Raw genomic sequence first — 71,001 nt, forward strand, 5'->3', positions numbered from 1 at the left:
GCACAACATCATGTGATGTCGCGGGTCTGACATCCCTGTCCTACAGCTTACTTTTACCAAATGCTGTCGAGAAAGACAGCCTTGGTGGAGCAGTGGGCTAATGCCTCCTTAAGTAACACCAGCTGCCTGCAATTAGTGCAGGTTCGCATCCCACAAGGCTCAAGGTTGACTCAGCCTTCCATCCTTCCGAGGTAGGTAAAATGAGGACCCAGATTGTTGGGGGCAATTAAGCTGACTTTGTAATAATGCCGCTGGGGTGTGTGTGTGAAAGCCCTAATAAGCAGGCATATATACATAGAATGAAGGCTACTGCTAAGCTTGTAAGCCGCCCTGAGTCTTCGGAGAAGGGCGGGATATAAATGGAATTAAAAATTAAATTAAATCAAAGACGATGTTTTTCTACTGAATATTAGCTTATGCTGTCAGGTATCCCTTTCCTACAAGAGTATTAAGTATCATAAAGAAAATGTGGCTGTATCAGGAAAAAAAATCTTTTAAATTTGCATTTAATAACCCATTCTGTCCAACTCAAAGCCAAACATAAGATGGAATAAATGTGCAAATACTAAAGTTGTTCTTATTTATTTTAACAAATACTAAAGCAAAAACAAAATGGAACATATGAAAAACTGGCAGTTTCTTAATTCTTAACAGTAATTAGCACAATAGCTTAACTACTGTAAATTAATAGCAATGATCTGGTAGTTTTGATATTATAAATATACTGTAGCTCAACTGGTTTCTCAGGATGTACCAGAATACAATGCTCCTAGTACAGTACTGTTAGTTCCTATCCAAGAACATTTCTATATCAACAGCATAAAAAAAATCATGATTACTATACATACAGTAACTACACATTTAAGAAAATTTAGTATTAAACCATAATACTCATTAAACAGGTTGAAGTTACTTTATAAACACTTTTCAGTTAGCAAAACACTACAAAATAAAAATGAAGATTTGTGCAAAGCCTCAAACTGATGCTTCACTTTGATGACCTTCAGTAATGGCTCCCTTTGATGTAGCTTCATAAAACAATCCAACTCCTAGTTGCCAATTCTGACAGGCTACCGTTGCCTATACAGAAATTATTTACATCAATGTGAAGTGGACTATTTCCATTCTTTGTGGAGGCCCCAAAGTTAAGCCGCTAGCTTTTCCTTTGATATATGGTGGTATCATTGCTTCAGTGACCAATCAAGTGATGCAAGATCACTCCTAAAAAATGAAACTACACAAAGAAGCTAACACTGTCTTAATCCATTTATAGTTGCTCATTTCTTATTTTGAAAGTTGGTTCACTATTTCATATCTTGCCTTTTTAGACACAATTTTTTACAAAAAAACACCAATAAAACCACAACACAGTTTAAAAACAAAAACATATATAATCCAAGATTCCTTCCTCCTGGGAAGAAGATGTCTGAGATGAATTTTGCTAATCTATGAGCTTCTTCTCTTTTGTTATTAAAAAGTTTTGTAAAAATTACAATATAATCCCCAAAACCAACCCATCCAAACCCCCCCTCTCCCTCCCCCACTTCCCAAAGCTGAATACAGGGTTACAAATATAATAATCATAATCTAACTAACATTAACCAACTATATAAATAACCAAGTTCATAATGCACTTTAACTCCCCTTTAAACAAAATAAGTGAACATAATAAAAATAAAAACATAAGCAAATTAATATCCAAGTTATTAAGCAATACTAATACTAAAAATAATAATACCATATAATTAAAACTAATAAAAATTCCGCTATAATAAACTATTAATAATAATAACAATCTAAAATTTACTCATGCTAAATGGAACTTTTTGGTTCCATATTTATTCTGAATATAATCGATCCATCTTCTCCAGACCGAAATGTATCTTTCTTGTGAATGATCCTTCAGATAAGCAGAAATCTTAGCCATTTCTGCTAAATTTGACACTTTAAACGTCAATTCTTCTATAGTAGGCAAGCTATCCTTCTTCCAATATTGCCCAACCTTGCAGCTGTTATCAAGTTCAACATCAAGTTAGTTTCTTTAGTATCACAATCAATAATAACACCCAATAAAAATAGTTGTGGGGTAAACTTTATCTTTCTCTTAAAAATCTTTTCAATGTTCCACCAAATTTTAATCCAAAAAGCTTTTATATTTCTATAAGTCCACCAGATATGAAAATAAGTGGCATCCAAACTGCCACATCTCCAACATTTGGGCTGTAAATTAGGATACATATAAGACAACTTTTTAGGATCCAAATGCCATCTATAAAAAATTTCTCTTAAGTTTTGGGCCTGGGTAAATTTTACATTTCTAACCCAAATTACCTCCCATATATCCAATGGGATCGGTTCTTGAATATTTTGAGCCCACTTTACCATACAATCTTTAACTAATTCCATTTCCGAATCCAATTCTATTAAAGCATTGTAAATTCTCTTTATATGCACTAGATTTTGATCTTTGATCTGTTTTACCAATTTTTCATCCAGTAGTGTAATGCCAACCTTCTGATCTAACTTCCACCTAGCTTGCAATTGAGTATACTGGAACCAGGACTGTACAATATTTTCTTGTTTTAACTTAACTAACGACTTTAATTGCCAATCATTCCCTACCAATCTAAGTAATTCCTTATAAGAACTCATATCCAAACTCACACCCATAGATACACCCTCTATCGCGTGTCCAGGAATCCCCCAAATTGGTATTTTACAATTTAACTTATAATAATACTTTTTCCAGACACGCAATAAAGCACTTAAAATATGAGATTTAAAAGCCTTGTCAACTTTTTTGTCATAAATTAAATATGCATGCCACCCATATAATAAGTCCCATCCCCCAAGATAAAGTGTTCTTTTATTTGTTAAATTAAGCCAATCACTAACCAATGTTAAAACCACTGCATCATAATATAATTTCAAGTTAGGCACCTTAAGTCCTCCTCTTTCCCGTGCGTCTTGTAAAATCTTAAGTTTAACTTTGGGTTTTTTCCCCCACCCAGATAAATTTATTAATACCCTTCTGCCATTCATCCAGATTAGCATCTTTTTTCAATATAGGTATCATTTGAAACAAAAAGAGAAACTTTGGTAAAACATTCATTTTAACAACTGCAATTTTCCCCAACAAAGATAATTGTAGTTTTTTCCAATTATTTAAATCCTTTTGTACTTTTAGCCATAATGTCTCATAATTATTCTTATATAATTTCACATTAGAGGCTGTAATATATACTTCCAAATATTTAACCTTTTTCACTATTTCATAACCTGTCAATTTTACTAAAATTTCCTTTTCATTCATGGTCATATTTTTAGATAATATTTTAGTCTTATTATTATTTACCTTAAAACCAGAAACTTTCCCATATTGACTTATAATTTCCATCAAGTCTATAACCGATTGAATCGGTTGAGATAATGTGACAACCAAGTCATCCGCAAAGGCTCTTAACCTATAATCATTGTTTTATTTTTATTCCCTTTATTATAGTTGATTCACAAATTTTAATCAATAAAATCTCCAATGTTAAAACAAACAACAATGGTGATAGGGGACATCCCTGTCTTGTGCCTTTTTCAATTTTAAATGCCTCTGTTAATCCCCCATTAATTATAATTTGTGCCGATTGTTGTTGATATATAGCCCTAAGAAAATGTAAAAATTTATCCCCAAAATTCATTTTATCAACAACTTTCAATAAAAATTGCCAATTCAACTGATCAAAAGCTTTTTCAGCATCCAAAAATATCAATGCCGCGGGGTCTTGGTTGTTCTTATCCAAATACTCAATTAAACTAACAATTTGTCTTACATTATATTTCATACATCTTCCAGTTATAAATGCAGACTGATCACTATGAATCATTTGCTTCAAAACTTGCATTAATCTATTTGCCAATATTTTTGAAAAAATCTTATAATCTGTATTCAAAAGCGATATAGGTCTATAATTCTTAGGCTGGGTAAGGTCTTGGTCCTCCTTTGGAGTCAGCGATATAAAAGCCCTTCTCCAAGACGGAGGCACTTCTCCTCCAATCTGGATATTATTAAACAATTCCTTTAATGGTTCTATCATCTCTGCAAATAATATCTTATAATAAATTGCTGATAATCCATCCATACCAGGAGCCTTACCCACTTTTAACTGCTTAATTGCTAAAATAATTTCCTCAGAGGTAATTAAACAATTCATCTCCTTCCGTTGTTCATTTGAAAGTCTAGGGAAATGTGCTTCCTGTAAGTATTTATCTATATCTAAAGTTTGTATACTTTCACTAGCATATAACTTTGTATAAAAATCTAAAAAACTCTTTTTAATCAACTTTTGTTGATATACCTCTTTACCTTTATAATCTATTTTCTCTATAATTCGTAATTTCTGTTTCTTCCTTAATTGATAAGCCAACCACCTACCAGGCTTATTTGCTTTACAAAACGTATTATGCTTCGCATAACGCCAATTAGTTGCAACCTGATCAGCCATTAACATATTAAATTGCTCTTTCAACAAATTTATAGAAACCCTTAATCCCTTATCTGACGGGTTCAAAACAAAAGCTTTCTCCTTCAATTTAATTTCTTCTTCAAGCTCTTTACGTTTTTTCATCTGCTTACTCCTATATCTATTATTCATATGAATCAAAACCCCTCTCATATAAGCTTTACTAGCATCCTAAACCATTTCCATCGATGTACCTTTATGCATATTCAAAGCAAAAAATTCTTTCAAATGTTCTCTACATTTCTGCGAAAGCACCTCATATCTAAATAAATTTTCATTCATTCTCCAAGATCTTCTATTCCCATCTTCAGCAAATAACTCCAGCCATACAGGGCTATGATCCGACAATGTTCTAGGAAAGATCTTAACATTCTTGACCCTGGAGAAAAGATCAGTAGTAATTAAAAAAAAATCAATTCTAGAAAATGATTGGTGCCAATCCGAAAAAAGTAAAATCTCTATCTTCCACATTCCGTTCCTGGCAGATATCTCTTAGTTCCAAGTCATCTTTCAAATCAAAAAAAGCTTTAGACCAGACATGTCAAACACAAGGCCTGGGGGCCGGATCCAGCCCGCGAAATGGTTTCATGTGGCCTGTGAAGCCATCCTGGAAACAGTGAGGGAACTGCCCCCACTGCCTTGGCCCTGGCCCAGAGACTCTCCTTCTGCCAGAGACCCTCAGATCTGTCTCACTCCTGCCCAGGCCCTCAGAGGCACCCTTGATGCGAAAGATGTAGAGCTGGCCATGCCCACCCAGTAGACCATACGCACTCTAGCCACGCCCACCCAGTAGGCCACGCCCACCCTGGCCATACCCACCTGGCCCCTTGAGGGCAACCACAATGCTGATGCGGCCCTCAATGAAATTGAGTTTGACACCCCTGCTTTAGGCAATTTAGAATGTTGTAATCCATTTATAGTTGCTCATTTCTTATTTTGAAAGTTGGTTCACTATTTCGTATCTTGCCTTTTTAGACACAATTTTTTACAAAAAAAACACCAATAAAACCACAACACAGTTTAAAAACAAAAACATATATAATCCAAGATTCCCTCCACCTGGGAAGAAGATGTCTGAGATGAATTTTGCTAATCTATGAGCTTCTTCTCTTAAAAAGGCCCAAATTTTGAAGTTTCAAACTCAGTCAGCATTATTCATGCTGCACATTTTGCTAATTTTGACTTATTTGATAGCATTCTCATGATTCTAAATGATTAGCTGACTCTTTTTCAAAGTAATATTTTATTCCAGAAATAATTGAGAATCTACTGATAATATAAATGTCATTAAGTCTAAATACATTAATGTTCCATTTACCTGCAAAATAATTTAGTAGTATTTGGACTATACGTGAAATCAGGAAAATTGGACTATACGTGAAATCAATTGGTTGACTGAAACTATAACCCTATGCATGTGTTCACATGGCCAAGATTAGATTATAAATTTCTGGATCAAGATCCTAACCATCTCTCAACAAAATCAGAAATGATATTCAGCTATCTGTTCTCTTCAGGAGATGAGTATAATGATAAAAAAACCAAAAGGAGGCTGTAGGCTGTTCAATTTTTCTTTCTTTTTCTCCCTTTCAAACTACACAATTATTAAGATTCTGAAATTACTACTTGAGAATATATTCTGTATTTACATGGGAAAAGCAATTCAGTCACACACACACTGTGCCACTAATATTCTGACATATTGGTCCAAACTGCTATATCTCTCAATGTACCTTTAGCCTGGATCAACCAAAGATAACACATAAGCTCACCTAAGCTTTTATTGCCCCAGATATAAAGTAGGATAAGTTCATAGTTTTCTAATCAGCCTAGATTATCAATACATGTATAAAAGCTCATTATGTTCCCAATGTGTTCTAGTTCATTCAACTTGTCCAATTCCAAATTTAAAAAGAACACAATTTAAATTACGACGTTTACATTTTCATTAACTCCACACAATTATTCAAACAATTTATGTAAACATTTAGCTGTCTCAGAAATTCTGTTATAATTCATGTTGTGCAGTAGAATTTATATTTTGTACTTAAATTCTTTACATATCTTGAGCTAGCGTGCAGTATATGCAATAAATTGATATAACAATATTTTATTTAATTATCAGATTTCTGCTCTGTGCTGCCCCCAATGTATTTCAGCCACGTTCGCTAATCAGAAGTGCCCCGTTTCCCTTTCCAACTCCTCTCTCTTTGCTCAAGTTCAGCTTCAGTGAAGGCCGCCGGTCCCCAATTAGTGTTCAAATAGGAATTCTTGGAACCTATAAGACATAATATTTTACATTTAGTAATTTAAACCTAATTTACTACACGTGTCAAAATCTTCTTCTAACTTTGCTTTATGATTGGTCATGTGAGAATATAGTTGGGGAAAGTATATGAAAAATGCACCCAGTCAAAAGCATATAAATAAAAATATTTTTAAATGCTTTCATCCTTATGTATACCAAGATGGTTTGAAATAAACGTAAATAAAATAAAGCAAAGAATATTAATAAAATGGTTCAACCCAACATGAATTTTCAAATTAATAAATTTTGACTTGTACCAAATATATCATAATGCCACTACCAGTTTTATTGCTAGGGTTAAGAATATTCTAAAATTAATGCACCATCAAAAGGTGTCCGTCTATCTTGACTCCTTTCTCTCCTTTACTGTATAATGCATTTTCCTCAATAAATTTTAACCGAGGTGACCTCTTTCTAAAGTTCCTGAGACACAAGTAGGGACAGAAAAGCGTTCATATTTGGAATTCTATGTCATTTAGGGATTTGCAAGCAAAACTAACAGCTTCAATTAGACATGAAATATACCGTGTTCAAAGTCTGGCTATGTCCGTTAAATCCTGATGCTGTTACCTGCATCAAGTGAGGGTTCCAAGAAACCTTCAAGGAAACATCCACATATAAATCGTTACAATAGTCTAATTAAATAGTTTTTAAAATGTTGCTTCTGTAGCTAGACCAGGGGTAGGCAACCTTGGCTCTTTTTATGACTTGTGGACTTCAATTCCCAGAATTCCTGAGCCAGCCATGCTGGCTCAGGAATTCTGGCAGTTCAAGTCCACAAGTCATAAAAGAGCCAAGGCTGCCTACCCCTGAGCTAGACTATCTTGCTCAGGAACAATTATTGTTGAGCCAATGGTAAAGTTATGTTGTTGGCACTACTACTGAGGCCACTTGGGACTCCATCCATCAGTCTGGATGCAAAAATACATAGAAGTGACATATCTAAATTGATTGCTCAGCTATCTTCTGGATATAAAAATTATCTTATTGAAGATTGCACGCCATTCTGCGTTATGACAAATCACAGTCAGTCCAATGTGTTTGTGCTGTCCAATTTCAATTTCATATTGTGATCTACATTATGGAAAATGTTTATTCCCAGCACCTTGACTTAAATTTAAAACAACTACTGAAACCTTTAGTAGTGCTCACATATCAAAGCTGCTCTCAAGAGCATTCTGATAAATTTATACTTATAGACAATAATGATTATATTGCACTTTAATGCCATTACAATAACATAATTCATTTGACTGAAAATTTCCTGTTGAACTAAGAGCTTATACTCTTTGTACAGCAGATTAACTCAGGGGTTGATTATCACACGTTTGCTTGGTTGAATTCCATTAAAAATCTTTCAAGAAATATCCTTCAGAAGTTCAGCTTCCATAAAGGGGAAAGTAAATAAACCTAGTTACATACATTATTCTATCCTGGTTGCAACATAAATCTTATATAGAGCACTTATAATTGGACAGTTATAAATATAAAGGCAGAACAATCAAAATAATGTAAATGTTGTAAATACTGTAAGCCTCAAGAACAAAGGCCAACAGAGCTTTATGACATGATGAGGCTAATGAGTAATTTGACTTGAAGACATCTAAAAATCTCAGCTGGCAGTGTTTGCACTGATTTCCTTTCTTCTATTTGGAATTTGGTTCAGCTATGTTTCTCCAGACAATAGCACACACTAAACAGGAAATGCAGCCTAGGCTGACTCAGTAATATTCAGACTTCTTGGAAATCATAATGGGTTACTTAAGACAAAAATAGCTGCATGAATGCTGATTCACAAAATAAAGGATTGTTTCCTACCTGGTTCAATTAATCGAATTAATCCCTCATGATGAGCTACTCTGTCTTTCCAACTTTTAGTTTTGCTTGCTGCTACTTCCAATTTCTTCTTTACCTCCTAAAACAGAATTAACATCAACATTATACATAAACATATTTTTTTGCAACACAGACTGTCAAAACAACACAACAAGAACATCTCTCCACAAGATCACAAAAGGATGGGCTTTAACTCGATGTGAGCAGGGATCAGCCCAGGTCAGCACATGAAGGAGCACATAATTGCAAACATTTGTAAATAATATATTCACAGTGCCCATAAAACCCAATCTTAGCAGCTGCTAAGCTTCCCATAAGTTACTGGGACATAACTATATATCCCTATTGGCATGATTTCTTAGCTACAATAACTTTTCCAAGTTTCATCAGCTTCTTAATTCTATACCTGATATGGCTTTTAGTCACAATTATCTTTGATCCATCTCTGCTCATTTTACTATTGAACCAAACTGGTACAAATATTTTATCCTGGTAATTCTCTACAGATAATTTTCAGTTAATGTCTACTATTATGTCTGCATATACTGGATAAACATAAATGCCCAATAAGAAATTATTCAATTCCGTGAAGCGGCCAGAGCCACTACAGTCTGGTATATTAAAGAAGGTATAAATCAAATGACTTAAATAGCCCTGTTACCAGCACTTGAACACATTTAGGTGACTGCTGACAAGCTGTTGTGCACACCTGCTTATGGGGAGATGACTTGGGAAAGCTTTACAAAGCCCACACTGAGCCTTCTGAGGAATGCAACTGCCTTGACCCTTATTATTAACATATTTTGCAAAGTGTCCCTTCATATACTTCGTATAATCCTAGGAGTGCTACACTAGCTCACCTCATATTGTTCAAAGGCTTGCTTCCTCTCTAATTCCAGTTCTTCCAAGTGCTGCATGGCGATCTGTAGAGCATGCTCCTTCATTTTTCTCTGGTTTTCCAACTCTTGCTTTTCTGCCTCAGTCACCTGAATGGCCTGTTGCTGCTCTAAATGCCACTTTTCCAACTCTGCTCTCTTGGTTGTCTCTTCTTCTAGCAGTCTGGTAGCCAAGGAGACATATTAATTCAGGACTGACACAACATGTATGCTTTTCCCGCATGGACTAATTAGTCAAGAAAACATATAACCTAAAAGAAGTTCCACGGAAATTGCTGAGTTTTGCACTTCAAGTCCATCAAGCAATCACATTCAGAAATGAAAGCATCTCACACACAAGGTAGGTGGTTTCCTTTTTCATTACCTCATTTACCATCCACAAGTAGTCCTTGATTTATAACTACAGGTCAAAACCAGAATTTTGGTTGCTAAACAATGTGGTCATAAACCAAGCCGTTATGTGACTGGACGCAATTTAATGAGCAATTTAATGAGGTTTACCATGGTCAATAAGGAAATCATGTGGCTAATTGAATCATATGATGGTTAACTGAATTCAGCTTCCCCAATTGCCTTTGTTTGTCAGAGGTTAGCTGGGAAGCTCATAAATCATGATTGTGACCATATGATTCTGCAACTGTCATAAATGCAAGCTAGTTGCCAAGCATCTAAATTATGTTCACATGACCATGGAGGAGGTAAGATAGTCATAGCTTCAAGGACAGAGGTAAGTCCTTTTCCAAGGCTGTGGTAACCTTGAACCAATGTTAAACGAAGAGTCGTAAGTCAAGGACTACCAATAGTTCAGTTAAATATGCTACATCCATTTGCTTCAACTTGATCTTTTATTGATCTACAAACAACTCCACATGACATATTTTGTTTACTTATCTGTGGTACTATAATATGCTGAGAAGCAGAAAGAGGGAAATGATTCAAGGACAGAGGACACTTTTTAAACATAGGTTACTTGGGCAGTCTGCAGTTTCTAAGTCTCTGCCATCGTTCCTTCTGGAACATAATTGACTGCCAGCCTTAGCATCCAACTCTATCAAAGTACACACTGACCTGGCCTGAAGTCTCCTGACAGTTTCCTCATCTTGACGGGCTTGTTTCTCATCCTCCAAAGCTTCCTGTAGCTGCTTATACATTTCCTCAAGTTCTTTGACTCTCACTAAGTACTGCTCAAGCTCAGATGATTTCTGAGCAACCTGTTCTTCCATTTTCTGTCTTACCTAGAAAACAAGAATGTTTTCATTATCTTTCAGGACAAGCAGTGCTTCCTATTTCTATGAGAGGGAAGAAGAAAGTGTGCTGGCTTTTCCTTTTTGCCCAAACGTGCACACTGTAAATATATCATTAAAGAAACCACTTTATTCTTTTGCTGACATATACCATTTTTTCTCTCTCCAGTTCAAGACTGAATCGATCTTGCAATTCCATTTGAGTCTGCAGACGTTTTGTCTCTTCTTCTGATGCTCGAGTGGCTGCCTCTTCTAGTTGCTGGGCCAAAGAAAGAAAACAATTAGCATCTGTTTCCAATTAATGTACATAAGGAAGTACAGATAAACTATCAGTATGTACCTAAAAACATAGTTCTTATATTTTTTTATAAAAGCAAAAATTTTATCAATGGGAAATTAGATAGATAGATAGATAGATAGATAGATAGAATATATATATATATATAATATATATATATATATATATATATATATATATATATATATATATATATATATATATATATATATATATATATATATATATATATATATATATCCAAAATTAAAAAGAAAAGAATGATTTGCATCAAGAAGGGAGTAAAGTAAGGCAGGACCTCCAAGTTTCCACTGAGGCTTCATGTAAAACATTCTGAAAAGATCAACCGCTATCAGCTCTAAAATGGTGCATAAACAATAAAAAGTTGGTAAAAGATTAAACTCTACATAGGTTTCTGTAGAGCTAGAGATAAGTGTTTCCAAAAATAGCACAGTCACTGCTCAAACCTCATGCAAAAACTATTCCTTCTAGCTCAAACTTGCTCTGTCAAAATAAGTAAACTATAGTATTTTGTTGCATGAGAAGTATGAGAAATTTGGGAAGTGAATTTTTCTAGTAAAGTAATCCCCACATATTTTGAGGAACACATAATTAGAACTTTCTGAATGGTTTGGTTAAATGAAAATAAGGAAATAGTATAAAGGAGTACTTATGCAAAATTTAATGCTTACAGTAGCACTATTATTGGTTCCTAATTTTCTCAATCTGCCGTTAGGAAAGCACATTTCAATGACTCATGTAATTTGGCTTGGCTGAACTGGCATTTCTTTCTATCAACAATTAAACTTTAGCTTTAAATTAACACAATGATTCAACAAACTTGACTTCACTCTTGCTTTTGTTAGGTTGCTATGCTGCTTAAAAAATACAGCAAGCCACCATCAATGTCAAATACCCAAATCCTACATCTATGATAGAAAGTTTTTCTAGAACTTCAGAGTGATACAATACTCCTGCCTCATTATACAAGTAATCTCAATTTTCTTGGATTGATTACTTGACAAATACTGGAACTTTTCCTTTAGAATCTGGCTGAAATACATAAAGCTTAGCTTTTATGTGCTATATTCGGTTCTTGTGTATTTATTCTCTGTTTGACTGCTCATTTTATTTTACATTGAAAGTACTCAGGTTCTGTTTTTACATATGAGATGTAAAACATGTCTCATTCTACAATCACAATTAAAGATATTTTAGATGTGTATATATCAAATTTTAGCTGCAAAATATCCGAACAATTCTGACCCTGTAGTGATCAAAGCTGTCAATGAAGAGCTGGCGTCTTGGTTATTATTTAAAGACAGTTATGCTTTCATAGGCATAAAATATTCATGCCTATGAAAGCATTAGGAGGGAGAAAAACAGAGACTCTTATCATTTCTTTAGTCTATAACAGAGGTCTCCAACTTTTTGGCCACCATGGACCAGTTCCACGGAGAAAGGTTTTCCCGTGGACTGGACAGTGTGTGGTTGTGTGTGCTGCCTGCATCCCATGGATGGGGCTTTGATTGGGCGGACTGGTTGATGGGATGCCACGAACCGGTACCGGTCCACGGACCGGGGGTTGGGGACCCCTGGTCTATAACATTATTTCAAGCTGAACCAAGTACCTGACCTCTCAACTGTAAATCAACTAAAACAAGCATGTGCAAATTACAAAAATGTGCAAATTACTGGGAAAGTCACCTCTGTATTATCATTCCAAACGAGAACTTCTGTGGTTTCAGTACATAGCATAGTACATAGCTTTCTTTAAATCCAGTAAAACATCTATATTCACCCAAATTGGGGACAAACACTTTCTCCTGCCCACTCAGGTTTTTCCATAAAGTAACATTTTCCAGGAATATTTAAGAAGAATGATGCAAGGTTACCAATTCCCTGTGGCAATGCTGTGACAGAAACCTTAAGAAGAAGCTTCACTAACCTGTTCTGCTTCCTTGATGCCCTGAAGGCTTGATTTTGGACAATTATGTTCAAGGCACTTTCCTAGGACAGCACACTATATTATTTCCATATATTAATATATACATTGCTATAGTCATGAATCACAGTGTGATGGTTAAGCTACTGGACAAGGAATGGGTAGACTGGCTTGTTTCCCCTTAGCTATTGAAGCCAGCTATGAGGCCTTGGGCCAGTCAATCCCTCTCAGTCCTAATCAATGTCAGGTTCTGCAGTGAGCTACCTGGAGAACAACCTCCTCATGACATGGTACATTGACAGCTCTGCTGTATGAACTAGGTGAGCCTGGCAAAAAATCAGAAAACCTACTACCCAGAATGACAAATTTTAATAACATCATCAACCAAGAATAAGAAGAACTAAGAAGAACAAGGACTTCTACAGTCCCCTCAAATCCATGGCCTCAGAAATACAATTTACAGCCAAAGTATTAATCCTACATTGTAGAATGTTATAAAATCTCAGATTTACCTTTCGGACGGTTTCCAGTTCCTTCTGTTTATTCTCATTTGCTATTTGGAGCTCTTTCATTTGCCTCTCCAGTTCTGCTTGTTCTGCCTGCAGTTTTTGGCGTAATTCTTTCCGTTTCTGGCGTGCCTCTTTATGAGGTGAGGGGCTTTTCAATTTCAGCAGATTTACCGTTGTCTGAATGGCTAAATAATGAGAATAGCCACAATAATCTTTCTAATTTAAGCCCCTACTTTTTCAGTCTTCAGTGCTGTTCAGTTTCTAACATTAGAGCTTCATCAGTAATTTTAAAAATAAAATCACATTTGTTTGCCAAAAAAGCCCCATGGTGTGTATCAATATCAATAGTGTAACAGAGATATATAATTATAGTTGTGAAATGTCAGAATGAAAACAGTTTAATATCAAATAGAATTTGTACTTTGCAATAATGTCAGCTCTCCATACAATGAAATACATTTTATCACCACAATCACTGAATGGGGTGGGGGTGGGTATTTAGTCTGTGGTAAAACCAGTGAGATGTACAATCAGATATGTAATACAGAGCAAAAACATTTGGCCAGAAGAGAGAAACTGAAATAGTAATTAAAGAATTTTTTAACTCAGAATAACAGAGTTGGAAGGGACCTTGGAGGTCTTCTAGTCCAACCACCTGCTCAGGCAGGAGACCCTATACCATTTCAGACAAATGGTTGTCCATTCTCTTCATTGGCCTGAAGTTTAATAAGATATCTATAGTCTTATTAACAGTCAGATTTACAAGTAACTTCACAACAGGCACATGAACAGGAGGGTCCATTAAGCAGTGAATAGAAAAATAGAATTTGCAAGCTACCCAGCTGGCTTCTATCAAGCAAAGTAGTAAAAGTTTACCTTGAATCCACTCCTGTTTCTTCTTCTTATCAGAGGCACTAATCTCAAAACATTTTTCTAAATTTTTTATAAGAAAGAGACATTTTTTGCCATCTTTGTCAGACAAGGCCTAATAAAGAGAAAATTAGATTTAGTTTCCTATGAAGCATGGCAAATATGACATTACACTGACATTCACAATATTGTTAGTTCAGAGCCTCTAAACATATGAAACATCCCAAATGATATGTATTTCATAAACTAAGAAAAAATCCTGAATGGAACATTTCAAAAAATAAAGATTTCTTTCCTCTTTTCATGAGTGCTATTGTTAGCACTCCATTGTATTCTCCATCCAAATAAATATTCCAGAATTTATCTAGCGGGTAAATAAAAAAATCTGTAAGTTAAATTATTTTCATATTCATCATCTAGAAAAGTATTATTTTCCAATCATTTCTTTATTTTTACCTCTACAGTACAGTTGCCATCCAGTGCAATGTCTCCTCGTTTGTCTTTTAAATCTTCACTAACGTAGTATGATATAACATTTGGTTTTAAAACAAACCAACGTTCTGTCCAGTTTTTCCTTTTGTGACCCTTCTTCCACATATAACCCTATAAAAACAATGAAGTAATTACTTTATTACATTGTTTTAACTTGGAACGTTTAAATTCTGATCCCAAATCCAGATACAATTAATAAATGCCAATTTATTTCAACAGATATTAATCAAGCTTTTTAATCCAATCACTGTAGGCATTTAAACATAATTTTTAACAAGACCAGTTTATGAAAAACCATCAGAGTAATTCAACTTTTTATCTTCAGTGAGAAAAAAACGCAAATCCTTAGACAAAAAAACAACACCTGCCCTGATAGTTATTGAATGGACAGGAAGTCCTCTCTGCAGCTGACACTCAGCCACTATTTCTACCTATGAAAAAATTTGTTATCTTAAAAATTCTACTGCTAGCAGCTGAAAAGCAATAGGTTCTACAATACATTATTCTGGTTACCTGACCAGGTGTGAATTCACTGACTCTAAAGCTCTTTTGACCAGTTGATTGGGTCCTTCTATTATATCTTTTAAACCCCGCCTCCCAACTTCAGTCCAATTGAAAACACCATCCCAGTTCCCAAGTCTAAAGTGGTAAACAGCAAAACGTTGAAGATGGAAAAGGATTCATTAGTTCATTCTTCCATCAAATTCTACTTACGGATTAGAAAATAAGGAAGATAATTATTAATTTTGATCTGAAAACTATGAAGTAGCAAAAATTAAATTAACAAGCCCTATATAATGTAGGAACATTAGTACAAGACCTGTACAATGTTTATGTTTTGAAAAAGTGGGAATAACCATGTCTCAAATCAGAATGGCTGGCAGCAAATTCACAGAGGAAGAAGCATATAACAAGGCTCCCAGCTACAACTTCAAACAATTCAGAATCACCATAGAATCTCGCTAAATGTTATGGAAACAACACTTTTGCATAAATCTGTCTCCTTATGCCCCACCCCTAGGATGGCAAACATAGGCAAAATCATAACATGAATGTTTTATCTATGTGGGTGGAATATAAAATCCTGTATGGTGAACCATCACTTTTCTTAAGCAATTCCTTAATTGGTCCACATCTGATTCAAAAACACAGAAGATCAAGTCCAGTACAGAGATATGCATCTTTCCATTCTCTACTGGAAGTTTACTTAAAATATAAACAATATTTAATATCTAAAATATATATTTAAAGTGATTACATGACGTAAACAAAACTGTGGTCTTTGAAGAGCACAAATTATCTTCATTATGTATCATTCAGTATCAAATGACTGTTGTACATTTTAAAAGATAAGAGCACATACCTCTTAGAAATCATCCACTTTGTAAGCTATTTAAATGTTGTGAGACAGAGAGAGAAATTCACATTTAAATATAGATCATCCTATTATTTAAAATGAAATAATTTACTAGATACTAAAGACTCTGAAAATCCTGAATTAGCCCGTGAATCTTTGCTGTCTCCCAATTTTATTAACATACAGTGCATTGAGAAAGTATTCAGACCCCTTTCACTTTTGTCAGTTTTGTTCAGCTGCAGCCTGATTCAAGTTGTTGAAATTCATTTTTTCCCCTTAATCTACTCTCCGTACCCCATAATGACAGAGTGAAAACAGAATTTTAGAATTTTTTTCTAAAATTCTGTTTTCACTTTGTCATTATGGGGTACTACTGAGTGTAGATTAAGGAGAAATAAAATGAATTTTAACAATTGTAGAATCAGGCTGCAACATAACAAAATTGACAGAAGTGAAGGGGGTCTGAATACTTTCTGAATGCGCTGTAAATACCCACCAGGTTATTTTTCTTTCTTAAAATGTGCAATATGAAAGAGAACTCATATTAGAAACACAAATTTGGAAATGGCTACCTAAGCATCAAATCCAAAATCCTAATCATAAAGAAATCCAAATTCAAGCATCCCAGAAAAATGGCCATCCAGCCTCCACTTGAACCAATTCGGCAAAAGGGAGACCCACCATCTCCCTGGATAATCGGTTCCACTGTCAAACACTTCTTAAGAGGCTTTTTCCTTTCCTAACATTCAAGCAGAATCTGCCTTCCAGTAATTTAAATTCATTTTTTCATGTCCTACATTCTGGAATACATATTTTCTATATCGGGGGTCTCCAACCCCCGGTCCATGGACCGGTACCGGGCCACAGCATGCCAGCAACCAGTCCACACAAACAAGCAAAGCCCCATCTGCAGGATGCAGGCAGGATGCAAAGCCCCATCTGCAGGATGCACTCTCTGGTCCACAGAAAAACTTTTCTCCACGGAACCGGTCTCTGGGTGCCCAAACGTTGGGGACCTCTGTTCTATATGACATTCTTTCAGATATCCAAAGACAGCTAAACATTACCAGAACTTTCAATCACTATTTATAGGTTACAGTTTATTGCACTTCTCTAAATAGATGCCAGTTTTTTTCATGTGTGGTGCTCAGTACTGGATACAATACCCAAGATGCAGTATAAACAGAATAGGGTGTAAATATTACTTCCTGAATTTTGAAATTATGCTTCTATTGATGCAGCCTGAAATTGTATTTTGTTGTTTTCAGCCACCTTACACTGTTGGTTCATACTCAGTTTGCAATCCATTATAGGTAGTCCTTGCTTAGCGACCCCAATTGGAACCAACAAATCCATCGCTTAGCGCCGTGGTCACTTAGTGAAAAATCGTATGACCATAACAGACTTATAATGTCTCTTCTCATGTGTTTGTTATGTGAGTCACTGCAGCTGTTAAGCAAGACATCACATTGCAACTTGAAATTTTACTTTCTCATTCTCCATTTGCTCTGCTTATCAGAATTCATTTGTGAAGCACAAAAATCACTTGACCACAGGATGCTGCGACAGTCATAAATGTGAGGACAGGTGGCAAAGCTGTTATTTTTACACCACTGTAACTTCAAACAGTCATTAAACAAGGCAGCCAGTAAGTGAGGATTACCTGTAATACTCCCAAGTTATTTTTCACATGTATTATTACCAAGCCAGATATCTCACATTCTACAGGCAGGCATATAATTTTTGTATCCTAATAGAGCTTTGCATTTTAATTACCGGTAATAAAAATAAGCACAATACTGGTTAAATATAAAGGAAAATAAATGTACATTGTATGCATAGAGCAAAACCAAACAAACAAACCACCACCACACTAAATAAGCTCACATGCTGTGGGGGCCTAATGTCTGGGTGGGAAACCAGATACCTGGCTCTCCCAGGTACCAATGTTACACTGACTAGCATACAGTCAGCTAACTCTTCCTTTTTCCCCTTTCTGAAGATGGGAACACTGCTTACTATCTTCCAAGCACCTGGCAATTCACAAATCTTTCAGGATGCCTCAATGATACCGGATAAGAGCTTGGCTAGATTAATTCCTTTCATATTCTAGGATGTCATTTATCTGGTCCTGGATATTGACATCCATTTCAAACATATAAATATCACCATCCACTGTTCTATCAGTCTCAAGCTCCTTCAGTTCTGATTTTCACAATGTCCTGACACATCACAAAGAGTTTTGTTGAAGACGACACAACTAAAGCAGGAGTTGAAAGGGTATGCCAGGGGTAAGCAACCTTGGCTTTTTTATGACTCGTGGACTTCGACTCCCAGAATTCCTGAGCCAGCCATGTCCACGAGTCATAAAAGAGCCAAGGTTGCCTACCCTTGGGGTATGCCTTTTCATTATTATGGTTCATCGCAGTCAGCCAGATATTCTATTCTATTTGCCTTTCAGAAAGTTATTCATTTTGGGCAATCCACCAGTCTGTTAAACATTTATGAACCTTAACTAAATCAGTTTCCTCACTAATTATTGTCCCTTTCACTTTTACTTGTTTTTAGAAATCAGAATTGTGGTGCCAATTCACCAACCGAAACACAACAAACACACAATTTCATATTTTTAAATATAAAACCCTACAGTAAACCCAATGCTTTACTGTAAGAGAGATATCCTTAAAATAAAGCACAAAGCAGAATGCTACTGAATCCCTCCCTGTAAAGCAGTGAGTTAAATTTAAAGAAAACTAGATTTAAGCTAAATGTCTTAGATCAATTGCAAACACTTTCTTGAAAGGCAAATGAAAATAAAATAGGCAAATAAAAAGGCAAATTAAAAAAAATGCTTTACAATAAAATATCAGAGCTTCAGGCAACAATGTAATTTGGTTGCATGCAGTGTTGTGATCTATCTTGTGCTGTGCTCAAAGGACACTTAATCACAATGCTTTACAAAGGAAATTATACATAGGGAAATATTTGTAAATCACCTGACAGAACTGAGTCAGATGTGCAAGCAATTTTTAGGGGCCTTTGTTGCATTAAAACTAAACCACAATTGACATGTGATTTCAGCAAACCTTTCCCACTCTTCCCCCTTCCTAGCCATGCACCTGGGTTTCTGAGATTTACGCTTCCTCTTTATGCCCTCATATGCTCCATGTTTCATGTCATATTCAAATATGAGACACCACAGACAAGTGCAAAACAAGTTTATACATTTTTATAGAATTTAAGTTCTGTAAAACCTATGTTCTCTTTGCATTTAAGATGCTGTTCACCACATTACTACTTAGGCTGTGGGTAACAGCATATCGATAACTTAGATATTGGATAATAAATGAATTATATCATCACAGCATTGTAACAATATAAATAAAATTATTAGTCTATCTTTTCTTTTTCTCATTTATTTACAACCTGTGGAAATCTCTTAGTATGTCAGAATTCTGCATCTATTTATTTACAACACTGCTAGACTTTCCTTTAAAGCAGGGGTGTCAAACTGCTGGCCCGCAGACTGGATGCGTCACCCAGAAGACGCGCCCAACCCAGCTTCAGCAAGGAGAAAAAAGTTGCGATATGTCACGATACATCACGTGATGCGGCAAGTTTGAGATTCCTGCTTTAAAGAAAAGCCTTCTTAAATTTTCTTACATAAATAAAAGATTATAATATTATAATATAATATAATATAATATAATATAATAAATATAATATAATATAATAAATATAATATAATATAATATAATATAATATAATATAATATAATATAATATAATATAATATAATATAATAAATATAATATAATATAATATAATATAATATAATAATATAATATAATATAATAATATAATATAATATAATATAATATAATATAATATAATATAATATAATATAATATAATATAATATAATATAATATAATATAATATAATATAATAATATAATATAATAAATATAATAAATATAATAATATAATATAATATATCAATGTATCTCAAACATGTATGATACCACCATAAAAGCCGTGGTAGTACAGTGGTTAGACTGCAATATTACAGGCCAATTCTGCTGACTTCCAACTGCCAGCAATTCAGCAGTTCAATTCTGACTGGCTCAAGGTTGACTCAGCCTTCCAGCCTTCCGAGGTCGGTAAAATGAGGACCCAGATTGTTGGAGGCAATATCCTGACTCTGTAAAACCGCTTATAGAGGGCTATAGAGCACTATGAAGCGGTATGTAAGTCTAAGTGCTATTGCTATTCACTCTGCCAAGAACAGTCATTTTCATGTGCCAGCAAAATATAACATAAAGTAAATGTCATTTTTCTGCCATTAAGGAGGCTGTACGGCTGCCAGTTCTCTCCTGATTTCCTGCCTTTTTAAAAAAAAAAAATTGTCCCTTCTGCCAGGAGAAAAATCTATGGTGCAACCGAGCTGACACCTCTAATAAAAACCAGTAAGAAATTTTGGGTGCCTCCCAAATCCTCCCTTCTTTTCTTTTCTTCAGGCCTACCTCATGTGAGAAAAGTAGCAAGGAAACAGATAATGACAGTTCTTAGAGAGGCTCCTTTGTCATATGGCCGATCTAGGGACAGGGATGGACAATAAATTTTCTCAAGGGGTCACACAAGGACCTGGGACTGTTGTGGAGGGTCAAACCAATAGTTCCTTGCTGTGCTCCACCCATTTTCCCACAAGGCCACGCTTTTACTGAGACAATGGTGGATGGGCAAGCCCGGATTCCCTCACATGATGACCACTACCGCCTCAGGCTGCTTCAGGCGAGCAAGCGATGCACAGGTGGAGGAAAAAGCTTTGTTTCCTTGCCCTCCTGTAGCAATTAGCTGACTGAAGGAGCTCTCTGTCCCCTGCAGTGCACTTATTTAGATTTGATTTCTAATTTCCAACTGACCTCACATGGGCTGGCAGGGACAACCAAAGGGCCAAATGTGGCCCAAGTGCCATAAAATGCCCAGATCTGATCTAGGATATCTTTTCAGTCTTGGGTGTAAAGCTCATCAAATCCTCAGCAAGTGGTTTACATGACACTAGAGGACTTGAAGTTGTCTGGGGTAAATTAGCTTAGCCCTAAACAAGTCTAGGGATACTTGGAGGTCAAACCTATTTTTTATTGGTAATATCTAATATAATCAATTATAATTTTTACCATTATAGAAAATTATAATCTGGGTTAAAAAATTCACATGGCACATTACCTCTCATGACACATATTTGGTAGTGGGCCAAAAATCCCATGTTAAACTGTTAATGTTTTCGTCAGAAATAGTGCCATGGAATTACTGTTATAGAAGTTCTATGATGCAGTGAATATCTGTCTGATAGGGATGAAGACTTTAAATTTCATAGAGAACACAGCAAAAGTTTTTCAGTTCAGAGTTCTTAACTTATTATGAATTGCAGAAGCTGGTTAAAATAACAAAATTTATTTAATCATCTAACTTATATAGCTGCCCATCTAGCAAAGGCACACTTCTTTTGACACAAGAAAATATATTCAGATTACATGAATTTCAGTGATTTTTATACTGAGAATTTTAACTTTCTTTCATATAAACCTTACTCACCAAACAGCTTTTCTAAATGAAAAATGAGCTTGTTCCCATGCATTTTTATGAGGCACAAATAATGCTGCATAATTCATTCAAGTTCATCTGTGTGTATACTGAGCTTACCTGTTTTAATACATCCAGTATAAGTTCACTGAAGACTTCATTAATGCCCATTGATACTGTTGGTCCATCCAACCCTTTGCTAAACCGACCATTTCCAATGAGTTCAATCAATTCCCAAGCAGAAAGACCTTCCCAATTAGCATCTAAACTGATCTTGTAACGTTCAAACAGTTCTTGATGCCAACCTAATCCCATTGCTTCTGTCAGCTTCTTAAGCAAATATTCAATCTGTACAGAAAAAGATACACAACAGCTAAATGAATGTAACACATATGCGTAGGAAAACTTAACTATTGCTCTAAAATCTCTCACACTGCACAACTGCACTTTTTTGTGTGTCTTCCTTCAAATAAGTGTTGATTCCTGGCAACTGCCTGAACATGCCCCTGCATATTTCTTGGCAATGTTTTTGAAAATGGTTTGCCACTGTCTCCTTCCTAAGGCTGAGAGAGACTAACTCTCCCAAAGTCACCCATCTGGCTTCATGTCTCAGGACTAGAACTCAAAGTCTCCTAGTTTCCAGTCTAGTGCCTTAAACACTAAATGAAATTGTCTCTCTTGTACCACTCATATGACCAAAATATTGGCCAGAATAAGAAAAAAGTGAAAAGTACATGACAAAACATATGTTGAACTAACTTTGGAAGTTACCAGTACATTTAAAAAAATCTGTTTTTAAGGCAGTTTTCAAGCTAATAAATTATTGCATTCCTGAACAGATCAGTGTGTTCAGAAAGTAAGTCTACCTGTCTTCAGTTATATTTCCCCAATGGCCATCCATCCAGTGCTTATAAGAAGCCCATTAGTGGGATGTGAAAGGTCTCTGGACTTGGAAATAATATGGAAATAATACCATCATGATTTGTAGCCACTGATTCTTTGTTCTCCTTTAAACTCATCTGAGATACTGCTGTCATCAGCCTAGTTTTTAAGAGAAAAATAGCCCTGTTTCGGTGATATGTATAGTTGCAAAGACCAACATAAACAAAATTGATGGATTATTTTTTTCTGTTAAAAACCAGTGGAGAGAAATTATTCCTATATGTAAAAAATACTGTAAAAAGTCATCAGTTCTACTTAGCTCAAAGAAAAAAAATTAAGATACTGGAAATAACTCATACCTCTTCTGGCACAATGATTAATGGATATTTGTCTTCAGATAGAAAATTGAAGATGACCCACACTTTAAAAGCATCATCATCAGTAAAGAGTAAGGGGGTTTTATTGAGGTTTTTTTTGGCACATAGAGTCCAACACATTTTATAGAATTCAACTTTGTCAAAGTTGTCTTGAACCTAAATAAAAATAAAAAATATGGTACAAGATACAATACATTCAGGATTGTGAGGTACACAAGAAATGTACATGTTGTAATGTTCCATTTCTGTCAAAGGAATAGGCATATAGAGGCACTTACCTAAGATACATTTAGGAAAGGAGATATAATAAGATGAAGGAATAGAGAGGAAATATATATATATACTGACTTAAAGGATACTTTTAGAATCGTGCACACTATTGTAGAATAACATATAGTTTATGAATTCATTTTATATAAGGCTTATTCTTTATAAAAACTGCTTAGGGTTAGTATTTTAAAGTATAACTACCATATTTCCCGGCGTATAAGATGACTTTTTAACCCATGAAAATCACCTCAAAAGTTGGGGGGTCGTCTTATACGCCCAGTCGTCTTATACGCCAGAAAATCAGCGTCTGGCGTCTGGCGGGAGCCGGCAGGGCAGTCCTGCGCACGCACGCACTCCCCGGCTGCTTCTTAGCAGCTGGGGAGTGCGCGCGTACGCAGGACTGCCCTGCCGGCTCCCGCCCGACGCTCTTCCCTCTTGAGGCAGCAGCTGCCTCAAGAGGGAAGAGCGTCGGACGGGAGCCGGCTCTTCCCTCTTGAGGCAGCATCCCCGAGGACTCCTTAGGAGCCGGGGAGCGATGCTGCCTCAAGAGGGAAGAGCGTCAGGCGGGAGCCGGCAGGGCAGTCCTGCACACGCACACACTCCCCAGCTGCTAAGGAGCAGCCGGGGAGTGCGCGCGTGAGCAGGACTGCCCTGCGGGCTCCCGCCAGACGTCAGCCTGCCCTGCTTCCTCCACAGTGAGAGGGGAGGGCGTGCCTTCCCGGGCTCGCTGATTTTCCAGCGTATAAGACGAAAAATCTTGAAAATCATCTCAAAAGTTGGGGGGTCGTCTTATACGCCCAGTCGTCTTATACGCCGGAAAATACAGTAAGAACCAAAGTGCAGCCATGTTTAACCAAAGCATGAACTCTGTTACACACATAGCTTCTAGATGCAAAGCAGGCATTCTTACAGAAAAACAAGGGAAGACATAAATCTTTTATAATTGCAATTATCCAGCTTGGGTAACAGTTCACCTTGTAGATAAGGCTATACCCCCGAGTTAGCAAGATGTTACAAATCATGTCACAGAAAAGGGAGTGAAGATAAGATAGGAACAAAAGGGCATCTGATCTAATAATTGGAGGGTCTGGTAACTGTAATGGTTGCTAGGCGGTGGGAAACCATGTGACCGGGTGGGCCTATCAACTGGGGTCACTTTGGAAGGCTGTGGCGTGATGTACGGGACAGGGTATAAAAACCTATGCAAAAATTGATTCAAGTGTGGACTCTGGGATTTGCCATTACCAAGAGTTCCACCGCTTTTGCAAAAGCTTTAATAAAACATGTTTTGTTTTCCAACATCCTTGGCGTTGAATTATTATTCCTCACAAGATGGCAATAGCAACAGTGGGAAGATGTTGGAATTCCACTCCTAAGCCAACAGCAAAGGAGCATTTTCTCAGACATCTGGAGCTAAACACAAAAACCCTCTCCAGCTATTAAATATTGTACTTCATCTGCTTCCCTTGATTACACTGCAAAAAAATATATAAATGACTAGCACACATGTGCGGGGGAACCTTTACCTTTTAATATCCTAATTGGGGTAGAGCTGGAGTGACTGAATGGAACTGAGCATTTACCTGGATGGATACCCTTCCTGACACCTACGTGGAGTTTGCAGCAGATATTTTTTTCTTTGCGCCCTGAAAGAGAAACACTTGCCGCTACCTAAGGACTGAACTCTCAACCTTCCGAGTGGAAGGCAAGCATCTTCAACACTAGGCCCCATGCCTCTCTTGATTACACTGAAAATACCAGCAAAATAATGCTTTGTTCAGTCTATACATGCTACTCATTCTTATAACAATCACTGATTTTGCTTCCTTTTTTGCCCTCTAGGCCACATTATACTCAAATATAAATGTTATTTAAGCATTAATTATTTAAAAACCATACTTGCTGATATAACATAACTTACTCTTAATTAGAAGTTTCATATTCAAAATCTAGACTGTAATAATAATAAAAAAAGAACTGTACTATTCTTTGCTTTATGCTAAACTGCCAGCCTGGGCATTTTTCCACTTCACTCTCAAGTTCAACAGTACACATTTTGTTGAAGGCTGAAACTTGCCCACTGAGCTAGATAATTAATTCATTTGCCATCCAGAGCATAAGAGGAAGTATTTAGTGAATCTAATTGGTATGGTTAAGGTGTTTTGCAGGAGAAATGTGAAACAGGAAAACAAATGTCATGTTAACCAAGAGTTTATTCTTTTTGTTGTAAAGATTATCACAGGAAAATTATCTTGAATAATCTGTGTATAGATAGCACAGAGCCAGTGCTCTTAATACAGCTAAATAAACATTCTAGATTTCGGTCCAAGCAAGCAGTAAGGAAAATGTATATGATAATTGGTAAAATAAATTCTTTCCATAAAACCTCATTGCCTAAGAAACTGTATTTAAATTAACACAATATAGTGATACTTGGTTTGTAGGCCCAGAAAACTCTGCATTCTTAAAACACTGCTGTGTCACTTTAACCAAAAAGGTTTTTCAATCAGTAATCAATACACCCAGGTTGATCCATATACAATAAGAAGCTATATAGTACACATTAAAGAGCATGGTAAAAGGCCAATCTTATTCTACTTCATCTCATTAATATAAAGACATTGATATGGCAGGAAATCCTCCCTTGTGTTCCCAACCTGGCACAGAACACCAGGTATGGAGTTTGCAATGAAAACAAGCTTACCCTGAAACCAACTAAAACCTTTTTCCTTATGCAAACTGCAGGGAAGCTAGTCTTGTTTGAGACCAAATTAATTTCTGTTCTAGGCTAAATTTCCAATCTAAATTAATCTACCACTATCTTTGCTTAAGAAACAGGAACTGGCACATTTGCATATTGCAGCTAAAGATGGTGTGTTGTTTACAAGTGTGTGCAGAACACATATGCCTATCATGTTGGTAATTCAAAATTGCTTCTTTGAATCTCTGCAAATTATCTTCTCCTAGGGAAAATAGCCTGTGTTTAGGAAAGAAAGAATCCTGTAGAAGGGCTGTAATAATTACACACCGAAAATCTTACTTGTTCGCATTGTGTGTGTCTGTGCCTTCAAGACATTGATGATTCCTAGCAACTACTTGGACAGGTCCATGCAATTTTTGGCACTGCTTTTCCTACGGCTGAGAAAAAGTGACTAAACCATCCAGCTGGCTTTGACTTAAGGCGGGGCTAGAACTCAACAATCCCCCCCCCACCATGTCTAGCCTTGGGGGCGGCTGATTTATACCACTACACCAAACTGCTTCTCAACTGGCTCCCCAGAAATCATTAATTTAAAGCTTTCACAGTTTTGAGAAGCAACCATTTTTTAGGACTTAGCATATTTCTCACCTCCTCCAATGTCAAAGAAGCAGATAGATAGAGCTGTCTATTCAGGAACCCTTCTTTAAAGTGCTACCAAGTGCTAAGATAATTCCTCTCCAGAAACTACATTTCCAATGTAGCTTTAAAGGAGAAATCAGTCATATACAGGTAGTCCTTGACTTATAACAGTTCATTTAGTGACCAAAGTTACAACGGCACTGAAAAAAGCAACTTGTGACCATTTTTCACAGTTATGGCTTTTGTAGCATCCCCAGGGTCATGTGGTCAAAATTCAGACGCTTGGCAACTGGTTCATACTTAATATGAAGGCAGATTCTTAAAATCATCCAGTTTTGTGCATAGGAGAAAATCCACTCATTTTGCACAATCAGATATTCAGAGGAGTGTAAAATGATACTACAGCTTCCTCATACCTGAAATCAGATTTCTGAGGTATTTATTACCGGCTTCCAAGTCAGGTGTATTCACCTATCACTGAGTTTCAGTAAAATGATGAAATAACATTGAAAAAAAATAAAGCTCTGGGGATTTTATTTGTAATTACAAGTACAGAACAAGGAAGTTCACCTTTTGAACTTTCCACATTTTAAACACGTTGCCTTCACTCAGAAAAAATGTTTAGCTTAATTAAATCTAAATGGTTTAAAATATTTACATCTTACTCTATTTCCAGATTTTGGTACTCACATTTTTAAAAGAGCAGAAACAGGTTTTTCAAAGTGTTATTATATCCTCTAATTCAGAGGTCCCCAGCCTTTTGGGCACCAGGGACCACTTCCGTGGAAAGAGGTTTTCCGCAGACTGGAGGGGGCGTGGTTTCATGTACTGCCTGCATCCTGCAGATGGGGCTTTGCTTGTTTGTGCGGCCCAGTTTCAGGCATGCCACAGCCCGGTGCCAGTCCATGGACCAGAGGTTGGAGACCCCTGCTCTAATTTTTAAAAAGTATCTTAATAATGATGGCAAACTGTAATACCATAGCAGTCAAGATGGTTCTAACATTTGCACCACTGTTGTCACCAAATTAAGTGATTGCACTCAATTTTGTTGCTTTACATATGACAGAATAAGTATGTGCCCAAATGTTGCTTTAAATATATGACTGAAGTAGCACAGAGGTATTTCTTGACTTAGACCAGTCACTTAGCGGCTGTTTGAAGTAACAACAGTCCTCCCCAGGAAAACTTATAACCTAGTACCAAAGTTCTGATGACCACCCCTCTCTCCCTGTCCCATTACTGCATTTTGGGTGCTCAGCAATTAGACCACATTTACAGCCATTTGCAGCATGCTGAAAACACATTACCATGTTTTACAACTTTTTTGCTGAAAACGCAACATTTACTTCCAGTTTTTGGCAAAACTAGACCATAGCAAACAACTGGTTTGCTTAACAACCACCACAAAAAAGGTAAAATCAGATCAGTCATGTGAGTGACCCACTTTACAATAGTCATGACTTACAACTGTAATGGACAGGCTCCAATACAGCCGTAGGTTGAGTACTATCTGTATAAATTTTGCAAAGACCCAAACAAAAAAAATCAACCAAGCATAGTATGACAGCATCAGAAAACCATGCTTTCCATGCAGTCAGCTAAGACTATGTTTTATTGGTCTAGAGTCTAGACCAAAAAATGTTAAGGTATTCTTGCTTGGGTTCAAGAAATAATTTGTCTCATCAACACTCTAAATTGTTTCAAAATAAGTAGAGTCTGACATTCTATGACATGCATAGTCTGCCTAATGACCTAACTTCATACAAGTATTTATGTTTACTAAAACCAATTCATCTAGACAGTATAATCACTAAAAACTATCCAATGACTTATCAACATAAATATGGTTCTCTTAAATCTGTTATTTAGCTTTGTTAGAAAAGAATAATGTATAAGTTTCATTTAGATTATTATATAAGTTAGAAAGCCTTCAAATCAATACAGAGAGAAGACAACTAGACCCAATTCCATTTCTCAAGTCACTTGGAAGGACACTTTCATATATATAGATATAATTCTTTTGAGAGCGGGCATCAGATTTCCATTTTTAACGTGTGCCAGTGTGTACACAGAAAAAGTGACAATAAAGGTTATTTTATACTATCTATACAATGGAGCTTTTTGATATGTACCTATTTTGATCTGTATCTTATGTTTCTGAGTTATATATACCTATAATAAAAGCCCAGCATGTGCTCCATGTTTTGTGTTATACAATTTTTCAGTTCAATGAAATCTTTAAATATACTGCTTTGTTTCTGTAATTCCTTTAGAACAATACTACTTCTTTGAGGTTAGATAATTCTGATAATTTTCAGACAGAGAAACTCATAGAACTTTGTCTTATTGACAATTCTTGCAATTTTTACAAATTTCCTTCGCCTTTCTCTTTCCATTTTCATCTTCATGAAAATACATGAGTAATAACAAAGCAACAGGTGCTAAATCATAGCTAATTCCTCTTCTATGTCTATTCCACATTTTTTATTTACTGCTTATTGAATTGTTATTGACTGTTATACACTGTATCAAGCTAAAAGTGTTTATATAAACCATTTGGAAATCCTGCTCTCTCTCAGCTAGTCTGCTGATTAAGTTAGATATAGCTGGCTTGATAATACAGTTTGAAGTTTTTTTAAAATCTTGTAAGATCTTAAATTTTGTCAAACCATATAAAAGTAGTTATTCGTCTCTTCTATTCATTAATATCCTATCTTTAATAATTATTGAAACAGCAAGTTAAGCCTTGGCAGAATGTTCATTTTTTACAATTGTAATTCTTAAGACACTTTTAGTTTCCTCCATATTAGGGCATCTGCAATTATTTCTCTTTGAAGTAAATCTAGGCTTATAATGCCATTTATTCTCTCTGCAAGTATTGCTGTAAAAATATACTCTATATTCAGGAAGGAAACACTTTAGACTGCAAAGATCCTGTTCTCAGTCAAATAATTAGAGGGAAGAGGGAGACAGTTGATAAATTCTGAGTCAACTTCTTTCCCTGTAGGGAATCAATGGGGGATTTTCTTTTTTTATTCATTAGGAACTTTTTCTCTTCAGCTCCTGATTGGGTCCTTCCCATTTCCAAATTTAGTCTTTCTTTTTTTGGTGTCTCCTGCCATTCCTGCCCCGTTCTGTTCATTCTTTGGAGCGGTTACTAACAGAATTCCAAGGCAAAGACCTTTACTTATTTCCAGTATTTTGTTGGGTTGGAAAGAACAAAAGCTTAAATGAAAACTCACCACACTTGTTAGGAATAGAGACACACATACCTTTTCCAAGATGAATCTATTTAAATAAGGCATATATCCCTGATTAGAAACAGGTCCTTCATCATCATCCCTAAAATGCTCCTCTAAGGCCACTGGATCATGAGGAACATTCAACAATGTGCAGAGGTTGTGAGAAAGGACCTAAAAATAGAGGGGAAAAATATCAATTAATATGATTTCATTGTTATTTTCCATACCTGTTTATGTAGATTTCTGGACAACAATACAGATATAGTTTGCTATTATTTTTTTCTGGGATGCTGTATAATTCCTGATGCTATTAAATACTAAGGAGGGGAAACGCTTGCAATATTACTTTTAAGAAAATACAGACTCTATTGGAATTAATGAGATATATGAATGACAAAAGGGAAGACCATTTGACCATACCTGCATTGTAAAACTTAGGAGTTCATACAGAACAATTACTACACCAAAAAATTATACTGGCTTGAAAATGAGCATGTAAACCTTTTTCAATTCTAGGCTTGAAAAATCTGTTCCACAAGTGGATGGTCATAATCTTTCTTCCATTTATTCCAGAATTGGCAACTGATGCTCACTTTTTTTTCCTTGCCAATGCTTAACACACACAAAAGTACCTAATCTCTTTGTCAATGAAGGAAGAAATTTATAGATGACAGTTCTTTTAGAAGCCAGTGATTTGCATATTTACAGCCCACATATTCAGCAAATGTATTAAAAAGAACCAAGAATAGGAGGGGTACTTTTAATACTGAAAGCCTGGAAACCGTTCCAGATCATCATTCCCACAGTTGATTATTTTTAAATTTATAGAACCAAAAGTAAGGAAAGCATGACTTCTAAATTTTTCTAAACTCTTTTATCTGCAGCATCCATCTGTATTTTCTTTTGTGTAACAAAACATGTTATTTCTGTATGTGTATATATAATTATGTACTTTATATAAACTACGAGGGCAATTCGGAAATAAACCTCTGTTTGGTTATCAATGACAGACACTTACAGATACAGAGGTTTTATTATACACATTAGAAAACTGCAACATTACATTACTTTTTGACATAATCGCCATTCAAATTGAGTCACTTGTCATAACGTCTTACAAGGTTTAAAATTCCTTATTAGTAGTGGCTCGGCACCAAATCTGGGCTATGGGGGGGCAGGTGATCAAAAACATCCCAATGGAACTGCTTCAAAAGTTCTTGGATGCATCTAGCGGCATGCGGGTGAGCATTATCATGAACCAACAGCACACCGGAAGTCAGCATGCCCCAACGCTTGTTATGGATGGCTTATCCGAGTTTTCATAATGTTTCACAGTAGTTTCTGAATTTATGGTTGAACCACACTCCATGAACTTCACTTGCAGTACTCCTTTGGCATCTTCCATTTGGCAGGATTTTCTATGGCACCACTTCCAGTGTGGTGTTGGTTCACGATAATGCTTGCCCTTCCCCCATAGCCCAGATTTGGCACTGAGCAACTACTACTACTTACAAACCTTGTAAGACGTTATGACAAGTGCCTCAATTTGAATGGTGATTATGTTGAAAAGTAATGCAATGCTATAGTATTCTAATGTGTATAATAAAAATTCTGTATCTGCGAGTGTCTGTCATTGATAACCAAACAGAGGTTTATTTCCAAATTGCTCACATATTTGGAGGGTCTCCACTTATGCATTTCCCCCTCATGTTGAATGCCTGTGCGTATCTTGGGAATCACAGAGGAGGCTGCATAATCTCCAGTGTAGGTTACAGGACCAGAAGGAGGAGGAGAAGAAGAAAGAGTCTTGGAATGGAGCATACAGCAGGAGTCTAAACATCTGCATGTTGCTCTCATATGATTCACAGAAAGAATATGCAGGCATATTTTTTCTGGCCCATTTTCAAATTCAATCCATGTCCATCAACTAGGAGAGGGACAACTGGGAGAGGAGCAAATAATAGCATTTGCATAACGATGTAATCACCAAATGCCATGACTTACATTCTTGCATCATTGGTAGTACATATTATTAGTAAGATTAATGTCATTGACCACCTGTCATTTTGCAATTATCAAAGATTTCAACTAATGCTGCTGAATTAATATTCTTTTGAAGGCTTCTGTCCCCATAATCAAATTTGGTTCTATTTAATTAGAGGTTTGTAGAATAATCCTAATGAATGATAAGCAACAAACAAAATCTTGAGATTCTGTTTTGTCACTTATTCATTAGGATTATTCTTGAGATTCTTATTCCAACAGAAGAGAAAATATGTAGCTCAGGTTTGAACTGTAGAAACCTAATGCTCTCACAGCTTGTTGTTTGTGTGCAGACATTTTGTTACCTGACTAGGCAACATCACACTGATAAATGTTATCTAGCTAAGTAATGAGACATCTGCAAGCAAACAACCAAGTTCAGAAAGCATCAAGGACTCCATGAAATCTTATTATTCACTACACATTTCTCTCATTGGGTTTTCTTGGGTATCACACAAGAATCACTGATACGGAGTTCATGGAAAATATGCTAAATGTATGGAAGATCAGCTCCAAAAATATATGGCAAGTAAATAACTATGATTGGAGGACTTTTTATCAATCGATTAATAAACCTCAAAATCATAGCATAGCAACCATTGGTATCCTTGAAAATATTGTTTATTGTGATCTAAATGGCAAACTGACTTGTCTTCCAAATCTTATATGGATGAACATAGTTTTAGTTCAGTAAATAATATGTTAAGAAAAAAAGAAACAATTGATCTATATTATATTCAAAGGGAGACATTAGAAATAAATATTATACCAAACATTGAACTTTTAGTTAAAAAGTATTAGATTCAGAGATTCCGTTAAATTGTTCTTGGTACATTACTTTCTTTTGTAAAATAGTGAAATTAAAAGCTATTTTCTCATATCAAGCAAAAGTTAAAAATGAACCTCAATAAACGTAATTTTTTAAGAATTTCATTTTTACAATTATTTTACGTTTATTGGAGAGAAAAAATTTGACTGATTTTTCAAAAAATTGACACTATTATATATTTAAAAGCCAGTTTTCATATGTAATTTGATACAATTTCTGTAAAAATTACATTAAAAGTTACTCAACAAATACAGTTATAAAATTAAGTTAAATAATAGTTTTTTAATATTTAAATTAACTTTTAACATGAGTATTTTATTTAGGCATTCTTAGCCCTTCATTGAATGAAAAGCTTTATATTTACTGTTTTTGTGTATAAAGCACAGATGTACATTCAGTATATAAAGCAATATACACACAAATAGTCCTCATTTAGTTCTGTTCCTAAGTCTGTCTTTAGCTCAAATGTGTATGTAAACCAGAATCATCAGATACTCTGAAGACAAAGGGAAAGAAAATCTGTGTGCGTATGTGTGTAGTCCTATACACAATTTAGATAGGAAAAAAAGAAAAAAAAATCACAGTACTCTCATTCTATCTTGTTTTGCATACAGGAAGGGGTGTGTTTTGCATATCAGGAGGAGCATTCATGTTCCTTCTTGCATATCAGAAGGGATATGATTTACATAACGGGAGTATTCGTGAGGTAAAATCGTCAACAAACCGCTGCAGCTGCTCAGTGCTTTCATTAAAAACTGAAAACAGGCTGTACAGTATATATTAAAAATGCACACACTACTTTGTGACACTCATGGAGGCACTGTGCAACTTTGGCGAATCATCAGCTCAGGAGTGGGAGTACCATCTGCCATTTTGAGCCAGCAGCCTGCTCATAACTATGAGCTGTCTGTAAGTTGGATGGTTTTTAACCTGGGGATTACCTGTACCATGGTATTCATTATTGATGATCCTAAACACAACCACCAGTAGTTAAAAAATGGTTTGAATAATGACCTCCTGAAGAATCCTGTGCTTTACTGAGACATAAGAATAATGTGGTAGGTCCAGAGCAGCCCAAACAATGTTTTGGACCAAGTTCAAAGGACAAAGGAAGGAACTGGAGACATCGACCAGGCAACTTTTACAATAACCTTGGCATGACATCAAACCACAAACCAATAATGCTACATTTTCCTCTGTTAGAAACCCTCAGAACCTACAAATATTCTAATGCTCACCCAACCCTGATAAACTGAACTGATTCCCTTCTATGTTTGCTACCTTTAAGTTCTTACAATATTATTCATGAATGTTCTATGTTTATAATTTGATAGAACAATGTCAATAATGCAGAAGGCTGGTATTCTATATGCTCGTCCAATTCTATGGATAGTACCTTTTATGAGGCAAAACAAGAATAAAAGTCATGAAGAATGCCTTTGAAGATGGTCCAATCTGGTTATTATCAAAGCATATAACGTTGCTTCTGTAACAAATTCCTAGCTAATTCTGTGCTTATCAGCTTAAAATAGATAACTTGAAATACTTCCTGCACCAGTATAAATCTACCCTAGGTCCTAAGAACTTACTATCGAGTAAAATTATAACACCAGCTAGCAAAAGAGATATGGCATTTCAATGGTAGCCTTTCTGTCATGAAGGCTTACCTGTTCCAAGATAAGAATCATGAAACCCAAGATATTTTTATGACAGTCTTAAGGAAAGGAAAGGTGGGCTTTGAAGAAGAAGGATAGGATGGCTTTAAATCATGGATGTCCAACCTTTTGATTTGCTTGGGCCATACTGAGTGAATAGGAATTGTCTTGGGCTGCCATATAAAATATGTAATACAGTTAGTGAATATAAATAACAAACTTTCTGTTAAAAGTTTACAATATTGTGGGGCCACATTACTAGCTGTCTGGGCTGCATGTGGCCCACAGGCCATGGATTGGACATGCCTGCTTTAAAGAGATGGATGATTATCATGAATCAATACACAATTTTATTTTACAGATTGAGCTTTTACAGGTAATCGTAAAAATTACTCAAGAGCAGGTGACCAGACTGACTGCAAAACATCCTGGGAATGCAAGCAACAGAAACCAAAAATAATATTACAAAGGAACAGGGTAAAGGAAAATAGTTAGAAGTAATGGGTGCTCCAACACTGGAAGTTGTTAAAAAGAGATTGGACAAACATTTGTCTGAAATGGTACAGGGTTTCCTGCTTGAGCAGGAGGTTAGACTAGAAGATCTGCATGGTCCCTTCTGATTCTGTTATTTTGTTAATCATCCCTTTAATTATTCGTGTAAGATGCAGTAAGGTACTATTAAAAGAAAGAAAAACTTGTAAATTAAAAACATATACAGGACGATAATTCTGATGTCCTGTCTAAAGCCCAACCTTTCCAGCTTTGCGGACTGGCAGATGGTAGAGAGAGGAATGGTTCTGGACGAGCACATATGCAGCTTCGTTTGTGTAAACGGCGAGTACAAACGCCTGCCATTCACACCAATTGTGCTGAGTATGTGCCCCCCACTTGCTCGCTGCACACAGAAGTAGAGCTGCATGCATGCTTGCCTGCTGCTTCCATGGTCCGGTTCCAAAGAGGCCACAGGCCCCAGGGGTTGGGGACCCCTGGTCTAAATATCCTCTATTACTGATGACTGGAGCAAAGATATTCTATCTCTGTAGATTTGCATTTAATGTATCGGCATTGATCAGCAAAATATAATATTAAAAAGCAACTTAATGGGATTATAGAAAGCTTCAACCTCTCTCAAACTAGAAGATTTTCTATAGTAACCATCCTTTTTCACATTGTTATTAAGGGGGGGATCCTTTGTTTTAGTAGAAAAAGGCAGATTTCACAATCCACCTTCATGTCAGAACTAGCATTCAATCTACATGATTTATAAGTTAATACTTGGAGCCAAGATGTTGTTGGCTGCAAACTGTAGACTATTTTTAAAAGGAGAAGTTATAAAGGACACTGCAGTGAATTATCAAATAAAACAAAGCATCTTCCCTACCCCCACATGCTCCCAAATGTTGAAGGAGTGTATCTGTTAGAGTAGCCAGATAAAAATTCCATTAAATAATCTGAAGGACTCACGAAGTACCTTTCCCAATATAGAAAATTACAGATACGGCCTCCTTGAACTGCCAGCATTATTGCCATCACACCTGAGTTCTTCTCACCAAACAAAGCACTCTCACAGAGTTCAGACTTCTACATAATTAACTTTGCAAAAGTTAATTAATTAAAAAAACATGGTTCTAATACGTGGAAATATTTTTCTAAGCAGATTTTACTTAGAGCTATTCTCCTTGGGGAAATTCAGTTTTTAGTAAAAAAAATGTTTTGCAATTTATGATTTATAAGGTGTATCATTCATTCCAAGTAATTAAGAATATCCTGCACAATATTATTTTAACAGAGATGAATACAGCTCTGTTCCAAACATTGTTAAATTTCCACTACTTTTTCATTGTAGCACTTCCTCCTCTATGCTAGAATGCCTTCTTGCTTCACTGGCTATAATACTTACACCATTTCCTCTTTGAATAAAATAGAAATGTTAACCTTAAGAACTGCCCTAAAACTATTGTGGTTGCCTACCTTGCAGCCTTTTTTGCAGTGTTAAAATATCTCTGGTTATAGACTAGTTCTGTGTAGTATTAATTTGGCAGGATGCTCTAGTTCAGGAGTCCCCAACCCCCAGTCCATGGACCAGTACCAGGCCGCAGCATGCCAGCAACCGGGTCGCACATACAAGCAAAGCCCCAACTGCAGGATGCAGGCAGCACACAAAATCATGCATCCTCCAGTCCGTGGTACCCACGGAACCAGTCCCTGGTACCCAAAAGGTTGGGGACCTCTACTCTAGTGCAAGAGAAAGAAGACAGACTTTTGAAGCATCCATCTCTCAAACAACAATAATTTTAAAAGGTAAAGGTTCCCCCGCACATATGTGCTAGTCGTTTCTGACTCTAGGGGCCGGTGCTCATCTCCGTTTCAAAGCCGAAGAGCCAGCGTTTGTCCGAGGACGTCTCCGTGGTCATGTGGCCGGCATGACTAGATGCCAAAGGTGCACGGAACGCTGTTACCTTCCCACCGTAGTGGTACCTATTTTTCTACTTGCATTTTTACGTGCTTTTGAACTGCTAGGTTGGCAGAAGCTGGGACGAGTATCAGGCGCTCACTCTGTTACGCGGCACTCGGGATTCGACCCGCCAAACTGCTGACCTTCTGGTCAACAAGCTCAGCGTCCTAACCCACTGAGCCACCGTGTCCCTTAAAAATAATTTAGACTCTGCTAAATTGGCAACAAAGACTGCAGAATGGATAGGTTAATTTACAACAGGACAGCAACCACTGCCTTGGTGGAGCAGTGGGCTAATGCCTCCTTAAGTAACACCAGCTGCCTGCAATTAGTGCAGGTTCGCATCCCACCAGGCTCAAGGTTGACTCAGCCTTCCATCCTTCCGAGGTAGGTAAAATGAGGACCCAGATTGTTGGGGGCAATTAAGCTGACTTTGTAATAATGCCGCTTGGGGGGGGGGTGGCGAAAGCCCTAATAAGCAGGCATATACATAGAATGAAGGCTACTGCTAAGCTTGTAAGCCGCCCTGAGTCATCGGAGAAGGGCGGGATATAAATGGAATTAAAATAAATAAATAAATAAATAAATAAACAGAGGACAAAGCCTCTGCCTCCTCCCCTCACAAAAGCCACGTACTTAATAGGAATATGCTAGTGCAATATTTTGTGGGTTTAAAAAATGCAAGACACAACAGATTTGATTTGTTACGTTGTCAACATGTCTAAAGCTTTTCTAATATTATCTCCACTTCCCTCAAGCCAGAAAGCAGTCCATCAGGTTTTGAACCTGTCACATGCATAACAAAACATTTACAACCTTTTAAATAAAAAAACGGTTATATATTTAGATTCAAGATATACATACTATAATACTATCCATCATATTTGTTTTAATATTGAAAAAATATTAAAAAAATAGAGGAGCAACACTCAAAATAATCTAGTTTCAAAGACTAACTACACTTCATGATGCAACTATTTTAGAGTACAGTACAGTACTGTAAAAGCAAATATGCTACAATCTTAAGCAAAATACTTATACACTTTGATTACTCAAACTACAGAAGCTTCTATATCTGCCTGCTGCACCTCTGCCCTAGAAACTGTCAACATAGTTAATAAACTTTCACTGCAGTTTCACACAGAAAACTGACACAGCACCCACTTTGCTAGCAATTATTCAATGTAATGCAGAAAATACTTAGTTCTTCCTGTTCCTTATTCTTCTCTACAATGTCCAAACTGAAGTAATATTTTTTTCCTTGTAGTAAGCAGTGTGCATAGGAAGATATGATAGATATGATAGGTTCCATTATCAAAAGAAAAGATGCAAGTGTTATATTTTGGACATGACAAAGAAACATAGGAAACAGGATGCACAAGATATTTGCGTTCATCCTGACCATTATACTCCATGATATTAAATCAACTCTCAAATTTCAAGACAACAATCTCATTGTCAACTCTGCAAATGAGCATGGCTGCAGCCATTTTTCCCCATTTAAGGTTGCCACATGGATCAGAGGGATGGGGCTTGCCCAGGTGCTTCATTAGTCAAAATAATCTTGTGTCCCATGGGAACCAAGGTCATCTATTGCTCCAGCGATTAGGGGTTGCATAAAAAAGCCCACCAAATGAGTATATTGGGGAACATAGTTGATTGCATAGTTTTGTGGGTGGGACATTAACCTTTGTAATTGGGCAATTGTTACTTGTGTATTCAGACTTGGTTTCACTTTTGACCGTGCCGATACTTTGTAACTAATAAACATGTTCTTTGAGGGATTTTCAAGCCTCAGAGTTCTGCTTTATTCATCTCTGTCACTCGGAAACATGACATTAAACCAGGTCTCCCAAAACTTTAATTTTTTTCCAGGGTGCTGGGCCCCAACTGCCTACCCATCCTTTGGAAGAGCGGTAAAGACTCGGCAAAGATTTGAGGATCGATGAAAAGAGTGGAGCCATTCCCAGCCACAATGGAACTCCAGCTGTTGGAACGCAAGCAGCCGCTCCAGCCACCAAGAAGGCGTCATTGGCAGGGGTTCGGCTAAAATCCCAGTTGATCCAACCTGGAAAGCTGGTACCGCAGAGGGGAACTACAATCCTAGTGGACCTCTATCAAGCCGAAGCTGCCCCTCAGCTCAGGAGCGCCCCTGTTGCTGCTGAAGAGGAACTCCTGTTGCTGCCATCCTAGGGGTTTTCATCCGCAGCATACCAGGAGGGAAAGGGATCGATCGGAGGGGACAACTCTGGAGACTGGAAGTTCCAGTCCACAGTCCACAGCCTCTCACTTGAGCAGCTGAAGGAGAAATTTGGCAGATTGGAGATAAAAGTTATGGTTCCCGACTCCCAGGATGTGTGTGCCATGAGAGGGAATGCCATCACTTCCAACCCCTCACCAGAGTCCCAGCCCAACTACAGGAGCCCGTGCCACCTCACCTATTCCCCAGCCAGCTGTGATGTCAAGCCCTGTATCCCAACCCAATCCGCTGCCGCAGCCTCAAGCCACCAGTCCAGAAACCCAGCCAAGAGAAGTCTGGAGGGTGGTTCAGCCATGTCCCCAGGACCAACAGGCAGCACAGCAGCAGGTGCAGATGGCCCCACCATGATTTGAGCCGCTTCCCACCAAGCCCACCTTTGATGGGGACCCTGAGAAACTATTCTTCTTTCTGAACAAAGTGTGGGCTCATCTAGATCGCTACGCTTATGCCTACCTGGATGATGCTCAGATGGTGATTGCCGTGGTGGCCAATTTGGAGGAGGAAGCAGCCGACTGGGTGACCAACCTCCATGATGAAGGGGCTCCTGAACTGCAGAATGCTAACCTATTCATGAAGCAACTAATAGGTCATTTTGAAGACAAATCCCAGACCTTGCTGGCTGAGAAGGAGATCCATCATCTGAAGCAAAAAGGCTGCCCTGCTAAGAAATACATTAGTGAATTCAGACGAGTTGCCGGTCAGCTAAGGCAGGGGCCGGAATGATTGCTGATTAACTACTTCAAGCAGGGGCTAAACCACGACTTACTCCAAGCCTGTATCATTTGGGGTGTTCGTAACCAATTGTATCAGTGGTACAGCATGGCAGTGATGCTGGACATCGAACTGGACTGCCCCAGAAAGCCAGGCACAGCCGAACCCAAGCCATTACGCATCCAGGAGATACACCGTTCTGGTTGACATTCCCAGGGCACTATGAACACCAGCATCCTCCAAGCACCAGACAGGCCTCCTATCAAATGCTACCGATGTGGTCTCATGGGTCACCATGCTGTGGAGTGCCCGGTTCCCAAGCCCCAACCCAGAAGCGCACCAACTGCCACCGCAAAGCCATGAAAAACTCCCAGAGGTGGAAGAGAGAAGACCAACTGGGCACATCAACACCCAGCTATTGCACATCCCACCTCTTGCCAAGCCCAAGGCAAGAGCCCAGCCACAGCCATTACAGATGCCGGCGTCCTACAACAGTGATGAGGAAGGCGAGGAAGATCCAATAGTGAGTCAACCCATTCCTTCCTTTGCCTTTCCTGTCAAGCTAATATTACCCAAAACACAAGACCCATATGAACTTAAACATCGGTGCTTAATTAACCTGTCCACAGTGCTCAAGCTGGGGATTCGAGCCAAGCTGCCCCTACCCATGAGGTTTGAGCAAGCTGATGGATCCCTTATTGGAGGTACACCTGCTTTGCACCTAACAGAAATGGGTCGGCATTGGGAAATCGTTCATTTTGTGGTGGTCCTGAAGATGACTTAGGCCATAATTTTGGGTCCGTATTAAGGAGTGGGACAAGTGGAACACCGCCTTCAATTGTCATTTGGGAAGCTTCCAATTTAAAGTGATGCCTTTTGGATTATTGGGGGCCCCAGCTGTATTTATGCAATTGATAAATCAGGTGCTCCATGTCCATTTATACAAGGGGTTTTTTTTAGTTTTCTTGATGACATTATTTATACCAAAACCATGGAAGAGCACACCAAATTGGTCCGTGAGATGCTAAAGAAACTGTTAAAAGCCAAACTGTATGCAAACCTGTCAAAGTGTAAATTTCGCCAGACACGCCTTGACTATCTGGGGTACCAGATTTCAAGTGAGGAAAAAGACATGGACCTGCTAAAGTGAAGGCAGTACTGGAATGGCAACCCCCATGGACCCGTAAGCAGCTTCAATGCTTTCTGGGATTTGTTAACTTTTACCATAATTTATTCCCTGTTTTGCAAAGATAGCCATGTCAATCACTGATTTACTCAAAATGGGAAAAGGTGGGGAAACCCTGACTCTGTCCGCCTCTGCAATGGTCGCTAGTGTCGGGCCGGGCATGCCCGACATTCAGACGGGCCGCGGGGAGACTCACCCGACCGTCAGGCTCCTGCCGAGCGCCCCGTCAGGCCCCGAAGCCTCTCGCCAGCGCCCATCGCCTTCCAGAGGGCCAGGACAGCGTACGGCCCTCCCCAGCCGCCCGAAGCCTCCTGCCGGCGCTCGTCGACTCCCGGAGGACTGGCTCGGCATACGGCCCCTCCCAACATCCCCGTGACCGCCCGAGGCAACGTACCAGGCCGCAGGGACGTTCGCCGGCATCCTCGTCTCCTTGCCATGCTGCCGGGCTCCAGAAACGGCTGGCCACGCCCACACCACCCCGACGGGCCGGGAAATGGGACATTTGAGAGAACGGCGCAGCGGCGGGCCGCCTGTCAGCTGGGGAGGCCGCGAGCCAGCCAGCCGGCTCCCAGAAGCTGCTTACAGGCCGGGAAGGAGCTGTGCGATGGGCTGGGCGATGGCTGCCCTGCGCCTGAGCTGCAGGACAAGAATGGGTGCCCGAGTGGGTCAGGGGGTGACGGAGACGACCGGTGGGCCGGGGAGGGGTTTAGAGCGCAGATTGCAGCGGTCTGGGGTGGTGAGGGGACAAAGGAGCCTAGGCAGGGTTCTAGGGGGACGGAGGGAGGTTTAAGCTGGGGGGTAACTTACCGGCTGCAATGGTGGTGGGATGGGAGCCAAAAGGAGGGGGTCTTGGGAGGCGGTGTTTAAGTAGGGTGGGGGCGTGGTGGTGTGATTGAGGGTGTGGTGGTGGGAGTCGGCTCTGCCGGATATTTAACAGCGTTGACTGTGCTGTGAAGTCAACGCTGACTTCATTTGTCTTTAAGCAACTGTTTATGCGGAAAATAAACACGGCTAGAAGAACCAGCTCCCGTTCCGGTTTCATTCTTTCGGTGACTCGTCGGACGGGGTCTGATAGTAAGTCAGCGTTCCTTTATTCTTTGTGGGGAGCTCTTTTCCTGGCAGTTTGCTATGGCAGAAGGCACGGAGGAATCTGCACCACTGGCTGAGGAGCAGGAGGAGGCTGGAGCTGCGGCTGGGCTCTTGGAGTCGGTAGAGGTGGGGGAGGAGGCGTTGCCCTCGGTGCGGCGGAAGGAAAAACCTCCCCCACTCGAAGGCCCAGGTCCAGGGCTTCAGGAGGCTGCAGTGCGGAGTCGCAGCAGTGATCGGTGGACGCGTTCTGAAGGGGATCATCGAGGGCTCGGCCAAGGCCTGCTGGACCGGCCCAAAGGTGCGTCTTCTGAGTGGAGGGAGCGGTGTTTCATGGAGGACAGCGGTGAAGATTGGAGCTACTCCACCGTTCCGGGCAACCGTACTATGGAGATTCTCAGAGAGCGGTTCGGGGAAGTGAGGGGTCGGGAGCCTGGGTCTTGGTCTGTTCCGGATGAGTCTGACCAGGGGCAGTGGTCCCTCCCAGGTGGCCCTGCTCGGCGATCTAGCCCACCCCGCTTCCGTATGGACAGCCCGAGGCACCAGGGATCAGCCCGGCTGCCTGAGGTTCACAGAGGTTCCGGGGTTTCGGCTCCCGCTACGGCGGTGCTAAGCGGCACGACTCCTTGGGACAGTGTTACCGGAAGACCAAGACAGCAGCTGTCACAACCAGCTGGGGGGTTCCAGCCCAGGGGGTGCCGCTGGGTCCTTGGGGTCAAGGGTTGGCATGGGGTCCTCCGCCCCTGACCGCGGTCTATGATGGTCATCCAGACCGCCTGGCAATGTTTTTGGGGCAGGTGATTAATCACATGGACCAATACGGCCCGGCCTATACGTCCCAGTGGGCGATGGTAGTGGCTGTAACAGCTTGTCTACAAGGAGAGGCCGCGGCCTGGGCAGCCGACCTGTACGGCGATCATGCCCGTGAGCTCGGGGACCTTGGTCTTTTCCTGGAGGCGTTACGGGCCCGTTTTGAAGATATCTCACGGGTGCTCCGGGCCGAGGCTGAAGTGTTGGATCTGCGACAGCAAGGAAAACCGGCAGTGCGTTACGTTGGGGAGTTCCGGAAGGTGGCCGGGAGGCTACGGTCATGGCCTGAACGCCTTCTTGTGCACCACTTCAAGGCTGGACTGGATAGTGCCTTGCGGCGAGCTTGCGTGGTAAGAGGGGTGCCGGCCCGTTTGCAGGACTGGTTCCGGGTGGCTATTGAGCTGGACATTGGCTTGCAGGATACTCGAGGAAGGTCTGAGGGGGTGACCGGGACCCGGCGGCCGGCCGAAAGAGTGAAGGTGGAGGAGCGGCCCGGCTTGCCGGTGGCAAAGGCCAACCCTGTACCGCCACCCCGTCCTGGTATTAGGTGTTTCCGATGTGACCAGCCGGGTCACCGGGCGGCCGAATGCCCGCTCCCGCCAGCCCGGATGGTTCCCCCAGCAACCACAACACGGGTTTTGCCTGCAAGGAAGACCTCGGAGCGGTCCCGAACTGCTTACCTGGCAGCTGACGACAGCCAACGGGTGACGACATCTCCTTCGGCAACCGGGCCTGTAACTACTCAGACCGTGCCGACGGAAGACCTTGAGGACCTGGAGCTGGAGGAGGATCCGATGGTAAGCGCTCCGGTGTGTCCTTTTGCATTCCCGGTGGTGTTGGTGAGCCCCGTGTCTGGACAAAGGCGGGCGGTTAGGGCTTTGGTCGATTCAGGGAGCACCCGGTGTCTAATCAACCGGAAAACAGCAGCTGCGGTGGGAATCCGGTTGCAACGTCTGGTGACCCCTCTTCGTTTCCAACAAGTGGATGGGTCGCTCCTGGGGGGGGCTCCTATCACCCACGTCACCGAGCCAGTTCGGCTGGAATTGGGGGCCCACTGGGAAATTCTGCGTTTTGTTGTGGTGCCCTCTATGACTGAAGCTCTTATTCTGGGCCTTACGTGGCTTGATAAATGGGGCCCCACGATTTGGTGGGAGGGGGGTAGTCGTCATCTTCGGATGGGTCTGGGGCCCGAGCCCCCTCTCCACCATTCCTTCTTGGGGCCGGGGGACACGGGAACGCGGGAGAAGGTTTGCGGGGTCACAGATGACTCGAAGGAGCATGTACCCCGGGTTTACTCTGATTTAATGGACGTCTTCGATGAGCGAGAGTGCGATTCGTTACCACCCCACCGGTCGACGGACTGTGCTATTGAGTTCGAACTTGGAGCCAAACTGCCTAAGCCCCGTATGTACGCCATGTCCCCAAGAGAGATGCAGGAGTTACGGCGGTACATAGATAAGAATCTGAAAAGAGGATTTATACAACCAGCACGATCCCGGGTGGCGGCGCCAGTTCTTTTCCGGGAAAAGAAGGATGGGGGCTTGCGCTTGTGTGTAGACTACCGGGGGGTCAATGCGGTGTGCGTGGAGCACCTCTATCCCCTTCCTTTGATGAAGGACATGCTGGCCCATTTGGCGACAGGCCGAGTATTCACCAAGTTGGACCTCAGGGAAGCCTATTACCGGGTGAGGGTTAAAGCCGGGGACGAATGGAAGACCGCGTTTAACTGTCCCCTTGGCAGTTTCCAGTTCCGAGTGATGCCATTTGGCCTACAGGGAGCTCCCGCTGTGTTCATGCAATTGATCAATCAGGTCCTGCATGAGTTCCTGTATCGGGGTGTTTTGGTATACTTGGACGACATCCTGATTTACTCGAACACATTGGAGGAGCATGTGCTGCTTGTGCGGCAGGTGTTGTCAAGACTGCTGGATGCACAGCTCTTTGTTAAACTGTCCAAGTGTGAGTTCCACAAGGCCCAGCTGGACTACCTTGGGTATCGTATATCGGCGGCGGGGGTGGAGATGGACCCTAGAAAGGTACGAGCTATTCAACAGTGGCAGGCTCCGCAGACTCGGCGACAGTTGCAAAGTTTCCTTGGCTTTGCCAACTTTTACAGACAATTCATCCCACGTTTCGCGGCTATCGCCCTGCCGTTAACTGATCTTCTGCGCACACGACAGTTGAAGACACGCCCGCGTCCGGGGCTGAAATTGGAGTGGTCCACCGCGTGTCAGCGGGCATTCGAGGAACTGAAGTCTCTCTTTGCTAAAGAGCCCGTTTTGAAACATCCCGACCCCGAACTGGCTTATGTCGTGCAGGCAGATGCGAGCGATGTTGCTCTTGGGGCCGTCCTCCTTCAGCGGAACAGTGCTGGGGTCTTGCAGCCGTGTGCTTATGCCTCTAAGAAACTGACTCCCACCGAACGGGCCTGGGCGGTGTGGGAGAAGGAGGCTTTTGCGGTCCGTTGGGCTTTGGAAACCTGGCGACATCTTTTGGAAGGGGCTTCCCGTCCGTTCGAACTGTGGACAGACCATAAAAACCTGGAAGCCCTGCAAACCCCTCGTCGTCTGTCGCCTAAACATGTCCGATGGGCCTTATACTTTCGTCGCTTCCGTTTTGTGCTGAAGTATGTACCGGGGGGTCGGAACTTTCTGGCGGATGCCTTGTCACGCATGCCTCAGTTTGACAGCAAGAGGGAGGAGGTGGTGCAGGCTCTCATCCCGACACTGGCAAACGAGGGGATTGGTTCAGAGAGTGCAAGACAGGTGTCGGAGGAGAATTTGACCCAGGCCATCAAAAGAACATTGCAGGAGGATGCCTGGTTGCTGAGTAATCCGGGACTGTTAACTATGCGGGACGGTTTAGCGTGGCATGGAACACGGCTATATGTGCCTGAAACCGTGCGGCCACGTGTTTTACATGGGTGCCACGATGCTAAACAGGCGGGACATTTCGGGTTTGTGAAGACTTTACATCTGGCACGTCGTCAATTCTGGTGGCCCCGCATGAAGAATGACATCGAGCAGTACGTACGGCGTTGCCATATTTGTGCCACTACAAAACCCCAGGTTGGGAAGCCTTTGGGGTTATTGCAACAGGTAGCTGACCCAACTCGGCCTTGGCAGGACATCGCCATGGACTTCGTTGTGGACCTCCCAGAGAGTAAGGGTCACACCGTTATCTGGACAGTAGTTGACCTGTTTTCTAAACAGGCACATTTTGTCCCGTGTAAGGGGTTGCCATCAGCCCGTCGCCTAGCTTGGTTGTTCCTCACGCAAGTATACCGACTGCATGGAGTACCGCGGCGTGTGATTTCGGATAGAGGGGTGCAGTTCACGGCCCGGTTTTGGAGAGAGTTCTTGCAACATATTGGCTCGTCCCAGGGATTGAGTACCGCTTATCACCCCAGCACCAACGGGGCCGCAGAACGAGCCAACGCTGCTGTTGAACGCTATTTACGAAGCTATGTTTCTTTTCGGCACACAGACTGGGTAGACCTGTTAGCGCTTGCTGAGGTTGCATACAATAACGCAGTTCACAGTAGTACTGGCTTCTCTCCATTTCGGGTGGTCACCGGTCACGAGTTCGTTCCCTTCAGTGAGTGTCCCCAGGACGACGGATCTCCGAGCTCACCGCCTGACTGGATGCATCAGATCACGGCTGCCTGGGGGGCAGCGAAAGAAGCGTTGGATCGGTCTGCCGTAGCATCCAAAGCACAGGCGGACAAGAAACGAAAACCCTTTGCTACACCGCGGGTGGGGGACCTGGTTTACTTGTCCACCAAGTATTTACGGTTACAGGTTCCGTGCCGTAAGCTAGGACCCAAATACCTCGGGCCGTTCCGGGTGGTGCAGGTGATAAACCCGGTGACGGTACGGCTGCGGTTGCCTAAGTTTTTGGGTAAAGTCCACCCGGTGTTCCATAGTAGCTTGCTGAAACCTGCTCCAGCGGCTACCGCGGCAGCAGGGGAGGGGGGTCCCGGACCGGTTCACGCTGACCAGTATGAGGTGCAGGAGGTCTTAGACTCCAGGGTGCGGAGGGGTGCTCTACAGTATCTCCTTCGGTGGAAAGGGTACCCGGTGGAGGAGGCGACGTGGGTGTCACGGGAAGATGTCCATGCCCCACGTTTGATCCGGGCGTTCCACCAAGCCCACCCTGGCAGGCCGGGGGGTGGGGGACATGGGGGTGTGCGCATAGTGAATGATGCTAAACCCTTGTTTTCTACGTCTGCAGGAGGACCCTTGGTAGGGGGGGCGGCATGTCGGGCCGGGCATGCCCGACATTCAGACGGGCCGCGGGGAGACTCACCCGACCGTCAGGCTCCTGCCGAGCGCCCCGTCAGGCCCCGAAGCCTCTCGCCAGCGCCCATCGCCTTCCAGAGGGCCAGGACAGCGTACGGCCCTCCCCAGCCGCCCGAAGCCTCCTGCCGGCGCTCGTCGACTCCCGGAGGACTGGCTCGGCATACGGCCCCTCCCAACATCCCCGTGACCGCCCGAGGCAACGTACCGGGCCGCAGGGACGTTCGCCGGCATCCTCGTCTCCTTGCCATGCTGCCGGGCTCCAGAAACGGCTGGCCACGCCCACACCACCCCGACGGGCCGGGAAATGGGACATTTGAGAGAACGGCGCAGCGGCGGGCCGCCTGTCAGCTGGGGAGACCGCGAGCCAGCCAGCCGGCTCCCAGAAGCTGCTTACAGGCCGGGAAGGAGCTGTGCGATGGGCTGGGCGATGGCTGCCCTGCGCCTGAGCTGCAGGACAAGAATGGGTGCCCGAGTGGGTCAGGGGGTGACGGAGACGACCGGTGGGCCGGGGAGGGGTTTAGAGCGCAGATTGCAGCGGTCTGGGGTGGTGAGGGGACAAAGGAGCCTAGGCAGGGTTCTAGGGGGACGGAGGGAGGTTTAAGCTGGGGGGTAACTTACCGGCTGCAATCGTGGTGGGATGGGAGCCAAAAGGAGGGGGTCTTGGGAGGCGGTGTTTAAGTAGGGTGGGGGCGTGGTGGTGTGATTGAGGGTGTGGTGGTGGGAGTCGGCTCTGCCGGATATTTAACAGCGTTGACTGTGCTGTGAAGTCAACGCTGACTTCATTTGTCTTTAAGCAACTGTTTATGCGGAAAATAAACACGGCTAGAAGAACCAGCTCCCGTTCCGGTTTCATTCTTTCGGTGACTCGTCGGACGGGGTCTGATAGCTAGAATGCCAAGCGGTATTCGAAACTCTAGAAAGTCTTTTTGCAGCCGAACCTCTCATTAAGCACCCTGATCCTGAAAAGCAGTTCATCATTCAAGCAGATAGCCGTGGGTGCTGTCCTCTTACAAAAAAAAATCACAGGGTGGAGCTACAACCTTGTGCCTACACATCCCGAAAGCTGACTGACATGGACAGGAGATGGGCCATGTGGAAGTAAGAGGCTTTAGTAAGATGGGCATTACTAACCCCGCGCCATTTTTGAGAAGGGGGGGAATTACTTTTGAGATGTAGACTGGTCATAAAAATTTGGAAGCTCTAAAAACCCTTTGTAAATTACTACCCATAGTCTCAATTTAAATAAAAAGACAGAACACTTTTGAAGAACTGTGTAAGATTCCAAGCAATGTTCATAAAAATTCCACAGACAACTTTCAGAACACATACAAATACAGTTAGGAATTCTGGGTTTTCATTCAGTCCTGTCTCTTAAGACTGCCATGAATTATTAACAGAATTCACAGTTGCCAGCACAGACTCCAGCCAAACTAGTGATGTTACAATGATCTACTATCCAAGGCATTCCACAGGTGTAGAAGCCTATTCAAACATTTTTAGTGTTGGCTTACCCAGAGGAAATGAGGGCCAAGGGAGCCTGCTGGAATACATCCAGATCTGCAGATCAAAGATCTACAAACTGTGCAAGACTGCCGTGGTGAATGCTCCAAAGAGTGTATAGCAAGAATGGAGCTCTTGACTACTTGTACTATTTCATCTCCAGTACAGAATATCTCCCTTTGGTAAACTCCACATGGAGTTGAAACAAAAGCTAGTTTTTTCATTCGGGTGTCTGAATGTTGTAGACCATTGGCGTAGAAAGAGCAACAACCAACTGAATGGAAGGGGGTAAGACATGCTACATTTTTATGCTTTGCAGCATTAAATGTGAATTACAACGACAGAGTATTTCTTACTGTATAATAGGAATGGCTTCATTCCAACTGTGCCTGGCAGTCCAATCATGGCCTGAAATAGCTAACATTATACGCTCTTCATTTTCACAGAACAAAAAATTCTACAGTGATGAGCAATTATAATTTGTCAGTACTTGAATGGACACTCCTACAGCAAAAATGGCAGTCTTCTAAGCCAAATTTAATTTTTTGCTCAATAGTTATATGTGCCAGATATCACTGTGCCAAAATCACTTAAAAAATTTTAAACAGGGGAGGTCCACATCCCAAACTAATCGTAGAATTATGTCTTTGTTTCAAAATGTCAAACCATTTTTCTTGTCCTATTATTTGAAATACTGATAAAAGGACCACACTTCAGTACTAGAACTTTGTAGCAGTTCTGGGTTCGATCCCTCACAATTAAATGTACCTAATAACAAGTGATGGGAAAGCCTTATCTAAAACTCCTTTAGGATAAAGTGGGTTTTATGGTTTTTTGGGGGGAAGTTTATGCAATCAGAGCAAGGTCAAAACTGGATATGGTAAAACAGAAAGTGGGTGCCTCAAGAATAGAGTACATTTTTAAAAGCCATATGTAGGTAGTTCTCAACTTACAACCAGTCACTTAGCGATTCTTTGAAGTTCCAGAGTTCCAACACGGACACACGTCATATGACAGGCGCTTGACAACCAGCTCTTTTTTATGTCCGGTTGTAGCATTCCATGGTCACATATCCACAATTTACAACACTGTTTGTTTTCCAGCAAAAAAAACATCCATAGGAATACTTTGGTTCACTTAATGACACCACAAAACAAATAACAAAATTGGGTCCAGTCACCTGGTTGCCTCAACTTATAACTGTCTTAATTTATGATAAAAATTCTGGGCTCCATTATAAGCTCCGTTGTAAGATGAGGATTACCTATATGGATTTCCTCCACCGTTCATTTTCTTAAAACTACTAAGTTTAATTTACTTTACTATAAACCAGTGGCAACTAAGAAAGGGATCAGTGTGTGGAAAAAACAGGAAAAGCTCAATCTCTCTCTAGATTCTTTACTTTCTACCCAAGAACTAAAAGGTGTTTTTTATATAAGCCAGCTTTATATTTTCTTAAACTGTTCCCAAAATTCAAGCTACATTTTATTAACTAGAATATATCAATTAGAGATAACTCTAGAATAAGAACAATTATTTACTTTCATTAGTTTAAACCAGAGGTAGGCAACCTTGGCTCTTTTAAGACTTGTGGACTTCAACTCCCAGAATTCCTCTGGGAGTTGAAGTCCACAAGTCATAAAAGAGCCAAGGTTGCCTACCCCTGGTCTAAACACATCTACGATGTCTGGGTTAAGAAACTAAATTGGTTCGGTTAATACTTGGATTGTGACAATCAGGGAGAGCCAGCTTGGTCTAATGGTTAAGGCATCAGGCTAGAAACCAGGAAATTGTGAGTTCTAGTCTCACCAGCTGGTTGACTTTGGACCAGTTACTCTCTCTCAGCTTAATACAGCTCACAGGGTGGTGGTTGTGGGGAAAATAGAAGAAGGTAGAAATATTAGATATGTTCACTACCTAGAGTTACTGATAAAAATAATAAAAGTGGGATAAAATGTAAAATAAATAAATATCAAACCTAGAAGTTGAACTGGGAAGTTGAAAAATATCCCAGAAGAGATGGCAAGCCTTGGTGGCAAGCCTTGGTGGAGCAGTGAGCTAATGCCTCCTTAAGTAACACCAGCTGCCTGCAATTAGTGCAGGTTCGCATACCACCAGGCTCAAGGTTGACTCAGCCTTCCATCCTTCCGAGGTAGGTAAAATGAGGACCCAGATTGTTGGGGGGCAATTAAGCTGACTTTGTAATAATGCCGCTTGGGTGTGTGTGTGGAAAACCCTAATAAGCAGGCATATACATAGAATGAAGGCTACTGCTAAGCTTGTAAGCCGCCCTGAGTCTTCGGAGAAGGGCGGGATATAAATGGAATTAAAATAAAGAAATAAAATAAAATCACTTCAGTACTTTTGCCAAGAAAACTGCATATTATTTTCCATGTCACTGTGGTTGTGTCACCAAGAAGCCGAAGTCAACTCAAGGCCATCTTTATCTTATTTGATTCACTTTTCACATATCTACACCCACAACAAGGTGTATTAGGGAACATTCTTAGAAACAGCCAAAATATTTTGATAGGGTTGAGGTAAACAAATAACACATCACAAAGCTGCAAAAATTTAGAAAACAGTAGAAGTTACTTTACTCCGCATCAAGGCATTAATCTTGCTAAAGCAGTTTTGTCTAGCTGACTGGCTCTTCAAGAGAAGGGAATTTCCAAGTTTTATGTGGAACTATGAAAGACTAAACCTTATTTTTTCCATGCAAATTAGGCACTCTAGCCCAGATTCTTCTCTTAGACAAATGCAATGAGATCAATCATTAACAATTTGTTGTCCTTTTACAAGTATGTCTCGTTTGACCATCTAAGATAAATTACTGCTTAATAGTGTAACACAGTCTATCCACAAGACCAAATATTTTGAGTACATGGATGTAACTTTCAATCTACATTGAAGCACCTGCATAATGTGTACATTTTGACATGCAAGCTGTTTGAGATTAATCCCCCACCCCACATGCACATTTAGCTATTTCAGCATTTACAGAACACTAGCATACCTATAATTAAATGGACAATGAACTCATCCTAAATTACAAAATGAGCACATAGCAAAATTAGTTAGCCAACATCATCATGTTTACCTGAAGTACAGCATGGCTGATAGCCAAGCGGCCCTAAAAGTCATGCTACATAGAAAATATATATAAATGCCACACTAGTTTCTTGTATTTTTATTATTGATTTACATTAGTTAAAACAAAAGAGCATCTGAGTTACTACATAATATCCTTAATTCAGATATCAAGGGGGGAAAGTATTTTCTTTTAAGATTTCCTCTAGAATTCTCGATAAAGATGGGCTAATAATTTGAAATCACCAGGTCCTGTGCCAATGAATTATTTCATTTAGACACCCCCCCCAAAATAAAATGTCATCTGAAGAAAAAAGCTTTTTCAGTCTCCCAACCTACAGAAACAAAACAGTGGGCTTGGGGAAGGGACTATTACTATAGGCAAGCCCACCTTGAAAGAACATACATTGATTTCTGGATTCTCCCAAAATGAGCCTAAGATTACTGTAATGAAGAGTTATCAACTCCAGATCCTGCCTGGGTTCAAATATCCTACTCACTAATTACTCACTAATGGTTTATTTGGTTTTAGCTTCAAGTGTTGGCTGAGCCCAGCCTCTGGGACTCCAAAACACGCTTTACGGTCAGCACAGCACGTTGTGTGAACCCACACAATTGTCTTCCTCACCGGCTCAAGGTTGACTCAGCCTTCCATCCTTCCGAGGTCAGTAAAATGAGGACCCAGATTGTTGGGGGCCATATGCTGACTCTGTAAATCACTTAGAGAGAGGCCTGTAAAGCGGTATATAGTTCTAAGTGCTATTGCTATTTAATAAAGTCTGATGAAGCAATCAGTGGCTTAATGTGAACAAGGTTCTTAAGTAAGGTCCTGTAAGACAGCGTTTCCCAACCTTAGGAACTTGAAGATGCGTGGACTTCAACTCCCAGAATTCCCCAGCCAGCTATGCTGGCTGGGGAATTCTGGGAGTTGAAGTCCTCGCATCTTCAAGTTCCTAAGGTTGGGAAACGCTGCTGTAAGAAGTATACCCAAAATGAAGCCTCTCTGCAAATACAGCCATCTCACCCTGGAAGGAATCAGCTGCCTGTACCAACAACTACACCTCCCATCCTAAGGGACACGCTCTCTGTTTTAGCTCCGAGTCCAAAAGACAAAATGCTCCGAGAACTTTTTTTTTCCAAAGTCACTGTGAGAAGCAAAGGAAAAGCTTTCCTGGTGGAGAAGACTTTAGGTGGGCCAGCCAGCTGGGCTTAGCAATGGAGCCGCTCTCACCCCAGCCTGGAAAGCTCTCCGGGTCCGCCAAAAAGGGGAAGTGCCTAGGGAAGGCTCCGCCGGGGGGGGGGCCGCGAAAGGGCTTCCCCACGAGGGCTCCCCAGAAAGTGCCCCCGCCGCCCCATCCCCTCGCCCGGTTCAGGGCTCGAGGCGCTCTCCCGTCTCTCCTTGACTTGCCTTCAGCTGCGACTTGGAGACTTTACCGCTCCTGTCCAAGTCGAGGGCGGTGAAAGCGTGCCAGATGGGCTTCAGGAGCTCTTCCTTCAGGCTCCCCATGGCCCGTCGCCGCGCGCTCTTTCTCTGCCTCCCGGCGCCTGGTTCAGAGCGCGCCTCCCGGGAGGGAGCTGGTGTGCCGCTGGAGCCGCGACCTGCCCACTCCCGGCTGCCTCCAGCAGGCTCCGGCAGACGGCCGCTCTAGGAAGAGAGCGGCCTACGCACCGCCAGGTTTACGAAAACGTCGCACGGCTGTGCTTCCGTCTCGGCTCGGACCGGGAGCGCTGCTTTGCAGAGAGAAGGACCCAAGGGGAGAGGACAGGCGTCTTCCTCCCAGACCAGGCTCTGACTTCATCTGTGACGATGGGCGGGACTAAATTGCAAAGCCTTTTCCAAAGAAAAATGCAGAGAAATTCAGGCAGATCTTCCTCAAATCCGGGTGAACTCTCGATATAAAACGTTGCCCTTCGCCGCAGACCTGTCTGGTTCTCGTGTTTTACCACCTTTGGGGTGGATAATTGCAGCCTTCGTGGGACGCGGCGCTGATCTCAAAAAAGCTTCCCCGTCGTCTTCCTTTTACTTTACGGGGTGGGTGTGGGTGGGTGGGGGGAGAACAAGAATTGAGGAAAAAATGGAAAAGATTTGAAACTGGAAAAGAAAAATATCACCTGTTGTTCTCTACCTGGTGTAAATTGGAAGGAACATAATACAGGACTTCATTTGCTATGTGTGTGCCACTATTGCTTCCTGGACAACATCTGTCTACCATGATGGTACAGCTTTGCTATGCAAGAACCCACAGAAAAGAAATTTTTCAACCTATCAGTTAAAAAGTTTCTGTTGTTAGTTGCGAAGTCATGTCCGACCCATCACGACCCTATGGACAACGTTCCACCAGGCCTTCCTGTCCTCTACCATCTTCTGGAGTCCATTTAAGCTCACGCCTAATGCTTCAGTGACTCCATCCAGCCACCTCATTCTCTGTCGTCCCCTTCTTCTCTTGCCCTCAATCTTTCCCAGCATTAGGCTCTTCTCCAGTGAGTCCTTCCTTCTCATTAGGTGGCCAAAGTATTTGAGTTTTAGCTTCAGGATCTGGCCTTCTAAAGAGCAGTCAGGGTTGATCTCCTCTAGGACTGACCGGTTTGATCGCCTTGCAGTCCAAGGGACTCGCAGGAGACTTCTCCAGCACCATAGCTCAAAGGCCTCAATTCTTTGGCGCTCGGCCTTTCTTATGGTCCAACTTTCACTGCCATACATTGCAACTGGGAAGACCATAGCCTTGACTATACACACTTTTGTTGACAGGGTGATGTCTCTGCTTTTTAGTGTGCTGTCTAGATTTGTCATGGCTTTCCACCCAAGGAGCAAGTGTCTTTTAATTTATTGGCTACAGTCTCCATCTGCAGTGATCTTGGAGCCCAGGAAAATAAAATCTGTCACTACCTCCATTTCTTCCCCATCTATTTGCCAGGAATTGAGAGGGCCGGATGCCATGATCTTAGTTTTCTTAATGTTTAGTTTCAACCCAACTTTTTCACTCACCTTCTTCACCTGCAACAAGAGGCTTTTTAATTGTTCTTCACTTTCTGCCATTAGAGTGGTATCATCTGCATATCTTAGGTTGTTGCTATTTCTTCCGGCAATCTTAATTCCAACTTTTGATTCATCTAGCCCTCCCTTTCTCATGATGTGCTGTGCATATAAGTTAAATAGACAGGGCGACAGTATACAGCCTTGCTGGACTCCTTTCCCAATTTTGAACCAATCAGTGGTTCCGTGTTCAGTTCTCACTGTTGCTTCTTGGCCCACATATAGGTTTCTCAAGAGACAAATAAGATGGTCTGGTACGCCCATCTCTTTAAGAACTTGCCACAGTTTGTTGTGATCCACACAATCAAAGGCTTTAGCATAGTCAATGAAGCAGCAGTAGATGTTTTTCTGGAATTCTCTAGCTTTCTCCATGATCCAGTGTATGTTGGCAATTTGATCTCTAGTTCCTCTACCTCTTCGAAATCCTGCCTGTACTTCTGGTAGTTCTCGATCCACATACTGCTGGAGTCTAGCTTGTAGGATTTTAAGCATAACTTTACTAGCATGAGAAATGAGTGCAATGGTGTGATAGTTTGAACATTCTTTGGCCCTGCCTTTCTTTGGAATTGGAATGTAAACTGATCTTTTCCAATCCTGTGGCCACTGTTGAGTTTTCCAAATTTGCTGGCAAATTGAGTGTAGTACTTTTACTGCATCATCGTTTAAGATTTTGAATAGCTCAGCTGGAATACTGTCACCTCCACTAGCTTTGTTGTTGCTCAGCTTTTCTAAGGCCCACTTCACTTCACATTCTAGGACAGGGGTGTCAAACTCAATTTCATTGAGGGCTGCATCAGCATTGCGGTTGCCCTCAAGGGGCCAGGTGGGTATGGCCAGGGTGGGAGTGGCCTACTGGGTAGGCGTGGCTAGAGTGCGTATGGCCTATTGGGTGGGCATGGCCAGCTCTACATTGTTCGCATCAAGGGTGCCTATGGGGGCCTGGGCAGGAGTGGGACAGATCTGAGGGTCTCTGGCAGAAGAAGGGTCTCTGGGCCAGGGCCAAGGCTGTGGGGGCCATTCCCTCACTGTTTCCAGGATGGCTTCCTGGGCCACATGAAACCACTTTGTGGGCCAGATCCCCCGGGCCTTGTGTTTGACATGTCTGTTCTATGATGTCTGGCTCTAGGTCAGTGACCAACTCTGTGATTATCAGGGACGTAAAGCTCATTCTTGTATAGTTCTTCTGTGTAATTTTGCCACCTTTTCTTAATCTCTTTTGCCTCTGTTAGGTCCCTGCCGTTTTGGTCCTTTATCATGCCCATTTTTGCATAAAATGTTCCCTTCATCTCCAATTTTCTTGAAAAGATCTCTGGTCCTCCCTATTCTATTGTTTTCTTCTATTTCTTTGCACTGTTCATTTAAGAAGGCATTCTTATCTCTTCTAGCTCTTCTCTGGAATTCTGCATTCAATTGGGCGTATCTTTCTTTTTCTCCCTTGCCTTTCGCTTTCCTCCTTTCCTCAGCTATTTGCAAAGCTTCCTCAGACAGCCATTTTGCTTTCTTGCATTTTTTTTTCTTTGGGATGGTTTTGGATGCTACCTGTTGTACAATGTTGCAAACCTCTGTCCATAGTTCTTCAGGCACTCTGTCTATCAAATCTAATTCCTTAAAACTATTTGTCACCTCTACTGTATATTCAACAGGGATATGATTTAATTCATACCTGAGTAGCCTAGTGCTTTTCCCTACTTTCTTCAGTTTAAGCCTAAACTTTGCAATGAGAAGCTCATGGTCTGAGCCACAGTCAGCTCCTGGTCTTGTTTTTACTGACTGTATAGAGGTTTTCCATCTTTGGCTGCAAAGCACATAGTCAATCTGATTTCTGTGTTGACCGTCTGGTGATGTCCATGTGTAGAGCCGTCTCTTGGGTTGTTGGAAAAGAGTGTTTGCTATGACCATCGTATTCTCTTGACAAAATTCTATCAACCTGTGCCCTGCTTCATTTTGTACTCCAAGGCCAAACTTGCCTGGTATTCTGCTTATCTTTTGGCTTCCTACTTTAGCATTACAATCCCCCATGATGATAAGGACATTGTTTTTTGGTGTTAGTTCTATAAGGTGCTGTAGGGCTTCATAGAACCGGTCAATTTCATCCTCTTCAGCACTGGTAGTTGGGGCATAGACTTGGAGTACTGTGATATTGAATGGTTTGCCTTGGATTCGAACTGAGATCATTCTGTCATTTTGAGGATTGCATCCCAATATTGCTTTTCCTACTCTTTTATTGACTATGAAGGCTACTCCATTTCTTCTGAGGGATTCTTGCCCGCAGTAGTATACCTTATGGTCATCTGAATTAAATTCACCCATTCCTGTCCATTTTAGTTCGCTGATATCTAAGATGTCGATGTTCAGTCTTGTCATCTCTTGTTTGACCACATCCAGCTTTCCTTGATTCATGGATCTTATATTCCAGGTTCCTATGGAGAATTTTTTTTTTACAGCATCGGACTTTCCTTTTACCACCAGACACATCCACAGCTCAGCATCCTTTCAGCTTTGGCCCAGTCGCTTCATTCTTTCTGGCGCTACTAGTACTAGCCCTCTGCTCTTCCCCAGTAGCATATTGGATGCTTTCTGACCTGAGGGGCTCATCTTCCAGCGTCATATCGTTTTGCCTTTTGGTACTGTCCATAGGGTTTTCATGGCAAAGATACTGGAGTGGGTTGCCATTTCTTTCTCCAGTGGATCACGTTTTGTCAGAACTCTCTGCTATGACCTTTCCATCTTGGGTGGCCCTGCACGGCATAGCTCATAGCTTCATTGAATTACGCAAGCCCCTTCGCCACGACAAGGCAGTAATCCATGAAGTTTCTAATAGGACTTAAAAGTCCTTTAATTGCTTTGATTTAAACTTAGAGAATTCAGTATCAATGGTTTTCATTATGGTATTATATATTTGGAAATACATAAGAAGACAGTTTTTCAGTTGGTCCTGAAATCTATTACAAAACTTGCACAACTGGTAAGCATGTGCAAAGTAGAAAACAAATTTTGTTTTGAATCTGGAACAAGCCATTGCATTCAAGAAGTTCTGCCAAACTGTTTACCATATGCAACAATTTTGTTCTCTATGTGATCCCAAGCTTCCAAAATACTTAGGTGTTGATTCAGCCAAAATCAACTATTCTGTGCACAAAAATAGTAAGTACATACATTGAATGTTTTGTGCATTCTTAACAATAAGCTAATTATATTGATGCCTGTTAGGCATATGGTGTTAGCCTACAATGTTGGGTTGAAAATATATTAACCATGATGTTATGTCTTTAAGATGTTAATTGGCCAATAGGTGTGTAAGTGTTCTCATCGCCATAAGAGGGAGCTAGTAACGTAGCTTCTTTCTCTCTCTGAATTCCCTGCTCTCTACTATTACTGTTTTGCTCTGTTATTGTGTAAACCTGAACTGTGTATTGACCTCTGGACTGGTAAGAGTACTTTGTATTTTGGATTACTCCTTGGACTGTTGCTATTGTGTATGACCTGGACTGTTTATTTTTGACTGTGCATTTTTTGTTTTTACACCACCTCAAAAGTAAACTACTTTTTGCTTTTACAACTCAGTGTACTCTTGTGTTTACTGTGACTCTTACTGCTCTCAGTACCCTTCCTTGTCTGTGCAACTCTTTGGTAGCACAAGGAAACCTCTGCACAACAAATTCCTTAACAATGCCAAAACTGCACATTGCCCAGGTGCATACTGTACATGTATCATACCTCAAACCATGATATGGAAATTAAAAAACAAAATAAGTTTATTTTATTTCTCCAAAACAAGGAAACCACATCTCTAGGTAGCCTAAGCAGCGTTCCTTAAAATAGGTTCCTAGGACTTTGGACCCCAAGATATCCTCTTCTCATTGGGCTTGATTTGTAATGATAGATCATTATTTCTTTGTTTTCAGTCTTTGTACTTTGGGAAATCAGTCCCCCAGAGAAGGAAATATTAAAAGGGCAGAAAATTATATTTCCTCAAAGGATCTTAAAGAGGCAGAAAAGCAAGGACAGTTTTTTTTAATAGCCCCAAGTCTCCCTCCCCAAGCAGAAACCAGCTCTATAGAAATGCAGATGTAAACCATTCAGGAAAGTTGAAGCTAGAAGCTTAGGAAGACAAAGACACCTAAAATCTACATACCCCACACAAACTCTAAGACAGGACATAATAGGATTAACCACAGATGCCAAAGGCCACACGCAGACTCGGGTCAGAATACATGACACAGGAAATAGCTTCAAACAGGAACAGGAAACAACTCCAAACAAAAGGCTCCAGAGGGTATAAAAACCCACTCCCTCCCTACATGTGCTCACTCTCTTTCTTCCAGAGCCATCTTCCTGTCGCCCTCCTCTTCAATAAAATGCAACCTTCTTTCTAAAGCAGCTGCCATGTTGTTTATCCCCAGCTTGGACTGAACCCTGATGAAGACTTCCTTCAACAGAACAATTGCAATAGGTAAACAGTTTTTCTTCCACTAATCCTGCATCCTCAGTCCTATATCCCATTTATTATGAGATGTCCTGGAACTCCAGCACTTAGTGTGGTCCTTGTTGACCCAGGCAATGACCAATTTAGTATGAATTTCTGTAAAATTGAAGTAGCCGAAGGACCACTCGGGACGACAGGCTAGTTAACTTAAAGATTTATTAAGAGCAAGACAACAACAGAATAACTTGCCGGCTTTTTATAGCCGGCGGCTGTCAGTGAGGGCCAATCAGGTTTGTTCGTTTTGGCGCCGCATCTCTCCCGACCAATCCGCGTCGTCTGTGTTTGACAGCTCCGGCTTCCGCATGGCTCGGTGTTTTGACAGCCGCGAGCTGTCCGTGGTCGCGCCTGCGCCTTGCGGGGAACTTTGACAGCTGTCAAAGTTCCCGCGTGTTCTTCTGTCAAATCGTTTTACCTCATCGTCTGACTTGTTAACTTATATATTAAAGATGTTTATACATATAATACAAAAATACTTGTGACCATATTGTTTATGGGAGAAACACTCTTTGTCTGAATCCTCTGGTTGAACCTCTGGTATAGCTGTCTTCTGTCTCAGAGAATAGAAGCCCCACAACCACATCAGCCCCACACAACACTGGAGGGTGATTATTGTACCAACATGTGGCAAAACACATTAAGACATGCTTCTTTAAATATATTTGAATCAGAAAAAATGCCAGAATAGTTTTTGGACCATTACAGAAGAAAAGGAAGATACGAGGATTAGAGAAAACCTGGATTAATTCTTTCCACCTGTCTTTACAGTAGAAGGTGGAGACATGACCTATACCAGTGAAAGCAAACCTTTTAGAGACCGAGTGCCCAAACTGTAACCCAAAACCCACTTATGTATTGTCGGGTGCCAGGTGGGCATGGACAATTGGGTGGGTGTGGCCAATTGGGTGGGCATGGCCCATTGGGTGGACGTGGCTGTGGTGGTAACAGCAGACTGGGTGGGACTAAAATGTTCAATCAATCAATTCCAACTTTGCGAGATTTTTTTTTCCACATGAGAAGTTGAAATTTATTGATTGAACCTTTTTTTTTTGCACACGGCGGCGGAGGCCTAAAGCAAAAAGGTTTCATAAAATCCAGCTGAAGGCCTAGGACTGGAGTGACAACACACATACCCACAAAGAGGGCTCTGTGTGCCACCTGTGGCATACGTGCCATAGGTTCACCACCACAGACCTATACTTTTCCAGAGAGGAAGTTGAGACAGTTAAAGCAAATTGAGATACTCAGAGACTCTGGATCATTTTGAGGGATTAACGATAAAAAAAAATTCTGGTTCTGAGAGCATCTACTCTTCTACAGAATGTAAAATTGCTCACTATCTACCAAAAGTATTTTTTTCTTTAATTTTTGTTCTGTGCCAGAGGCAGGAATATATTTTTAAAGGAGAAAAAGATTTGGAAAAACTTTAAAAAGTTCAACATCTATTCCATGGGTATAAATGGCAAACTAAGCAATAGGATCAAGCCTAATTGAAGGAATTAGAGATCCTCAACATTTAAATCTTCCCTTATTAAACTACTATAATTTTTAAGAGCATTAGCAGATCCAGCCATAAAGATGACCTCTTATCTTTGTATACTTGGATTTTCCAAAAGCCTTTGAGGGGGGGAAACCCAGTCAACAGCTCTTGAGTAAATTAAGCAGCTCTAGAATGAAAAAAAAACAACCATTGTATGGACTGCTAACTCGACCAGAAAGTCAATAACAGGAATATATGGACAATTATCTCACTGGAGCCTCAAGAATCAGAGGATTATAATTTGAAAAATGATCTTGACTTGAGGGTAAATTGGGAACTGGCCATATTTCTGGATGCCACTATTCAGAGTGATAGAGTGATCTGAAGAGCTTCTGAAAAGTGAATGTCACTTAAATGGCAAATGCAAAGCAGTTTAATGTGATGCATAACGGGATTCTTCCACCCCCACCACGCCACCAAAAGAAAGTCATATATAGACTGATGGTATCTGAACTGTCTTCAACCAACCAGGAAAAAGATCTCAGAGATGTAGTATTGAGAGCTCAACAAAGATGACAGCTCAGGGTTTGGCAACTGTAAAATGGCAATTCCCAGGAGTAAGGCATAATTGTAATTATGTGTCTCAAGCACCATCCATATGAGAAAGGTCTAGAAGTTTGGGGCATTTTAGCTTGGAGAAAAGTTAACTGAAGGAACATTATGCACATGATCCAAATGTAGTAAAATCATGCATGGCGTGGAGAAAATGGAGAGAGAAATGCTTTTCTCCCTTTCTGAAAACACTAAGAAGAGAGAGAGAGCTGGTTTAGATGACCGGAAGAAGATTTAGAACTTAAGAAACCACTTAAGATGGGGACTGGAATATTGTGCCATGGAAGGGGACTGGAAAAGGAAGGAAGAGTAACCAAATGAAATAGTATCAGTTAAGAGATTTGGTCCCTAGGCTGCATCAGCAGAGGAATAGCATCAATATTACGAGAAGTTATAGTACTGCCTTAAACTTTATACTTTATATAGTGAGGCCACACTTGGAATACTGTATCCAATTCTGGTCACCACAATACAAAAAAGATGCTGATACAAGGGGTCTACAGGATAAATCATACAAGGAATAGTTAAGGGAACTAGGTATGTCTAGCCTAATGAGAAGAATTAAGGTAACATGATAGGTATTTTTGTTGTATGAGAAGCTACTACAGAGAGGTGGAGATCAACCTATTCTCCAAAGCTCCTGAGGGTAGGGCAAGAAGCAATGGGTGGAATCTCATTAGAAAAAGAAGCAACCTAGAACTAAAGAGAAACTTCCTGACACTGAGAACAATTAACCAATGGAATAGCTTGCCTCCTGGAGTTGTGGGTGCACCATCGCTGGAGATTTTCAAGAAAACATTGGACAACCATTTGTCTATGTCAGGGGTAGACAACCTTGGCTCTTTTATGACTTGTTGACTTCAACTCCCAGAATTCCTGAGCCAGCATGGCTCAGCTTGAAAACTCCCTTTCCCCTCAGCATGACTGGCTCAGGAATTCTGGGAGTTTATTATTATTATTAATCCCATTTATATCCCGCCCTTCTCCGAAGACTCAGGGCGGCTTACAATCTAAGCACAAATCAAATGTGCTTAGCAGTTGAAGTCCATGAGTCATAAAAGAGCCAAGGTTGCCTACCCCTGGTCTATGTTTATACAAGGTCTCCTGTCATGGTGGGTGGAGCTAGAACTAGACCTCCAAAGTCCCTTCCAGCCCTATGATTCTAGGCTATATTTTCTGGATAAAGAAAATGACATAAGATGGGTTGCGTAATAAAAAAAAACTGGAAATGTTTCAACTAATTATATTGAAACATGAGCTTTAAGCAAAACTGGTAGGGTTGGAAATGGAAACTCAGACCTGAGAAGTTCAGATAAAAATTTGCACACTCAAGAAGGAAGTGAAGGATTGACCACAGATTTTTAAAATAATTATCAGGAAGAACATTTGCTTATGAAGATTATAGCCATTGTTGCTTATTTATTAATGCTTAGACTATGAGCATTATAAGAGTTCAAATGAGCTTGAACTCATAACATATATGAAGAGAAATATGACTTATTTATTATTGCTTTTAAAATAATAAAAGAGGGGAAAAATGAACAAGGTAATTATGATAAAAATAAATACATTGTCAAAGAAAAGAGGAAAAATTGTGTTGTTGTTTTTTAAAAAATGCAGACCTTTCTAGGAGGTATGAAATAGCAGCGGTGAAGGATTTTAATTATGACAGGATCAGGAGGGAAATAATCTACCACACATAGTCTGTGAGAAACTTGTGACTTGCTTTGCCGACGATCACTCTCTCTTTCAGGGAGTAGAGTAATATGGAGGAAATCAGCTCTACTTGACTTGATCCCTGCAATATGAAAAAACTTAAGGCTTTCCCAAGTTAAAGCATTAGCCTCAGATAAATTTTATCCTGGATACGTACTAACAGTCTGATCCAAACTGCATAAATATAGTACAGAATTTGCCAAATAATTGAAGAGGACAAATGTAACTATCCTCAAAAAAGAATGGTCTCCAGAAAACTATAGATTTGGTCAGGGCTTTTTTTCTAAAAAAAAAAAAAAAAAAGGTGCCGGAACTCTCATCTTGGGCAGGGGAAGGGGGGCAGCGCTGCTGCGGTCACGGGCGTGAGGGGTGTTGGCAGCGGGCTGGTGCAGTGGGAGCAACAGGGCCCGCTCTATATGGCGGGGCTGTGCGGAACAGGCAGCGGAGGCATGGCAGGCCAGGCGATGCAGGGCGCCCTCGCGTGCAGGGCGAGGTGATGGTGGCACAGGTCCAGCACTCGGTAGGCCACCAGCCTGGCTGACACAAGTGAGCACAAGGAAGGAGTGCACATGGACTCCGCAGAACCCACCTCCCACTTCTTGTCCTCTCTTACTTACCTAGTTGAGATGGTGTAGTTGGGCAGCAGGGAGGGATGCAAACTTCCTGCCAACTCACCTTCGCTGCAGACAACTTGCCGGTGCAACGTTTGCTGGCCGGGTCTTTTGGCGCTCTCAGCAGCTCCCAAGTAGCATAGCTTGTGGGAGGGAGGGAGTAGCATAGCTTGTGCAAAAGCTTTTTGTGTGTGTGCAAAAAAAGGTGCCAGAACGCCATTTAGAGCGTTCAATGAGAAAAAAAACCCTGCTTTTATGTTTTAATCTTATGATTTAAAAAAAATATTTTTATTGTAAGTTGCCCCAAACCTCGCCATGTGGATTGCATACAAATATTATATAATCGGTAAATAAAAGAACATATGTTAAATATACATCAAATGATAATATGCTTCCCTACAAAGTCAATTCTTGCTCAATAACAAACCAAGGAGTTAACTTGGAAAGGCAAGAGGAAAATCTAGAAGAGGTCTGTGCAACTTGTAGAAGGGAAAGGCCCACACAGATAAATTAAAAATCTTTATGGTCTGCAAAGGAATGCTGGTGGGCTAATCAATGATTTGGTGACTAGAGGAGCATCTACAGTGTTGGAGCTTGTGGTCATGGTAAGCCATGGAGACACTAGGCAACATGACTTTTATGGCAGTGGTGGTGATTTTATTACTTTAAAAAAAAAGTCTGTGCTCTGTCCAAGGGTGCTTGGCAGGCTGCATGTACAGGCCTGGTCTAGAATTTATTTTGGAGCATTCAACTATCAATAGCAGGCATGTCAAACTCATTTTGTTTGAAGCAACTTCTTATAAAAGAATTGCCATTAATTTGTTTTAATAAAATAATTTAAATCAATTTTTCACTTGATTTCAAATTAAATGAATTAAATTGGTTGACAATGAGATTTTTTTTAGTACAATTGCCAAATGCAATAAAGTGGTTTTAGGTATATGTTACTGGAAGGAAAAAGCAATCCCTGCTGCGTTACTGATCCCAGAGAATCATTTGCATGTATGCAGGTATCCTTAGGGTGCCATAATTATGGATGAGAAATATTGGTTGCAAAGTTGGCATTTCTGGATGTAATAAAGATATTTTGGACTTATTTTTGTTTCTTTGCATGTTTGATATTTTTAAAAAAGCATATGCTACTGACTTCGCTTATGCACATATGTAACATCTTTTGCTAGAATACATGACCACTGCTTTTCCAGAATGTGAAAAGTGAAAGATTGTGACTAAACAAAATTTTAATGTACATATAATACCACCAGAAATTATTTTAGCCTTTTTAATAAATATTGTTATTGATGTTAAGCTCACCATGGAAAACATCATACATTGTTATGTATATACTAGGTTAATTATTTAAAGACTGAACTGCAACATAACTAGATTCTAAATAATCTATTTTTCAAAACACACAACAGTCCAAACAGTAAAAGTAAAGTCCAAATTAAGAATGTTTCATTCTTAAGAATTGTTTAAAGTGGTTTAGTTGTAATAGATGATTAGATTCAAAATAGTTTTCAATAGTACAAAATAGTACAAAAGATACTATTTTTTCTAGCATCAGCTAAATTAGACATATTACATTGAGAAAAATGTTTGTCATTTCTTTCCTGTTACCTTTATGAAATCATCATTGCAGAGATTTTGACATAGGAAATAGATTATTTTGGTATCTAATTTTACCTTCCAAAAGACAGAAGCAGATGAAAAATCTAAGGTTCTTTCCTGTTGGCTTTTTTGAATTAGCTGCTTTAGATTGTAAAAGTTTAGTTCCTAAAGAAGTAACCCTGTAAATAATTTTAATGTCCTCCTCTAGTGCAGGGGTAGGCAACCTTGGCTCTTTTATGACTCATGGACTTCAACTCCCAGAATTCCTGAGCCAGCATGGCTCAGCTTGGAAACCTCTCCCTTTCCCCTCAGCATGGCTGGCTCAGGATTTCTGGGAGTTGAAGTCCATGAGTCATAAAAAGAGCCAAGATTGCCTAGCCCTGTAATAGGCTTGGGAAAGCGAATAGAGGGAGCTTTTTTTTGCAAAAAAAAGGTGCCAGAACGCCGTTCTGAGCGTTCTATGAGAAAAAAAGCCCTGGATTTGGTAATAACAATCTAACATAGACCAACAAAGTGTATCTAACGAAGCTTACAGAGTAAATGGAATGTTGGAGCCATGCAAGCTTCAAAGCTGATTAAGAAGATGTGCTTTAATCTTCATGCAAACACCAGCTCTGTTATTTTTTGTAACACCTTTCTTTTTTCAGACTTCCATGTGTGCATGAAGAAAGGAATGGCTGCTTTAGGAGTCATATTAACTTTAATAAATGGACTCTTTAAAGCAGCCACACTTTTTGTCCAGAATTATTGCACAGATATATGGGGGGGGGAGAAAAAGAAAGCTGCTTTATTTGTGCTGCAGAGAATCTTATGTGGGATTTGAAGCACATTTTTCAAGTCATTTTTCAAGTGTACGCAATGCTATCAAATGCCCTTTCCCCATATTGTAAGCTATGCCATAACTATTAAAACAGTTATAAATTATACATACTTTCATACATATATCTTAAATGGTGTTTCTGCACGTCTACACACACACATTCAGAAGCTAGAAGTTGGGCAATTTTAAGTGATGCTGCTCTTCAAACCTGCTTACTAATCTCTAGTCTTTCTTGATGATGCCAACAATTTATAGGCAAGGTAGTCAAATAGATACTGGATACTTGGAATTTCAAAAACTATTGACAAAGTTCTTCACTAAAGGCTCCTGAGCAAATTCAGCTGGCATGAAAAGGACAAGTACTCTCATGGACTGCCACTGGTTGAAACAACAGTAGGAATGAGTAATTCTCACATTGCCAAGATGTACAAAAATGATATTGCCTATGACCAATGCTGAGACCAATGCAATTTATTACATAAATGATCTGGAGTTCAGGCAGACCATTGAAGTGACTGTGCCTATTGATACCAAACTGTTCAGGTTGGTAAATTCAAAAAGGATTATAAAAAGCTCTGAAAAGACCTCTCCAACCTGGCAAATGCAGTTCAGTGTAAACAAATGTGAAGTGACACAGATTGGCACAAGCAAATATATAAATTTAATCTGTGTATTAGTGCCAACTGAGCTGGCAATGAATGGGTATAAAAGGGATCTCAGAGCCCCTATGGATAGCTTAATGAAGTATCAACCCAGAAGGTAGCTGGTTTAAAAAAATGATGAAATCATTAGGATTTGTAAATAGAATTGCCAGTATAATAAGTCCTTATATCATTAGATACCAGTTCAGTGGAATACAAGTCATTCTATCTTTTTCCAGAACCAAAAAAGGTATAAAAAGCATAACTAAAAGAGCAATCCCCCATTTCAGCAAAAGCTACAGCTAATGGTGCCTGTTAACTTTAGAGAAAAACGAATAACATAATATGTATGGCAAAGATAACTTTTTTCTTTCTTTTGCAATTTTAATTTTTTTTTGTTTTCGTTTTTTTGTTAATTAAATTCAGTTTAAAATAAATAATTTTAGAACTCAAGGGCATCCATTCAAATGCAGGATCAGCAGAAGGAAATCCTTTTAACACAATGCATAATTGTGGGAGTTGCTGCCGGCAATTCTAGTAATAAAGCCAATTTGGATGGCTTTCAAAGAGGACTGGACAGGTTCATAAAGGACCAGGTTTTCAACAGCTGTTAATACTGAAGGCTATGTACCATACTACCTCCTCAACCATAGGCAGCTGCTATTGGGCAAAAGGTTTGGGGAGCTAGTCTGCATGAGCTATTAGGGATTTCTTTGTTGTTTTTTTAATTGCCTATTTGCATTTGCCCTCATAGTAGCTTCTGTGGAGGTATATTTTGCAAACAAGTAGCATCCACTAACACAGAAGTGTCAAACCCGCAAGTCACGTGATATGTCGCGACGTATCATGACTTTTTTGCCATTGCCAGCAATGAGATGGGTGTGGTTTTGCTATGATGCATCCAGCCCGCGGGCCGGCAGTTTGATACCCCTGCACTGTGTATATACAGATACATAAGCACATAGACATAAAGTTTCAAAGAGTGGTTTATAATATGGTACAAATGTGGCTTGTTGGAAATAGTTTTCAGATGAAATTGATAGTATTATAGCAGAGTTCACTATGAATTTAAGTATAGAATATGGATCAAGGATCAAGGAACGTTTGTTCCCTCAGGAATCCTTCTCTATCTTAGAGATTATTTACCACAAGTGTTCACATTATGCTAGGGGCAAATTAAATTTTTGTCTATGGTCTTTTGTAAAGGGTAAGAAGAACATGACTCATACATGGAAGAAACTTAATCTAAAATTAGAATTTGAAATAATCCCAAGAGTTATTTCAGTATTTTGGGTTCCCCCACATACTCCCTACTGAACCATTGTTTTGAAGGACAAAAAAAACCAGAAAAAAGTATTACACTGTCCAAAGATTCTGTGATAAATAGGAAAGACTCCTAAAATAGAAGAAAAAAAACCCAAGCCTCTGGCATATAATTACTGTCACAGAGATGCTTCTAAACACATATGTGCACACCCCTACAGAATTTCTCATTTGCCATGGCAAATAAACAGTGATGTTGCTTAAACTCATCTCTGAATAATGTTTAGGTATGAAATTATGAAAAGACGACAAAAAAATCCAGAATAGTTTTAATATTTTGGAATAGATTGATTGTACTTTATTGTCTCCTAGAACCACCTGCCATAATGTTGCTTATTGTTTTAATATCTCTAACTGATTTGGAATAGTTCTCAGGTTAGGGACACAAAAACAGAAAAGTGTAGCAGAGATCTGAAAACGTATCCTATCAGCTAAGGTTTTCATGCATTTCTTCTGAACTTTTCAGAGGCATGTCCTTAACCACCATTAAAGCAATTTGTGTATTTATTCATTTATTTAATATATAACTAAACATTTCATGAAGCAGCTAGTTATCTCTGCTGCTCGCTTAGATGCTGGCAAAGAATGCTGCCTAAGAGGCCGGTGAAAAATGTGATACAAGAAGATTCTTATATTCCAAATGTCCAAAAAGTCAAGATGTATGTGTCCTTTTTATGTGTATAGCAAAAGTGTAAAAAAGGATGGATTTGATCACATAGTTTGCAGACACCAAGCTGGCAGGAATAGCCAATACTCCAGAAGATAGGCTTAAGATACAGGAGGATCTGGACAGATTCGAACACTGTGCGCTATCTAACAAAATGAAATTCAATGGTGAAAAAAGTAAGGTTCTACATTTAGGCAGGAAAAATCAAATGCACAGGTATAGTATAGGGCAGGGGTAGGCAACCTCGGCTCTTTTATGACTCATGGACTCCAACTCCCAGAATTCCTGAGGCAGCTATGCTGCCTCAGGAATTCTGGGAGTTGAAGTCCATGAGTCATAAAAGAGCCGAGGTTGCCTACCCCTGGTATAGGGGGTACCTTGCTCAATAGTAGTAACTGTGAGAGGGATCTCACAGTCCTAGTGGACATTCACTTCAATATGAGCTAGCAGTGTGCTGCAGCTGCCAAAAAAGCCAACACAGTGCTAGGCTGCATTAACAGAGGGACAGAATCAAGATCACATGAAGTACTGATACCATTTTACAATGCCTTGGTAAGGCCACACCTGGAATACTGCATCCAGTTTTGGTCACCACGATGTAAAAAAGATGTTGAGACTCTAGAAAGGGTACAGAGAAGAGCAACAAAAATGATTGGGGGACTGGAGGCTAAAACATATAGGGAACGGTTGCTGAAATTGGGTGTCACGACGTCCTCTGCGAAGAAACACAAGCACTCCAAAGGAACGGGTGACCAGGTTTATTCCTCACACAAATCAAACCGCGGTAAAGTCAGCGTTGAGGCACCCAGCCTCAACGCTCTTTTATCGTGCTACCACATCCTAACCCCACCCCTTCAAGGCAAACCGGCATCCGCCCGCCTCCCCATAAAAGCCCCACCCATCACCCTGCATAGCCACCACCCACCGTGTGCACCGCTGCGGCCCGCCAAGCTCCCTCCCAGGTAAGCCCTGTCCTTCCGCTCCCTCACGCGCCCCAGTCCATGACGGCGTTGCGGTTGCTAGCTCCCCCCCCGAGTCCGTCCAAGTGCCCAGCGAGAGTGGGTGGCAGCACGGGTATAGCCACACCCCCGTCTATGGTTGTCAGGGGTGGGTCTGACCGTCCGTCCGATCCTTCATCGCCTCCAGTCTGTTCCTGCCCAGGCGCAGCCCGCAGCTCTGGGTCCCGCCACCGAGGTGTCGGAAGATCCTGGGTAGATGCGCCCGCCAGCCCGGTGGGCGCTCGGTGCCGTCCTCGCTGGCGAGGCAAGCGCGCGTCCGCCGGCCGTCTGGGAGTGGGCGCGCTGGTCAGCTGTGCGTCGGTCAGCTGTGCGGCGGGGCTGCGGCGTGTTCTGCGGAGACCGGGCGAAGCCATGTCCTAAGGCCGGGGAGAGGTGGAACAGATGGCTCCGCCGGTTGCAGCAAGGGTCGGGGACGGCAGGTAAGCGTTGGCGACGGTGGTCTTCTAGGGGAGGGAGGGGTCGCACCCCCATGCCGGCGGAGGCGATGTCGAGGCCCGAGCGAGCGGCAGGCCGGCGGGGCTTGACAGTCGGCTTCCCCTACCACCTGCCCTCCTGCAAAGGAAGAACGACAAGATGGACCTCCACGAAGACAGGCTACTGAGTCCCCAGTGCCACCCCCCGGTTTGGACGGATGTGTACGGTGAAAAGCCGTGACCAGACGAGCTGCCCGGACATCCCCTTTCCCCACCCATGAGGCCTCTGCCAGTGGATATCCTTTCCACATTACGAGGTACTGCACCTGCCCCCTCCGTACCTGAGAATCCAAGATTGCCTGTATTTCGTACCGATCTCCATGAACAGGCCCTGGTGCGTACCCACCTGCCTTCCTTGTCACCCCCCTAGCGGGCCTTAGCAGGCTACTGTGGAAGACAGGGTGGACCTTCCCTAGGAACTTTGGCAACCGTAAACGAACGGTCACGGGGTTGATTACCCGAACCACTTGAAAAGGGCCAAGGAACTTGGGGCCTAACTTCCTGCTCGGTACCCGTAACTGCAAATATTTGGTCGACAGGTAAACCCACTCCCCGACCTTGGGGGTTTCGAAGGGTTCCCGTTTCTTGTCTGCCTGCTCCTTCACCCGTGCCTGGGCTTTCG

The 71,001-nt window shown here is 40.9% G+C and overlaps 1 protein-coding gene across 1 annotated transcript; it reads right to left on the bottom strand.

The window, feature by feature from the left end:
• Positions 1-566: 566 nt before the first annotated feature.
• Positions 567-53,817, bottom strand: SWAP70 (switching B cell complex subunit SWAP70). The gene is made up of 12 exons (XM_083367634.1): positions 53,298-53,817; positions 29,994-30,134; positions 23,094-23,267; positions 21,973-22,200; positions 14,877-15,023; positions 14,427-14,535; positions 13,554-13,735; positions 10,950-11,057; positions 10,623-10,789; positions 9,519-9,717; positions 8,641-8,737; positions 567-6,792 (listed from the first exon to the last, which is right to left on the bottom strand). Exons 1-12 carry the CDS (start codon positions 53,394-53,396, stop codon positions 6,683-6,685), a joined length of 1,761 nt encoding a protein of 586 aa, XP_083223760.1. The 5' UTR covers positions 53,397-53,817; the 3' UTR covers positions 567-6,682.
• Between the last annotated feature and the right edge of the window lie 17,184 nt (positions 53,818-71,001).

The sequence above is a fragment of the Vipera ursinii genome (genome assembly GCF_947247035.1).
Source record: "Vipera ursinii genome assembly, chromosome: 1".
Taxonomy (NCBI): Eukaryota; Metazoa; Chordata; class Lepidosauria; order Squamata; family Viperidae; genus Vipera; species Vipera ursinii.

Bases quoted from the DNA above. Each gene is read 5' to 3' on its own strand.
- SWAP70 (XM_083367634.1), bottom strand. From the start codon at position 53,396: ATGGGGAGCCTGAAGGAAGAGCTCCTGAAGCCCATCTGGCACGCTTTC. The intron at 11,058-13,553 runs GTAAATCTGAGA...TCTTTGGCCCAG, and splicing joins AACTGGAAACCGTCCGAAAG to CAACTAGAAGAGGCAGCCAC. The intron at 9,718-10,622 runs GTCAGTGTGTAC...CTTGGCTACCAG, and splicing joins GTCAGGAGACTTCAGGCCAG to ACTGCTAGAAGAAGAGACAA.